Raw genomic sequence first — 67,780 nt, 5'->3', positions numbered from 1 at the left:
ACTATACTCTAAATTCTCAAGACTTTACTGCTCTAATTTCCAACACTTCACCCGTGATCCCAGAAGCTGACACATTCCAACACTGTAAGGCTGGGTTCACACGAGCGTGTCCGGATTAGTTCCGGATGCGTCCCGGTGTGTTGCGGCAAACCCGCGCGAGTAGGAATGCAATTGCAGTCAGTTTTGACTGCGATTGCGTTCCGTTGTTCAGTTTTTATCGTGCGTGTGCAATGTGTTTTGCACGCACGTGATAAAAAACCGACTGTGGTACCCAGACCCGAACTTCTTCACAGAAGTTCAGGTTTGGGTTAGGTGTTGTGTAGATGTTATTATTTTCCCTTATAACATGGTTATAAGGGAAAATAATAGCATTCTGAAAACAGAATGCATAGTAGTTGATCAGTTGAGGGTTAAAAAAAATAAAAAAAATTAACTCACCTTCTCCGTTTGTTCGCGTAAGTCCCGGTCTCTTCTTTACTTCTCAAAAGATGAACTATGGGCTAAAGGACCTTTGATGACGTAAGATCACATGCTCCAATCACATGGTCCATCACCGCGGTGATGGACCATGTGATTGGAGCATGTGATCTTACGTCATCAAAGGTCCTTTAGCCCATAGTTCATCTTTTTAAAGAACTAAAGACCGGGAGAACTACGCGAACAAGAGGACAAGGTGAGTTAATTTTTTTTATTTTTTAACCCTCAATTGACCTTCTACTAAGCATTCTGTATTCAGAATGCTATTATTTTCCCTTATAACCATGTTATAAGGGAAAATAATACAGTGTATAGACAGTCACCTAGCAACCGTGCGTGAAAATCGCACCGCATCCGCACTTGCTTGCGGATGCTTGCGATTTTCACGCGACCCCATTCACTTCTATGGGGCCTGCGTTGCGTGAAAAACGCAGAATATAGAGCATGCTGCGATTTTCACGCAACGCATAAGTGATGCGTGAAAATCATCGCTCATCTGAACAGCCCCAGATTCAGTGCGGGTGCAATGCGTTCACCTACCGCATTGCACCCGCGCGGAAATCTCGCCCGTGTGAACGCAGCCTAAGGCCCCTTTCACACAAGCGAGTTCCAGGCATTGTGTCAGCGAGAGCACCCATTCTGTCTAAATCAGATCATTTTTATTAATGGCAATTAAAAAAAAAAAAACAGATACAAATAGTACCAACTCCCCTCCCAAATCTGCAGCACAACAGAAGTCCATGTCAAAGGTCATGAACCAAATCGACCTTAAAGTCCAGGGATGCTTAAAGGGGTTATCCGAGTTATGGGAAAAAAAAATTAAAACCTCATAAAATTCATCAGGACATACATATACATTGGTTAAGCTTGATTTCTTGAGAGAAACCCATATGTCCACCTTCTCATGGTTCTGTTATTGCTGTGTTTACATGCTGAGGAGGCGTATAACAACAATGCCTGAGTTCTCCCTCATGAATATTTGTGGGCGTGAACAACCTGACCTTCCCCTCACCCTGCTCTGCACAACCTAAGTTTGCATTTTAAAAAACAGTCACATGATCATCTCCTAGCTCACACAGGCAGATCTTCCTGTCACATTGCAGATACAGCTACGGCTCAGATACAGCTACGGCTCAGATACAGCTACGGCTCAGATACAGCTACGGCTCAGATACAGCTACGGCTCGGATGCAGCTACGGCTCAGATACAGCTACGGCTAGGATGCAACTACGGCTCAGATACAGCTACGGCTAGGATGCAGCTACGGCTCTATCTATAAGATGGACATATAGCTGTATCTAAGCTATTGCTGTATCTAAGCTATCACTGATTCTAAGCTACAGCTGTATCTAAGCTACAGCTGTATCTAAACTATCGCTGTATCTAAGCTACCGCTGTATATAAGCTACCGCTGTATCTAAGCCACAGCTGTATCTAAGCTATCGCTGATTCTAAGCTATCGCTGTATCTAAGCTGTTCTAGTTCTGGCCAAGCTGCCAGTTCGGTTGATGTACTGCTCCAAATTAATTAATGTACGTGCACGGAGAGATCAAAACTGAGACAACCCACAGCACGGAGTTATAACAGGATCTCTAATTTATTTTCTGAAAAACAGCAGACAATACATAGGTTTTACGACAGGAAGAAGTGGGAGGGGGGGGGGTGAAAGATAGAGTATATCTTTTCTATTGGCTACGAACCCTATACTTTTCTGTAACCTTGACGGCCAGAGGAAATTCCTCCCCTCTCCCCCCTTGCTCGTGGGTGAAACCGTTACTTCTTCTTTCTTTGTAACTGCTTGCTTGAGCTGAACGGAAACCACAAAGAAACACATGATAAAACACAAAGTAAGATTCTAGTTTAAAGGTGTTGGCTGAATGCCTGGCCGCCATCTTAGCTAAACATAGTCCTCAACAAGCAAGTATCCATTTTGTATCAATAGTCCATAACAAAGCCACAGCTGTATCTAAGCTATCGCTGATTCTAAGCTACAGCTGTATCAAAGCTACCGCTGTATCTAAGCTACAGCTGTATCTAAGCTACCGCTGTATCTAAGCTATTACTGTATCTAAGATATTGCTGTATCTAAGCTACCGCTGTATATAAGCTATCGCTGTATCTAAGCTACCCCTGTATCTAAGCTACCGCTGTATCTAAGCCACAGCTGTATCTAAGCTATCGCTGATTCTAAGCTACAGCTGTATCAAAGCTACCGCTGTATCTAAGCTACAGCTGTATCTAAGCTACAGCTGTATCTAAGCTACCGCTGTATCTAAGCTACAGCTGTATCTAAGCTATCGCTGTATCTAAGCTATCGCTGTATCTAAGCTACAGCTGTATCTAAGCTACCGCTGTATCTAAGCTATCGCTGTATCTAAGCTATAGCTGTATCTAAGCTATCGCTGTATCTAAGCTATCGCTGTATCTAAGCTACCGCTGATTCTAAGCTATCGCTGTATCTCAGCTACCGCTGTATCTAAGCTATAGCTGTATCTAAGCTACCTCTGTATCTAAGCTATCGCTGTATCTAAGCTACAGCTGTATCTAAGCTATTACTGTATCTAAGCTATTACTGTATCTAAGCTACAGCTGTATCTAAGCTATTACTGTATCTAAGCTACAACTGTATCTAAGCTACAGCTGTATCTAAGCTACAGCTGTATCTAAGCTATTGCTGTATCTAAGCTATCGCTGATTCTAAGCTACTGCTGATTCTAAACTCGCTGTATCTAAGCTACTGCTGTATCTAAGCTACTGCTGTATCTAAGCTACTGCTGTATCTAAGCTACCTCTTTATCTAAGCTATCGCTGTATCTAAGTTACAGCTGTATCTAAGCTATTACTGTATCTAAGCTATAGATTAGATAAAGATATATCTTGGATGCAGATATAGATATAGCTATAGCTATATCTAAGCTATATGATGGACAATTATTTCCTTTTTTCCCCGGGGGGGTATTAACATTATAATGGGGACTTGTTGAGGGGGCCAGGGCTGTAATAACAATCCCCAGAAGCGGGAGGGGAACGTGTAAAGTGGCCCAAGTGAGGGAAGGAGCCAGACACATACCCTGCTGCTGCTGCTGGAGAAAATCTATCACCTCGGCTCTGGTAAGTATCGCACATGAGCGATCGCTTACCATCACCGAGGCTGTGTGAGGAGAGGGAGAGAGGGGCGGGCACCAAAGGCTCTGACGTGTCGTTTACAGAGCCGGGCCACTCCCTCAAGCAGGGAGACGGCTGTAAACGAAACGTCATCAGCAGAGCAGAGCCGAGGCAGTGTGAGGAGAGCTGGAGGGGGGAGGGCACCAGAGGCTCTGACGTTTGGTTTACACAGCCTGGACACTCCCTCAAGCAGGGAAAAGCTTGTAAACGAGACGTCAGTGCCTGAGCAGGGTTGATGACGTCGGGGGTCACATGACCCAAATGTGAACTGGCTAAACAGAGCAAAATAGCTAATGTAAGTGATTTACAAAATAGTTTCATATAATACTATAAGAGTTATTAGCATAAATGTATTTAACTCGGATAACCCCTTTAATGGTGTAAAATATATTTGGTCACGGCCTGGTACTTCTTTGTGTGTAGCATTTGTCTTCTCAGAACCTGTACACATTCAACACCTTCACTCATTCACTCCCTTACATAGTGTTATACATCAGTTCTGGCATGAGAGAGCTATTACACCCGGAGTATTCCATATTTCTTTAGGAGTTATCCCGGCCACCTATAGAGCAATGTTATAATGCTGCAACCACGGACTCCATATCTGCTTCTTTTCTAGTACACATAACTTTCCATTCGGATCAAGATATGAATCTTTTCCACCAATTCCGTAACTTTCGGAGGATGATGATTGATCCAGTGATAAGCGATCAGTTTCCTTGCTTGATATAATATGCGTATTAAGGCTAATCTATTTTCCGGAGACATTTGCGGCGTTTTAACATGCCCTAACACACAGAGAATTGCTGACTGATCTATTTGTATATCAAATACCTGCTGCAATAGGTCAACAGTCTCATTCCAGTAGCATCTAAGTCTAGGACAGTTCCACATAAGGTGGATTAAGTCAGCGCTAGGTGTTCCACATCTTGGGCAATTATCGTCTTCCCTATATCCCATTTTTTTCAATAAAACTGGAGTTCTATAGACCCTATGCAGTAGAAACAGCTGGGACACTCTATGAGCCTCACTCACAGCCACTGCCGTAAACTCCTCCAACACCACTTCCCATTGTTCTACGGTCAGTTCGGGAATATCCTCCTTCCATTTATCATATAGTAAACACCAATAGTAAATGACTCACAGTAGTGAGTACCCGTGCAAAGCCAACACGTACAGTTATACACCAAAAAAGGAAGACAGGGCTAGCACACAATAATATTATATATAAACTTTATTAGCGTCTCCATACGTTACAAAAAAGCAATAAAATATACATAGAAAACAATATGATGGTGAATAGGGAGCACACAAGATGACATGGAGCACCACTAAAGGCTCATCCTGTTATGGCAAATAAATTCAAAGAAATAGCATACAGTATATTATGCATATAAGCCCAACAGGATGTCAAATACATAAAATCAGGCAGAACTATCAGAACAGGGTAAAGATGTCATACAATGTACAAGAAAGCAATATAAAGTGCATAGTGCAAATGTCACAAAGTATATAGATCACTCAAGCTGAATTGTCCGCTAAGGAGCCATAAGATAGTTACCTGGGTGGTGCACCAACAACCCCAACGTACGTTTCACGCAAGCTTCTTCAGGGGGAAGTGTGTGTGTAGAGAGAGCTAATAGGGTGACTTATATAGCCAGAGTAGTAGTTGTTTATTATGTTTATTATTTATTATTTTTAATTGACTACTCTGGCTATATAAGTCACCCTATTAGCTCTCTCTACACACACACACTTCCCCCTGAAGAAGCTTGCGTGAAACGTACGTTGGGGTTGTTGGTGCACCACCCAGGTATCTATCTTATGGCTCCTTAGCGGACAATTCAGCTTGAGTGATCTATATACTTTGTGACATTTGCACTATGCACTTTATATTGCTTTCATGTACATTGTATGACATCTTTACCCTGTCCTGATAGTTCTGCCTGATTTTATGTATTTGACATCCTGTTGGACTTATATGCATAATATACTGTATGCTATTTCTTTGAATTTATTTGCAATAACAGGATGAGCCTTTAGTGGTGCTCCATGTCATCTTGTGTGCTCCCTATTCACCATCATATTGTTTTCTATGTATATTTTATCGCTTTTTTGTCTCGTATGGAGACGCTAATAAAGTTTATATATAATATTATTGTGTGCTAGCCCTGTCTTCCTTATATTTATCATATAGTGTTAAAGGGTATTTTTTGAGTTGCATTTCTAGCAAAACCTTATAATGTAGAGAGATAACTCCACTGGTACCCCCTTGTGAGCTAGTAAGATCCATGATTGAATGCTTATGGGCCGGTGCTATCTTTTCATGCTGCCCCTGTGTCTATATTGCGTGTCGGAGCCAAAAGTTTTGAGAATTACATAAAAATTGGAAATTGGAAAAGTTGCTGCTTAAGTTTTTATAATAGCAATTTGCATATACTCCAGAATGTTATGAAGAGTGATCAGATGAATTGCATAGTCCTTCTTTGCCATGAAAATTAATTTAATCCCAAAAAATCCTTTCCACTGCATTTCATTGCTGTCATTAAAGGACCTGCTGAGATCATTTCAGTAATCGTCTTGTTAACTCAGGTGAGAATGTTGACGAGCACAAGGCTGGAGATCATTATGTCAGGCTGATTGGGTTAAAATGGCAGACTTGACATGTTAAAAGGAGGGTGATGCTTGAAATCATTGTTCTTCCATTGTTAACCATGGTGACCTGCAAAGAAACGTGTGCAGCCATCATTGCGTTGCATAAAAATGGCTTCACAGGCAAGGATATTGTGGCTACTAAGATTGCACCTCAATCAACAATTTATAGGATCATCAAGAACTTCAAGGAAAGAGGTTCAATTCTTGTTAAGAAGGCTTCAGGGCGTCCAAGAAAATCCAGCAAGCGTCAGGATCGTCTCCTAAAGAGGATTCAGCTGCGGGATCGGAGTGCCACCAGTGCAGAGCTTGCTCAGGAATGGCAGCAGGCAGGTGTGAGCGCATCTGCACGCACAGTGAGGCGAAGACTTTTGGAAGATGGCCTGGTGTCAAGAAGGCCAGCAAAGAAGCCACTTCTCTCCAAAAAAAACCATCAGGGACAGATTGATCTTCTGCAAAAGGTATGGTGAATAGACTGCTGAGGACTGGGGCAAAGTCATATTCTCTGATGAAGCCACTTTCCGATTGTTTGGGGCATCTGGAAAAAGGCTTGTCCGGAGAAGAAAAGGTGAGCACTACCATCAGTCCTGTGTCATGCCAACAGTAAAGCATCCTGAGACCATTCATGTGTGGGGTTGCTTCTCATCCAAGATAGTGGGCTCACTCACAATTTAGCCCAAAAACACAGCCACGAATAAAGAATGGTACCAAAACACCCTCCAATAGCAACTTCTTCCAACAATCCAACAACAGTTTGGTGAAGAACAATGCATTTTCCAGCACGATGGAGCACCATGCCATAAGGCAAAAGTGATAACTAAGTGGCTCGGGGACCAAAACGTTGACATTTTGGGTCCATGGCCTGGAAACTCCCCAGATCTTAATCCCATTGAGAACTTGTGGTCAATCCTCAAGAGGCGGGTGGACAAACAAAAACCCACTAATTCTGACAAACTCCAAGAAGTGATTATGAAAGAATGGGTTGCTATCAGTCAGGAATTGGCCCAGAAGTTGATTGAGAGCATGCCCAGTCGAATTGCAGAGGTCCTGAAAAAGAAGGGCCAACACTGCAAATACTGACTCTTTGCATAAATGTCATGTAATTGTCGATAAAAGCCTTTGAAACGTATGAAGTGCGTGTAATTATATTTCACTACATCACAGAAACAACTGAAACAAAGATCTAAAAGCAGTTTAGCAGCAAACTTTGTGAAAACTAATATTTTTGTCATTCTCAAAACTTTTGGCCATGACTGTATACGATTAAGCCCAAATCATTCCCACACCCGGGCATTTTCTATTTTATTCAATTCTTTATACATATGGTTGGGCCAAATGGGAGTGAATTGACTATACCCAATGAGCCCTACAACCGTTTTAGCCTTCCACCACACTCGGTGTATAGTGCTGAGTAAGCTGACATGCTTCCCTATTTCAAGGAATGTACCGTCCTCTATGGCTGACAACAGGTTTTTATCGTTAATCAAGTATTTTACAATCCTACCTGCTGTATTGAGGCCATCATCCACTCCCCAGCCCCTGATATGCTGCAGCTGTGCCGCCAGATAATAAATCCATGGGTCTGGGACATTCAATCCTCCTTGAGTTTTAGGTCTACACAAAGTAGCTAGCTTTATACGCGGTATTCCCTTTTTCCAAATTAGGTCTCTGAATATCGCATTCACGGTATAGAAAAAGCGGAGGGGAATCCAAGTTGGGGCATTATGTAGCATATATAGAAGTTGGGGCATGAAAATCATTTTGAGCAGATTAGTACGCCCAATCATAGTAAGGGGCAAGCAGTTCCAAGCCTGGACTTTATGTCTAAACCTATGTATCAACGGTGTCAAGTTAAGTTTCTCATGCTCCTGCACGTTGTTCGAAATTTGGATGCCTAGGTACTTAAAGGAGGTAACTATTTGTAAATCTGCTGCATGTGCTGGAAAGGTTCCCCCATTATTAGAGAGCGGCATCAGTACCGACTTCGTCCAATTTATAGTCAAGCCGGATGACTTCCCAAAAACCATTTATAATGCTCATGGCCTCCGGAAGAGAAGAACCCCAGTCATCTAAAAATAACAGAAGGTCATCGGCATATAATGGCACTTTTTCCGTTAATGGGCCATACCTAAGTCCTTTCACTGTTACCGCTCTCCTTAGGGCTTCTGCAAGGGGCTCTATCGCCATTGCAAACAGCAATGGAGACAGAGGACATCCCTGCCTAGTTCCTCTATATAATTTAAAGGGTTTAGAAAGTCTGCCATTTATTTGGATTCTAGCCGTGGGGCAATTATACATTAACTGTATCCATTTAACGAAAACTGGTCCAACTCCCATTTTCTGGAGCACCAGCCATAAATATTGCCATTCCACGCTATCGAATGCTTTGGCCGCATCAAGAGATGCGACTGCCGCATTCAAGGCGTGGATCTGACTCCCTTGGATATTCAGGAACAACCTCCTAATATTCACAGCCGTTGACATATTAGGTATGAATCCTGCCTAATCAGTATGTATAAGCGAGGCTATCACTGAATTTAACCTATTTGCCAATATTTTTGCTAAAACTTTAACATCTACCTGTAGCAGGGATATAGGCCTATATGATTCCGCCTCCAAACTATCCTTCCCTGGTTTGGGGATGACCACAATAATAGCTTCATTCATAGACCCAGGAAGTGTACCCTGTCTTTATGCTTCCTTATAGACCTCTAACATTTGAGGTAATAGTGTAGAGGCATAGGTTTTATATATTTCGACCGGCAACCCATCCCCCCGGTGCCTTATTATTTGACATAGTCCCCAAGGCATCTTCCATTTCCTTTACATTTATAGAAGCATCCAGGAAGTTTCGCTGCTCCTCATTTAGACTAGGGAGTTGCAATCTGTCTAGGAAACCTGCAATCTCTGCGTCTGCAACGTCCACTTTTGATTTATTTAATGTGGAATAAAACTTGTGCATGACCTCTAGGATCTGATCTGTTGCGGTGCACAAGTTCCCAGCTGAATTACGCAGAGCAGGTGTGTATGCCGATGGTTGTTGGGCCCTAGATATGAGTGCCAATAACCTCCCCGTTCTCTCCCCCTCCTCGTAATATGACTGTTTTTGAAAAAAGCGTTTATTCATCGCATTACGGAGCAAGCGTTCATTTAGAGCTTGCTGTTTTTCCCTCCATAGTGTTGCGTTCTCCAGAGAAGGGTGCTCCACATACTCTGCCTCTGCCTTTTTCACCCCCATCAATAGTTTCTGCGCGTTAACTTCTGCTATGAGCAGCCCTCTCAAGTATGCCTTCATGGTATCCCACACTACTAACCTAGATGCTGTAGGTAGATTATAATGGAAAAACTCCCTCAGCCTTTCTCCCACTCCCGACAGGTCAGGTAGAATAGAGAGCCAGTGCGGATTGAATTTCCATAATTTACCTCTAACCAATGTTGGGGGAAGAAAATTAACCGACGCTAAAACTGGGGAGTGATCAGAGAGTCGTCTGGGTAAGTATTGTATATCCTCAATGAGGCGGCCCATTTCAGTGTTCCCTAGAATTAGATCTTTTCTGGATAACGATTTGTAGGTACTAGAGTAACATGAGTATTGTTTTGTGTATGAATTCCTCAGCCTCCAATAATCTAACAGGGATGCTTCAGTCAGGAGCCTTCCAAATGAGGTAGTCTCCTCTGACGTCAAATGGGTGAATGTACCCATTTTGTCCAATGCCCGGCTAATCACATTATTAAAATCCCCCATAATTATCGTTGGAACAGCGGGTATATCTGCAAGAAATTGCAGCACTTTCCTAATGGTCAATGGCGAGTATGGAGGTGGTATATAGACCCCGACTATAGCGCATGGTGTATTGTGAATTGTGCCATATATACAGAGATAGCACCCGTTATCGTCTATTTTATCAGATATATATTGAAAAGATAGGTGGAATAAGTGGCATTAAAGCAATGATTCGCCCAATGAGGTTTAAGTTAGGGATCGACCGATTATCGGTTTTACCGATATTAATCGGCCGATATTCAGTATTTTGACCGTTATCGGTATCGGCATCTATTTTGCCGATATTCCGATAACGTATTGGGAACACAGATCGCGCTGCTGACAGCGCTCTCTGTGTTCCCTCAGCAGCAGGGCCGGCCTTAGGTGTCCAGGCGCCCTGTGCGAGCTAACCTTGTGGCGCGCCCCCCCCCCCCCCAAAAAAAAAAAACACTGCTTGTTGCTGGCATCATGGCATAGGCTGGCTGACTATCCAACCAAGTAGTTACCAGCCCACACACCCCAAAGGCCGGTGTAATGTCATACTTCCCTACTTCGTGAGATTTCCCTACCCTCGTCACTTCCGGTCGCACCGGACATGACGTGAGGAGATGTGCAGCGCCGTTAGGGAAGTTTCACAGCAGAGTGCACATGCGCCAGGAGTCTCGCCGGCGGTTAGGGTAGGGAAAAACTATGGGCCAATGCGCAGGCGCAGTGATCGGATGGATGTTCTCAGCTGAACACCGGCCGACACTGCGCATGCACCGGGAGCCTCACCAGCGGTTAGGGAAGAGAAAAATTACGTACGGGCCAGTGCTTTTTCCCTACCCTAACCGCTGGTGAGGCTCCCAGCGCATGCGCAGTGTCGGCCGGTGTCCTGCTGAGAACATCAATCCGATCACCGCACCTGTGCACTGGCCCATAATTTTTCCCTACCCTAACCGCCGGCGAGGCTCCCAGCGCATGCGCACTCTGCTGTGAAATTTCCCTAACCCATCGTTGTGCGCAGTGCGCCCCCCCAATATAATAAACATTGGTGGCACAGTGCGCCCCCCCCAACACCCCAGTATAATAAACATTGGTGGCGCAGTGCGCCCCCCCAACACCCCAGTATAATAAACATTGGCGCAGTGCGCCCCCCCTCAATATAATAAACATTGGTGGCGCAGTGCGCCCCCCCAACACCCCAGTATAATAAACATTGGTGGCGCAGTGCGCCCCCCCTCAATATAATAAACATTGGTGGCGCAGTGCGCCCCCCCAACACCCCAGTATAATAAACATTGGTGGCGCAGTGCGCCCCCCCAACACCCCAGTATAATAAACATTGGCGCAGTGCGCCCCCCCCTCAATATAATAAACATTGGTGGCGCAGTGCGCCCCCGCAACACCCCAGTATAATAAACATTGGTGGCGCAGTGCGCCCCCCCTCAATATAATAAACATTGGTGGCGCAGTGCGCCCCCCCCCCCTCAATATAATAAGCATTGGTGGCGCAGTGCGCCCCCCCTCAATATAATAAACATTGGTGGCGCAGTGGGCAGTGCCAATGAGGGTTAAAAAATAAAAAAATAATTAACTCACCTCCTCCAATTGATCGTCTTCTGTTCTTTCTTTATGACCTGTCAAAGGACCTGTGGTGACATCACTGGGCTCATCACATGATACATCACATGATCCATCACCATGGTAATGGGTCATGTGATGAGCTCAGTGACGTCACCACAGGTCCTGAAGAAAGAAGTAAGAACAGGAGACCGGCAGCTACGCGATCAACTGGAGGAGGTGAGTTAATTTGTTTTAAATTATTTTTTAACCCTCATTGGCACTTCCCACTGAGCCACCAATGTTTCTTATACTGGGGGGGGGGGCGCACTGTGCCACCAACGTTTGTTATACTAGGGGGGGGCGCACTGAGCCACCAATTATGTTTCTTATACTGGGGTGTTGGGGGGGGGGGGCACTGTGCCACCAACGTTTCTTATACAAATACAGGAGGCGGGTGCCGGAATCAAATAGCCGGCACCCGACCTTTGTGACAGGGATCTGCGATCAGCGGCAGTTAACCCCTTAGGTACCGCACCTGAAGGGTTAACTCAACTGCAGCTGATCGCAGCTCCCTGTCACAGAGGTCGGGTGCCGGCTATTTGATTCCGGCACCCGCCTCCTGTATTTGTATTTCAGGTCAGTTTTCTTTATTGGTGGCGCAGTGGCCACAGCCCCTCCCCTCCTCCTCCTGTCTCTCTTCTTATTGGCAGCGGCGGGGCAGCAGGCAGGTCAGACAGGGGAGGGGGAGATGGAGGGGGCGCCCCGAGGGAGAACACAAGTACATCCTCGCCTGCCGCAGATTACATTGCGAGCTGTCGGCCGCCCAGCGCCCCTGTTACTATGGCGCCCTGTGCGGCCGCACAGCCCGCACACCCCAAAGGCCGGCCCTGCTCAGCAGCACAGGGGAGAAGGAAGCAGTGTCTCCCTCCCCCTGTGCTGCCGCTGCCGCCAATGAGAGGAAGGAGGACAAGAGAAGGGGAGGGGTTGTGGCCACTGCGCCACCAATGAAGAGAAATCTCTCATTCATTCATATACAGGAGGCGGGAGCTGGCTGCAGAATCACATAGCCGGCTCCCGACCTCTATGAGCAGTAGCTGCGATCCGCGGTAGTTAACCCCTCAGGTGCCGCGGATCGCAGTTACCGCTCATAGAGGTCAGGAGCCGGCTATGTGATTCTGCAGCCAGCTCCCGCCTCCTGTATATGAATGAATGAGAGATTTCTCTTCATTGGTGGCGCAGTGCGCCCCCCAGTATTAATCATTGGTGGCAGTGGCCACAGGGTCCCCTCTCCCCTGCTCTTCTGATCGGAGCCCCAGCAGTGTAATCCTGGGGCTCTGATCGGTTACCATGGTAGCCAGGACGCTATTGAAGCCCTGGCTGCCATGGTAAGCTCCATGCTGCTGTGTGCACAAAGCACAGAGCAGCAGGGACAGTGTGAGATCCTATTCACCCTGATAGAGCTCTATCAGGGTGAATAGGACAAAGGTTCTAGTCCCTAAGGGGGCTAAAAGTTAAAAAAAAAAACACACCAAAATATTAAGTATAAATGAAAAAGAAAGATTTACAAAAAAAAAAACCTACACGCTAACAATAAACATTAATTTTCAGCAGATTTGTGTAGGAATTTATTTTTTTTTTAAATGAAAATTCCCAGAATATCGGTATAAATTATCGGCTATCGGCCTGAAAGTTCACAAATTATCGGTATCAGTCCTAAAAAATCAATATCGGTTGATCCCTAGTTTAAGTAGCTGGGTCTGATCCAACGTTAAATGTGTCTCCTGCAAGCAGCACACCAGGGGCTGGTAAAGTTTCAAAGTTTCCATTATGGCCTTTCTTTTATTAGCCTCTTTAATCCCTCTGACATTCCAGCTTAAGAAGCTTGAGAGCATCCATTCTGACCTCCTAGCATTGACGGGGTCGCATAGCATTATATTGATGTATGATGCTATGTAACCCTTAGGCGTCTGGAATGTATTGGATAACACTGACAGCAATAAATTCCAGACCTCTAAGGTTTGCATAGCATCTTAAATCAATATAATGCTGATCCGTCAGTGCTGGGAGGTCAGGACGGGTGCTCTCGCTGACACACGCTGCGAGTCCAATGCCTGGAACTCATTCGTGTGCAAGGGGCCTAAGGTGGCATGGAGTTTCATCCTTTCCTTGTGTGTTAGTGATGTGTATGATATGGCTATCTTGCGCAGTTCATCAGCTTAGCCCCTTGTCTGTCATGGCTGTATCAGGAGAAACTCTGATCATGTGATCCAAGGTGAAATTGGGCTATCAGCAAAGTTTTGAAAGTTGTGTACAAGTATAAAGTTCCTGTAGGTTACCTTTACAAACCATTAAACATGTTCTTCTGTTGTAGGACAACCCTTTTAAATAATTTTTATGTTATAAATTTAATTATGTCTTAACACCCAGCATTACACAGAAGTAAGGAAGATATCTAGTGATCTGAAAACTCCATCTGTCTTGCAAGGATGGAGTGGAATGCAGAGCCCCATCATGGACAATGAGCAGAAGATATTAGAGCTCACCAGGAAAATCATTGAGCTGCTGACAGGAGAGGTGAGCGCTGCTGATACTTTATACAGTAACACCAAGGGATGTGTCTGTCTAATATGTGACTGTAACATTGTATGTCTCAGGTTCCTATAAGATATCAGGATGTTGCTGTCTATCTCTCCATGGAGGAGTGGGAATATTTAGAAGAGCACAAGGATCTTTACAAGGACATCATGATGGAGGATACCCAGCCCTTCACATTACCAGGTGAGAATAAACTTTCATTGATTATATTTTTAGGGCTGGATGCCCACCCTTGATGACCATTTGACGCACAGTTTTACTGCAGAATTATGGGTGGTCATGGGCGTCTTGTCCTGAGAGTTACACAACCTGATTACACCATCACCTACTGTATAAAGCAATGTATTGAGTCACTTTTTGTATATTTCAGATGAAGCTAATGAAACCACTCCAGCAGAGAGATGTCTCAGTACTCGATGTTACCAAGACTGCCCAGAGGATATTCGCAATGTCCTACAGGAACATCATGGAACAGAGGTTTCCACATATTGCAAAGTTATACACTGAATCTGTTGCATTTTAATACATGACATCATTATTTTTCTGTTTACCCAGGATGAAGGTTTGATTAATATTAAAGCTGAGGTAAGAAAACGAGAAGAGGAGACATATATCATCAGTGATCACCTCTGTAAGGAGGAAGCGACTCCTACTTACATCAATAAGGATGGCCACTACAGCAGCATTGGTACATGGGACACATGTCTTGATTTACCTCAATACTGTAAAATAGAAGAGAACAATGTAGCAGATTCACTAGAATGTCCCATCACTCATCTAAAGCAACAAGATCTGCCGTCAGTCTCTTCTAATTCTGAGGAATGTTCAAATACGACAGACATTCTTAAATCCAGTGCAGTTAGAAGAAATTATAAAACCTTCCAGTGCACTGAATGCTGCAAAACTTTCAGCCAGAATGCTGACCTTATCAGGCATTCTAGAGTACACACGGGTGAGAGGCCATTTTTATGTACTGAGTGTGGGAAATGTTTCACCCAGAAGTCCGCTCTTATTTATCACAAGAGAATCCACACGGGAGAAAGACCTTTTCCATGTTTTGACTGTGGCAAGTGCTTTGCTCATAAATCCATTCTCATCAATCACCGTAGAGTTCACACAGGGGAGAAGCCGTTTTCATGTGCTGATTGTGGGAAATGTTTTGCTTATAAATCCTATCTCATTGACCACCAAAGAATCCACACAGGAGTCAAGCCTCACCATTGTATTGAGTGCAGAAAATGCTTCACTCACAAGTCAGATCTTAATAGACATAGAAGAGTCCACACTGGAGAAAAGCCATTTTTTTGTGCAGAATGTGGGAGACGGTTTGCACAAAGAGCAAATCTTGCCATACACCAAAAAATTCACCTACAGAAGCAATTTCCATGAATTTATTGAGGTGTCATAGTCAAGTTATTCCATTACTGCAATATACAAAATGTTGATGACTGCATCTCTTTTGGGGAATATAGATGGTTTTCGTATATGCTTTACCTTGAACTTATATTTTACACTGATTTTTTAAGATTTTCAATCCACTGCCTAATTTCCAGACAGACGGATGCCTTTCTTGTTTGCCATGTCCCATCCTTATAGTAGAAAGGAATGGTGGTTGTTCTTTGATTTGTTTGCTCAAGTTGCAGAGCATGTGGAGAAGGCCATTTTAACATTTTCACCATCCATTACAAATGGTAATTGCTGTATAGCGCTGTTCTGGGCGGTTTTAGAATCAGGTACTAATGATATCCACCTCTAAACTGCCCAGAACAGCACTATACACCGCCCATTTGCGGAGGCCTAGCATACAGATGTGAAGCCCAGTACGTCACCCGCTCACAACAAACAGACTTTGCCCTGCACGATGCAAAGCAAGGGAAGCTTCGGAGCAAGGCAATGCTCCGATGCTCCACTCATACAAGGGGAGCTTATATCTGGGTTCAGCCCTGAACCCTGATAACCACTTTAATCCTTGGCAAAAATGGTAATTTGTTTGTCCCCACAGTGGGAAACTAGTGATATAAATCGGAAGTATAAGCAGATGTTGAAGAAAAAGCATATTTGATAATGAGATGTTGTTAATCCACAACCTATATTAATGTAATAATTAATACTCTAGACGAGTATACCATTCAGTACTTCATTACTAATCATTTCTTCCCCTATCACTATTCAGTGATTCACGTATAGTTATTCTTTGAATAAAACGCCTTCAAAGTTGTATTTTATTTTTATTTTTTTCATAAATTCAGTATTTTTTTTTTTTTACTTTTTATTTATTTATTATTTCATTCATTTATATTCCTGCTCCTTCTGGGCTTTGAAGTCAGGGAGGGGGTCCTATCTGTGACTGACAGCCTTCATTCTATGACTGTGTATACACAGAGCTGTCAGTCACTGATAGGACCACCTCCTTGACTTCAAAGCCCAGAAGTAGTAGGAATATAAATGAATGAAATATAAGTTATACTGAATCTTTTCCTATAAAACTATATATCAATCTGCTCAGCTCCTCCTGCTCTATAAGATGATGACTGCAGATCAGGCCGCCCATAGACTATAAACGTCCGGGAGGTGGTTCTCTATTTCTGAACGGACGTTCCAGAACGTCCGTTCAGAAAGTGCAGCTGCTGATCGGGTCAGTGACAGCAGGGCAACCCAGAGAGAAGGCAGGGACAGTGCCCAGGTGTCCCTGCCTTCTGGATCGCTGCATACACAGCGCTCACCGAGCGCTGTGTATGCAGAGCAGGAAGCGCTATGCCGCTTCCTGTTCCGGGCCGGCGGTCATGTGACCGCCGTGACCGGAGAGTGCAGGAGCTGTGTGAGGTCTTTCACAGACCTCGATCAGCCCTGCTCTGAGACTGTACAGCGCAGAATTATGCTGTACAGCCTCTCTGGGGGGTGCATTTCTTCTGTAACTGGGGCTACTATGTCAGCCCCAGTTACAGGAGAAATCAACAGTGAAAAAAAAAAGAAAAAGTGAAGTAAATGTCCCCCAGAGGTCTCGTATGAACTTATGGGGGACGAAAAGTGAAAAAAAAGGGTTGAAAAAATAAAATAGAAAAAAAGTTTCACATGTAAAAAAAAAAATTCCCCAAGTAAGAAATAAAAAAAAAATTTAAAAATAGAAAAAATAAAATAGACATATTTGGTATTGCCGCATCCGTAAAAACCAGCTCTATAACAATATCACATGACCTAACCCCTCGGGTGAACACCGTAAAAAAAAAAAATGGTACCAATAAAACCGTCACCTCATCCCGCAAAAAATGAGCCCCTACATAAGAAAATCTCTCAAAAAATAAAAAAAACTATAGCTCTTAGAACATGGAGACACTAAAACATCATTTTTTTTTTTTTTTTAAATGCTATTATTGTGTTAAAGTGAAACAAATAAAAAAAAGTATACATATTAGGTATTGCCACGTCCGTAAAAACCGGCTCTATAAAAATATCACATGACCTAACCCCTCGGGTGAACACCGTAAAAAAAAAAAAAAACGGTGTCAAAACAAGCAATTTTTGTCACCTTACATCACAAAAGGTGCAACACCAAGTGATGAAAAACGCATATGTCCCACAAAATGGTACCAATAAAACCGTCACCTCATCCCGCAAAAAATGAGCTCCTACATAAGAAAATCTCTCAAAAAATAAAAAAAACTATAGCTCTCAGAACATGGACACATTAAAACATAATTTTCTTTCTTCAAAAATGCTATTATTGTGTAAAACTTTAATAAATAAGAAAAAGTATACATATTAGGTATCGCCACGTACGTAACAATCTGCTCTATAAAAATGTCACTTGACTGAACCCCTCAGATGAACGCTGTAAAAATAAATAAATAGAAACTGTGCTAAAACAACCAATTTTTTGGTCACCTTGCCCCATAAAGTGTTGTAATGAATGATCAAAAAATCATATGTACCCAAAAATAGTAGCAATTAAACTGCCACCTTATCCCCTAGTTTCCAAAATGGGATCACTTCTTGGGAGTTTCTACTGTAAGGGTGCATCAGGGGGCTTCAAATGGGACATGGCATCAAAAAACCATGTGGAGTTCCTTTTCTTCTGCACCCTGCCGTGTGCCCATACAGCAGTTTATGACCACATGTGGGGTGTTTCTGTAAACCGCAGAATCTGGGTAATAAATATTGAGTTTTGTTTGGCTGTTAACCATCGATGTGTTAAAGAAAAAAATTGATTAAAATGGAAAATCTGCCAAAAAAGTGAAATTTAAAAATTTGATCTCCATTTTCCTTTAATTCTTGTGGAATCAAAATAGTGCCAATCAAACCGTCATCTCATCCCGCAAAAAATGAGACCCTACCTAAGATAATCTAATAAAAACTATGGCTCTTAGAATATGGAGACACTAAAACATGATTTTTTATTTAATTTTTTCAAAAATGATATTATTGTGTAAAACTTATATAAATAAATAAAAATATACACATTAGGTATCGCCGCTTCCGTAATAACCTGCTCTATAAAAATATCACATGACCTAACCCCTCAGGTGAATACCGTAAAAAAATAAAAACGGTGTAATTTTTTTTTGTCACCTTACATCATAAAAAGTGTAATAGCAAGCTCCTACACAAGACAGTCGGCCAAAAAATAAATAAAACTATGGCTTTCAGAATGTGGAGACACTAAATCATTTAAAAAAAAAATGCTTTGTTATGTAAAACTGAAACAAACACCCAAAAAAATATTTGGTATTGTCGCGTCCATGACAACCTGCTCTATAAAAATACCACATGATCTAACCTGTCAGATGAATGTTGTAAATAACAAAAATTAAAAACGGTGCCAAAACAGCTATTTCTTGTTACTTTGCCTCACAAAAAGTGTAATATAGAGCAACCAAAAATCATATGTACCATATGCCACCCTATCGCGTCGTTTCTAAAATGGGGTCACTTTTTTGGAGTTCTACTCTGGGGGTGCATCAGGGAGTTCTACTCTAGGGGTGCATCCCCCTTCAAACGGGACATGGTGTCAAAAAACCAGTCCAGCAAAATCTGCCTTCTAAAAACCGTATGGCATTCCTTTCCTTCTGCGCCCTGACGTGTACCCATACAGCAGTTTACAACCACATATGGGGTATTTCTGTAAACTACAGAATCAGAGCCATAAATATTGAGTTTTGTTTGGCTGTTAACCCTTGCTTTGTAATTGGAAAAAAATTATTAAAATGGAAAATCTGCCAAAAAAGTGAAATTTTGAAATGTTATCTCTATTTTCCATTAATTCTTGTGGAACACCTAAAGGGTTAACAAAGTTTGTAAAATCAGTTTTGAATACCTTGAGGGGTGTAGTTTCTAAAATGGGGTCACTTTTTTGGAATTTCTACTCTAGGGGTGCATCAGGGGGGCTTCAAATGGGACATGGTGTCAAAAAACCAGTCCAGCAAAATCTGCCTTCCAAAAACCGTATAGCATTCCTTTCCTTCTGTGCCCTGCCGTGTGCCTGTATAGCAGTTTACGACCACATATGGGGTGTTTCTGTAAAACAACAGAATCAGGGCCATAAATATTGAGTTTTGTTTGGCTGTTAACCTGTTAACCCTTGCTTTGTAACTGGGAAAAAATTATTAAAATGGAAAATCTGCCAAAAAAGTGAAATTTTGAAATTTGATCTCTATTTTCCACTAATTCTTGTGGAACACCTAAAGGGTTAACAACATTTGTAAAATCAGTTTTGGATACCTTAACGGTTGTAGTTTCTAGAATGGGTGGTTTCTATTATATAAGCCTCACAAAGTGACTTCAGACCTGAACTGGTCCTTGAAAAGTGTTTTTTTTTAAATAAACTTCTAAGCCTTGTAACATCCCCAAAAAATAAAATGTCATTCCCAAAATGATCCAAACATGAAGTAGACATATGGGGAATGTAAAGTAATAACTATTTTTGTAGGTATTACTATGTATTATAGAAGTAGAGAAATTGAAACTTGGAAATTTGCAAATTTTTCTAAATTTTTGGTAAATTTGGTATTTTTTTTATAAATAAAAATGCATTTTTTTGACTCTATTTTACCAGTGTCATGAAGTACAATGTGTGATGAAAAAACAGTCTCAGAATGGCCTGGATAAGTCAAAGCGTTTTAAAGTTATCACCACATAAAGTGGCACTGGTCAGATTTGCAAAAAATGGCCCGGTCCCTAAGGGGTTAATAATACTAGTATGGCAGATGTTAGGTTTTTAAAGATGCCTCATTTTCTCCTCAAACAGACACCTGGGGCTAATATCCGCGATCGGCGGTAATGCCGATCGTGAACATTTAACCCCTCAGATGCTGTGGTCAAATGCAATGGCTACGTTCCACTAGGACAGGGGTAGGCAACCTCCGGCACTCCAGCTGTTGTAAAACTACAACTCCCAGCATACTTGCTCTGCTCTTCTAAGAAATATCTTAGGAATGAATGGAGCATGCTGGGAATTGTAGTTTCACAACAGCTGGAGTGCCGAAGGTTGCTGACCCCTGCACTAGGAAATTGAGCTTTTTGTTTAATCGGTATAAAGCTGTAACCCTTCAGGAAAAAAGTCAGAAGCTCATCCTATGGAGGGGGAAAACGCCTCATGTAGGGACCTAATCTGTGTTTTCCCGATTAAGACTCTGACTGTTTTGGCTGAAAGGGCTTCCCAGCTGATGTCGCTGTCAGATGATGTTAACTCCATCGGTGCTGTATGTATCTTGTCGGGGATATAAAGCAAATGCTTTACATATATAAAAAAAAAAAAAATGGATCAAAAGAAAAATTATTCAAATAATATTGATCCGCGAGGTGGACATATAAACACCTCAGAAAGAGTTCGATGGAGAACCTAATTATTTTATGCAATCAGTAAGAACAGGGTACAAGCGTCTATGCAAAATATAAATGATTTATTATACAATAATTTAAACTACAGGGTGGGCCATTTATATGGATACACCTTAATAAAATGGGAATGGTTGGTGATATTAACTTCCTGTTTGTGGCACATTAGTATATGTGAGGGGGGAAACTTTTCAAGATGGGTGGTGACCATGGCGGACATTTTGAAGTCGGACATTTTGAATCCAACTTTTGTTTTTTCAATAGGAAGAGGGTCATTTGACACATCAAACTTATTGGGAATTTCACAAGAAAAATAATGGTGTGCTTGGTTTTAACGTAACTTTATTTTTTCATGAGTTATTTACAAGTTTCTGACCACTTACAAAATGTGTTCAATGTGCTGCCCATTGTGTTGGATTGTCAATGCAACCCTTTTCTCCCACTCTTCACACACTGATAGCAACACCGCAGGAGAAATGCTAGCACAGGCTTCCATTATCCGTAGTTTCAGGTGCTGCACATCTCGTATCTTCACAGCATAGACGATTGCCTTCAGATGATACGAGATGTGCAGCACCTGAAACTACAGATACTGGAAGCCTGTGCTAGCATTTCTCCTGCGGTGTTGCTATCAGTGTGTGAAGAGTGGGAGAAAAGGGTTGCATTGACAATCCAACACAATGGGCAGCACATTGAACACATTTTGTAAGTGGACAGAAACTTTTAAATAACTCATGAAAGAATAAAGTTACGTTAAAACCAAGCACACCATTGTTTTTCTTGTGAAATTCCCAATAAGTTTGATGTGTCAAATGACCCTCTTCCTATTGAAAAAACAAAAGTTGGATTCAAAATGTCTGACTTCAAAATGGCCGCCATGGTCACCACCCATCTTGAAAAGTTTCCCCCCTCACATATACTAATGTGCCACAAACAGGAAGTTAATATCACCAACCATTCCCATTTTATTAAGGTGTATCCATATAAATGGCCCACCCTGTACAATCAAAGATTAATCAATGTAAAGATCAATGATACACAGTGATATGCAGTACCCAGAATTCTCTACTAGATGGTGCCAACAAAACACTATTCAATCAACACAAGAATTTATGCAATTCTGCTTACAATTATGAGAGTTATACCATCAACTGATTATGCACAGAAATGCAATCAAGAAAATGACAATTACGAGCCCTTGCTCTGCCAAAACTATGACCAATCTCGGATTGTATTAGTAGTATTGCAAATTAAGCTTAAACAATTAATCGGCTTGATCAAACTAGGGAATATAAAGATTCCCAACTGAGAAGTTTTCTTGATATCAAATATTAGATCTTGTATTCAGTGATATGCATCTTCACTGAACACCGCCAATACTGATGTAGCACTAACACTATATCCACACAAAATCGGGATTTTGGCTAGATATCAAGCAAATTAATTTATCAATACTATACATGCATAAAATCATATGTTACCCGAGAAGGTAGGTGATAGGCAGAGTCTAGGGGAAGTCAGCTCTCAAGAGTTTTTCCGATAATCAAGATCCTTCTCCCGGCTCTCTTTCTTTGTTCCTCTTCTTCTTTCTTTGTTCTTCCTTTATTTTTTTATTTTTGGTATGTGGTTTCTTAACCAAAACTTATCAGATGAACACACCTTCCTAGTTTGGAACTCTCAAATCATTGTCGGATAGGCGTGTACAGTGATAAGGAATGTGACATCATAACTAGGGATCGACCGATTATCGGTTTGGCCGATATTATCGGCCGATATTGAGGATTTTGAACGTTATCGGTATCGGCATCTATTTTGCCGATATTCCGATAACGTATTGGGAACACAGAACGCGCTGCTCTCAGCGCGTTCTGTGTTCCCTCCGCAGCACAGGGGAGAAGGAAGCAGTGTCTCCTCCCCCTGTGATGCCGCTGCCGCCAATGACAGGACGGAAGACAAGAGGAGGGGAGGGGCTGTGGCCGCTGCGCCACCAATGAAGATGAGTCTTTCATTAATTCAAATACAGGAGGCGGGAGCTGGCTGCAGAATCACATAGCCGGCTCCCGACCTCTATGAACGGCAGCTGCGGTCCGCGGTAGTTAACCTCTTAGGTGCCGCGGATCGCAGCTACCGCTCATAGAGGTCGGGAGCCGGCTATGTGATTCTGCAGCCAGCTCCCGCCTCCTGTATGTGAAAGAGAGGTATCTTCATTGGTGGCGCAGTGCGCCCCCCCCCCCCTCAAGCCCCCTAGTATTAGTCATTGGTGGTGCAGTGCGCCCCCCACCCCCATCCCAATAGTAAAAACATTGGTGGCGCAGTGCGCCCCCCCCTCAAGCCCCCTAGTATTAGTCATTGGTGGCGCAGTGCGCCCCCCACCCCCATCCCAATAGTAAAAACATTGGTGGCGCAGTGCGCCCCCCCACCCAAGCGCACCCCCCCAGTATTAATGATTGGTGGCAGTGGCCACAGGATCCCCTCTCCCCTGCTCCTCTGATCGGAGCCCCAGCAGTGTAAGCCTGGGGCTCCGATCGGTTACCATGGCAGCCAGGACGCTATTGAAGCCCTGGCTGCCATAGTCAGCTCCATGCTGCTGTGTGCACAGAGCACAGGGCAGCAGGGACAGTGTGAGGTCCTATTCACTCTGATAGAGATCTATCAGGGTGAATGGGACAAGGGTTCTAGTCCCCAAGGGGGCTAAAAGTTAGTAAAAAAAAAAAAAACACAAAAATATTAAGTATAGATGAAAATGATTTACAAAAAAAAGAAAATAATAATACACGTTAACAATAAACATTAATTTTCAGCAGATTTGTGTAGGAAATTTTTTTTTTCCCTCAAAAATAAAAATACCCAGAATATCGGTATAAATTATCGGCTATCGGCCTGAAAGTTGACAAATTATCGGTATCGGTATCGGCCCATAAAATCAATATCGGTCGATCCCTAATCATAACACTACCCAGAATGCACTTTTGCTACTGGTGTAGTGTTACCTGCTCATACCTAGGTAGCACTGTTGTATAAGCATCATACCATTAAGGGTGAACTCATACATGCCTGACATCTTCAACACTACACATACCTGACATCTGGAAGCCTTATCTCAGAGCTGAGGGACAAAATTTGATACATGAACCAACTATAATATAGACTCGGAGGAACATCTTGACACTTCTCACGTTGTGGAATTTATGTTCAGATAAGAAATACAATGAAGCCTCTACTACCACAGGTGGCGTGTATCTTCTAACTGTCTAAATGACGATTGACTATTGGTTACAAAAACACAACTTCCTTTGAATGAAGTCTCATTCCCAGAAGTCCATAAAAATAATGACTATAAACTATTCCTCATAACTAGAATAAGTAGATATAACTGTCTACACTTTTCATAACTAGAATAAGTAGATATAACTGTTTACACTTCTGAAAAGGCACAACAAACCCCCCTTCATTACAATGTAATCCAAGAGATAAGTTGAATTACATTGGAATTTCAAAAAGGGCTTTTCATACAGATTCTTCAAGAACCAGGGCGCGCAGACTCAGTTTGTAATGTTCCAACCAGAGTCTTTCTGAAAATTTTTATCCAACGCACCACTTGGATGGTTATATATAATCCGCTCCCCATGTCCAAACGGAGGGATTTAATATATCATTGTCCGATGAAGAATACTGTAACGTGTCCATGGTGACGTTATCCTTCCTGATTACCTTGCAGACTGTATGGCTAGCAGAATTTTTAAATCTGGATTTATGGTAATGTCTTGGTTTTGGAAGGCATCGATACTCTCCTTTTCCCCTTTAACGACTTCCATTTCAACAGGATATAGAGTACTGTTTCCAATTATAATCCTGGAATTACAGGGCACTTTTATGATGGAGACACGAGAAGGCAAGGCAATGACTTTCACCCTCACGTGATCATTTGAAAAAACAGTCATATCTGGTAAACGGGTACTAACAAGCCACTTGTCTTGTATCAAAACAGCGTTCACCACTTTATCCTCCTCGATTTTAGACAGGGTCACCTGGCACTTTTCCAATCCATGTTTCTCATATTGAGACCACACAATGCGTTGGTTGCGTCATAATTGAAAGGATCGCCTTTGCACTGGAAATTATTGTCCCGGAATGTTACGTAATTGTCCAGAATTGGTACAGAAAGTCAGTCTGGTTTCCAGGGCTGGTAGGCCACAATGTCAGGAGTCTGAATCCTAACATGAATATTGTTTTTCCAGGTGCCTACATTATGATTTTAAAAAAAATCTGGAATACATTATTTGTAGAAACAACGGAATTGAAAGAAGAAAACTAATTTCCATCTTTATAGGATCCATATACAACGGTATGGCAATCCCCATGTTGAATGCTAAGTTCAGTTGGATGTCCTCTACTTTCTCTTTACTGACTTTTTGTAGCATTTTGCGAATTATATCATACGAAACAAAATATAGGGGAATGTGTCCTTCCCTCAAGTCCTGCATCCCACTTTGTACTTCATCATGATAGACCTGCGTATTAACATTAATACACTCTTTTAGGAACATAAGTTCTTGTATAAACTGTTCGTTACTCTCATGAAGATTTATTGAATGGGTCAATAATATAGAATGTAGGTTAGTGGTAATGACAGTATCCTCCACCATGGAATATAAGTCCAATAAATGTTGCTTCTGATTTTCCATCTCTGCATGAATACTCATCAGGTTCCTTTTCAGTGAACCGATCTCAAGTTCCAATGTCTTAATAGAGATGGAATTAACAGCTGATACACTGGTGGCAATGACAGTGCCCACTACACCAAAGATTATGGCGACTGTAATCGCAGAAATGAACCGCTTTGGTTGTTGACTCATTGAAAACTGTTCTCTGGTCAAGGTTTTCCTTGTCTGTTCCGGGATCTGTGTAATCCTTTCTTGGGAATAACCAACGTGTATTTGATACCACATCTTTATCTCCGGAGACAAAATCTCAGAAATGTTGAACTGTCTTTCAACTAAGATGCGTGGATCCAAACTTACGTAGATCTTTTGGGATAGAACCCTCTTATTCATCAAGCTGAATCTTGGGTGGGACTTCCGGTTCCGGCACTGGTATGTGAGGATGCGGCTTGGATCCTCACCGCTAGGCACAGCAGACCCGCTCCGCTAACTCCTCTTGTGCCCACAAGAGACTTGGACCCTACCTACCGATTCTGCAAGGCGCATGGAGCGGTATTTGCTCCGGAGTGGGCACAAAACTAAATCCTCCAGCCACACAGCTCCTGAGGTCGACAGCACGCTCTCCAAGATGGCGTCGACCCCGTCACCTGCGGCGCATCACGGAGACCAGAGGGAGCTGGACAACTTGCCGGTAAATACCCAGGCGGATATGTTTGACTCTGTGGGGGGCACTGTCGACATAAAACAACTGGCTATTGAGGTAGCCAAACAGCTTGCTCCGGATCTCATTGCCTCCTTGTCCTCCGCGATTCATACGGCGCTAAAGAAGCTGCAGGAGGAGGTGGAGCTACATGACCACAGATTTGTGGAAATTGAGCAGAGGGTGGCGTGCATGGAGGAAGACTCTGCAGACGCGGCAGCTAAGTACAAGGACCTACTTCAGTTGGCCAACCGACTGCATGAAAGAGTAGAGGACCTGGAAAATAGGTCCAGAAGGAGTAACTTAAAGAGGACCTTTCACTACAATAAAAAATCTAAAGTAAGCATTCAGGGGGGCGTGGCCAAGCTGCCGAGGGAGATGGACGCATAAACCAGAGCTCCCGCTCCTGCACTGCGACTAACACTGCAAAAGCCCTTCAAAAGTGGTCGTTTTTACAGAACACACCGACGGCCAGAACTTGGCAAATACCCTCATGATGACTCAGGGTAAAAGAGCGTCCAAAGCGCAAGAAAAGCTAGAGTTTTTCTTCAGCAAAGACCGGAGCCAAGATGGCGCCGACGGGGAGGCCTCCTCCATCGCCTCGAACTCAAGCTATCCTAAAAGCGCCAACTCACCATCCCCAAGACGGGCGGAGGAGGGGGCGAACGCACACCGGAGCTCAGACAGGGAAGCTGTCTCCCCAGCATTGACGTCTCAATCCCCCCGTTCAGCTTCTCAGGTCAGTCGGCCTAGCTCTGGCACGGGATCCCCGCTTGTAGTGCACACCGCACAGACCTTACCATCGGCCAGCCCAGAAAGCGGAGGCCCAGGATCCAAGAATCCGGTCACCCTGGGAGCAACTTAGTGGATTCCCCGGAGACTCTAGTATCTCCCTCCATGATTGAGGCTTTACACTCCTTCCGCACTAATGATTTACCCGCATCCAGCAGTTTAATGAAACAAATGCTGCTAGCGTTTAACCATTCTATGACCACACACATGTCAATCCTGATCACGCCGTTGCAGGCTACAGTCATAGATCTGGGTAACAGAACACAACATGTGGAGGAAAAAATGGGGGAGTTCGCTTCATCTCACAACAACCTGATTGATGAACATGAAGCACTTGCTGTTGAAGTGTCGCACCTCAAAGCCAAAGTTGCAGATCTAGAAGATAGATCCCGCAGAAATAACCTTAAACTGCGGGGGATTCCAGAAAGCGTTATCCCAGCAGATCTGTCCGATTATATCAAGAGTCTACTAAAATTGCTGCTACCCTCTTGCACAGATCGCGACCTGATCATTGATAGAGCACATAGGATTGCTAAGCCTAAACACCTTCCTGAAGAAACCCCCAGAGATGTCCTTGCAAGGATTCATTTTTATCATATAAAAGAAAATGTGTTGGCGAATGCCAGGAAGCGGGACTGTATGCCAGACCCTTACCAGTCAGTTAAACTTTTTGCGGATTTATCAGCAGCCACTCTACAACTCCACCGCACGCTACTCCCCATAACGTCTGCCTTGCGGGCGCACTCCATCGGCTATCGTTGGGGATTTCCAGTTAAACTGCTGATTCGCAAAGATGACTCTCTTATAGTGATCAAATCTGTGGAAGAAGGAAAGAAATTGCTTTCTACCTGGAACATCCAGACAGATCCTACCCATGACCTGCCAACTCGAAATAGAATCTCGACAGAGGAGGAATGGCAGTTGGTGGAAGGCAGACGCAAGAAGAAGAACCGTTGAAGGACTTGCCACCATCTTGATTCTGATGTCACAGGAGTGGATGAATATTCACTACTCTGTATTGGATGACTGTTAACCCCCACTATATATGAGAGGCAATTCGATCTGCCTCTAACCTCTCAACCTGACCACAAGGATTTAAGGGCGCCTCAAGTTCGGATAGTTATGTTAATTTTATGTTCTGTTTTTTCTTTTTCTTAGGCCTCCTGCACACGAACGTATTTTTTTGCGGTCCGCAAAAACGGGTCCCGTTTTTCCGTGATCCGTGACCGTTTTTTCGTCCGTGGGTCTTCCTTGATTTTTGGAGGATCCACGGACATGAAAAAAAAGTCGTTTTGGTGTCCGCCTGGCCGTGCGGAGCCAAACGGATCCGTCCTGAATTACAATGCAAGTCAATGGGGACGGATCCGTTTGACGTTGACACAATATGGTGCCATTTCAAACGGATCCGTCCCTATTGACTTTCAATGTAAAGTCTGGAGTCCCTTTTATACCATCGGATCGGAGTTTTCTCCAATCCGATGGTATATTTTAACTTGAAGCGTCCCCATCACCATGGGAACGCCTCTATGTTAGAATATACTGTCGGATATGAGTTAGATAGTGAAACCTCATTTCCGACAGTATATTCTAACACAGAGGCGTTCCCATGGTGATGGAGACGCTTCTAGTTAGAATATACTACAAACTGTGTACATGACTGCCCCCTGCTGCCTAGCAGCATCCGATCTCTTACAGGGGGCCGTGATCAGCACAATTAACCCCTCAGGTGCCGCACCTGAAGGGGTTAATTGTACTATCATATCCCCCTGTAAGAGATCAGGGCTGCCAGGCAGCAGGGGGCAGACCCCCCCCCTCCCCAGTTTGAATATCATTGGTGGCCAGTGCGCCCCCCCCCCCCCTTCCTCCCTCTATTGTAATAATTCGTTGGTGGCACAGTGTGCGTCCCCCCCCCTTCCTCCCTCTATTGTAATAATTCGTTGGTGGCACAGTGTGCACCCCCCCCCCCTTCCTCCCTCTATTGTAATAAATCGTTGGTGGCACAGTGTGCGCCCCCCATCCGCCCCCCCTCCCTCTATAGCATTAACAACATTGGTGGCCAGTGTGCGGCCTCCCATCTAACCCCCCCCCCCCCGATCATTGGTGGCAGCGGGTTACTAGCAATAGTACAATAGTAAAAGATTCATACTTACCTGGGAGCTGCAATGTCTGTGTCCGGCCGGGAGCTCCTCCTACTGGTAAGTGACAGTTCATTTAGCAATGCGCCGCACAGACCTGTCACTTACTAGTAGGTGGAGCTCCCGGCCGGACACGAACATCGCAGCAGCCACCAGCAGGTAAGTATGAATCTTCTACTATTGTACTATTGCTAAGTAACTATGGCAACCAGGACTGTAGTAGCGTCCTGGTTGCCATGGTTACCGATCGGAGCCCCAGCGATTGAACTGGGACTCCGATCGGAACTCCGCTGCCACCAATGATGGGGGGGGGGGGGGAGATGGGAGGCCGCACACTGGCCACCAATGTTGTTAATGCTATAGAGGGAGGGGGGGCCGATGGGGGACGCCACCAACAAATTATTACAATAGAGGGAGGGGGGGGGCGCACACTGTGCCACCAACGAATAATTACAATAGAGGGAGGGAGGGGGGGGGGCTGCACTGGCCACCAACGAATAATTACAATAGAGGGAGGGGGGGGCCGCACTGGCCACCAACCTATTATTACAATAGAGGGGGGGGCCGCACTGGCCACCAATGATATTCAAACTGGGGAGGGGGGGAGGGTCTGCCCCCTGCTGCCTGGCAGCCCTGATCTCTTACAGGGGGATATGATAGTACAATTAACCCCTTCAGGTGCCGCACCAGAAGGGGTTAATTGTGCTGATCACGGCCCCCTGTAAGAGATCGGGTGCTGCCAGGCAGCAGGGGGCAGTCTTGTACACAGTTTGTAGTGTATTCTAACTAGAAGCGTCCCCATCACCATGGGGACGCCTCTGTGTTAGAATATACTGTCGGTTCTGAGTTTTCACGAAGTGAAAACTCAGCTATGAAAAAGCTTTTATGCAGACGGATCTTCGGATCCGTCTGTAGAAAAAGTAACCTACAGCCACGGATCACGGACACGGATGCCAATCTTGTGTGCATCCGTGTTCTTTCACGGACCCATTGACTTGAATGGGTCCGTGAACCGTTGGCCGTGAAAAAAATAGGACAGGTCATATTTTTTTCACGGCCAGGAAACACGGATCTCGGATGCGGCTGCAAAACGGTGCATTTTCCGTTTTTTCCACGGACCCATTGAAAGTCAATGGGTCCGTGAAAAAAAACGGAAAACGGCACAATGGCCACGGGTGCACACAACGGTCGTGTGCAGGAGGCCCTATCCTGTGTTTCTATTCCTGAGTAGAGATGAGCCAAAATGTGACATATTTCATGTTTATGGGGCTTAGGGGAGCGGTTTCCTTCCTCTGGGATATACAAGTAAGCTAATAATTAAGCATATGTACCACTATCATGGTGCTAAAATTGGGATCCCTTAATGTCAGAGGCCTAAATAGCCCATTTAAGCGTCGCATGCTATGGAAGGAGGCCCTCAACCTTAAATGCGACATCTTTTGTGCGCAAGAGACGCACATACTTGAAAAAGACGCCTACAGGCTCAAACACCATAGTTTTCCAGTGATTATACAATCACATGATACCAAAAAGAAACGGGGTGTCCTCCTAGCCTTTAAAAACACTGTAGCTCACACAGAAGTCTCCACCCTTATAGACCAGAGAGGTAGATATATCATTCACATATGCTACTTGAATAATGTGTTATTCACGGTGGTGGGATTGTATGCCCCAAACAGGAAACCATATCGTTTCCTACACAAAATACTCAATAAAATAAATTCCCTACAAAAAGGTAGGGTCATTATCTGTGGCGACTTCAACACCGTCCCAGACCTTTCTCTTGATACCACCTCCTCCACCAGAAATACCTCGGCTAATTTTGCCCAATTACTATCACACAATTCTCTTTATGACATATGGCGTATATTGCACGCCTCGGAAAGGGACTATTCATACTTCTCGCCCTCCCACCGTTCCTATTCCCGCATTTACCTAATTATAGTAGATGGAAGATCCATAAATCAGATACAAAAAGCGGATATAGGGCTGATCACGTGGTCTGACCACGCGCCGGTTACTGTTGAAATTAGGGAACAGTTCCAATACCCTCCTAGCCAACTTTGGAGAGCGAATGATTTCATTTTAGCTCATTTCCAATACACAAAAGAGATTACTAAAGCACTCGAGGAATATTTTCTCTTCAACACCGCCTCCGTAACTGACCCTTCAGTGGTATGGCTTGCGCATAAAGCGTACATACGAAGAGTTTTAATTAAATTAGGTCACATTGACAAAAACAGAGGGAGAAAGTCCAGAGGGATCTAATCACCCAAATAAAACAGTTAGAAAACGCTAATAAAGCCGCTCCAAACGAAAATACATCAGGTACTCTGAGGTCTCTCAGACTTAAACTACGGGAATGCTTGCTACACTCTTATGAATATTCCTTGAAGAAAGCCAAAGCTCGGTACTACTCCCAAGCCAATAAGGCAGGTAGCTTACTAGCAAATAGAATAAAGGCAAGATCCTCTAAATCTCGGATAGCATATTTATGGAATTCCACTAAATCCCAAAAACTTTATGACCCTAAACAAATCGCCAATAGGTTCATGGACTTTTACTCCCATCTTTACAACCCGTCAAAAGACCTCCTCATCACCCCTCCTTCACCTAAAGATATACAGGGAGTGCAGAATTATTAGGCAAGTTCTATTTTTGAGGATTAATTTTATTATTGAACAACAACCATGTTCTCAATGAACCCAAAAAACTCATTAATATCAAAGCTGAATATTTTTGGATATAGTTGTTAGTTTGTTTTTAGTTTTAGCTATTTTAGGGGGATATCTGTGTGTGCAGGTGACTATTACTGTGCATAATTATTAGGCAACTTAACAAATAACAAATATATACCCATTTCAATTATTTATTTTTACCAGTGAAACCAATATAACATCTCAACATTCACAAATATACATTTCTGACATTCAAAAACAAATCAGTGACCAATATAGCCACCTTTCTTTGCAAGGACACTCAAAAGCCTGCCATCCATGGATTCTGTCAGTGTTTTGATCTGTTCACCATCAACATTGCGTGCAGCAGCAACCACAGCCTCCCAGACACTGTTCAAGGAGGTGTACTGTTTTCCCTCCTTGTAAATCTCACATTTGATGATGGACCACAGGTTCTCAATGGGGTTAAGATCAGGTGAACAAGGAGGCCATGTCATTAGATTTTCTTTTTTTATACCCTTTCTTGCCAGCCACGCTGTGGAGTACTTGGACGCGTGTGATGGAGCATTGTCCTGCATGAAAATCATGTTTTTCTTGAAGGATGCAGACTTCTTCCTGTACCACTGCTTGAAGAAGGTGTCTTCCAGAAACTGGCAGTAGGACTGGGAGTTGAGCTTGACTCCATCCTCAACCCGAAAAGGCCCCACAAGCTCATCTTTGATGATACCAGCCCAAACCAGTACTCCACCTCCACCTTGCTGGCGTCTGAGTCGGACTGGAGCTCTCTGCCCTTTACCAATCCAGCCACGGGCCCATCCATCTGGCCCATCAAGACTCACTCTCATTTCATCAGTCCATAAAACCTTAGAAAAATCAGTCTTGAGATATTTCTTGGCCCAGTCTTGACGTTTCAGCTTGTGTGTCTTGTTCAGTGGTGGTCGTCTTTCAGCCTTTCTTACCTTGGCCATGTCTCTGAGTATTGCACACCTTGTGCTTTTGGGCACTCCAGTGATGTTGCAGCTCTGAAATATGGCCAAACTGGTGGCAAGTGGCATCTTGGCAGCTGCACGCTTGACTTTTCTCAGTTCATGGGCAGTTATTTTGCGCCTTGGTTTTTCCACACGCTTCTTGCGACCCTGTTGACTATTTTGAATGAAACGCTTGATTGTTCGATGATCACGCTTCAGAAGCTTTGCAATTTTAAGAGTGCTGCATCCCTCTGCAAGATATCTCACTATTTTTGACTTTTCTGAGCCTGTCAAGTCCTTCTTTTGACCCATTTTGCCAAAGGAAAGGAAGTTGCCTAATAATTATGCACACCTAATATAGGGTGTTGATGTCATTAGACCACACCCCTTCTCATTACAGAGATGCACATCACCTAATATGCTTAATTGGTAGTAGGCTTTCGAGCCTATACAGCTTGGAGTAAGACAACATGCATAAAGAGGATGATGTGGTCAAAATACTCATTTGCCTAATAATTCTGCACGCAGTGTAGATACATTTCTGGACTCCCTTTCTCTACCTGCTCTTGATGCGACACATAAAGACTCTCTCACCTCTCCCATCACCGTAGATGAAATCTCTTGCATAATTCGCCAACTCCCAAGTCACAAGAGCCCAGGTCCAGACGGCCTATCTAATTTGTACTACAAACTATACGCCTCAACGTTAGTACCCCATTCTCCAGGCATCCCTGTCTCGTGCCGCATCGGAGGGCAAGATGCCAAAAGAGATGTAGGAAGCGGTCATAGTGACGTTGCCGAAGCCTGGAAAAGAACCAACCACCCCACAAAACTTCTGACCAATCTCACTCTTAAATGTGGATCTCAAAATTTATGCAAAATTGATTGCAAATAGGTTGGCCCCTATTATTCCATCTTTAATCAACCCAGACCAAGTGGATTTCGTGCAGCAGAGGCAAATCACAGACAACTCGAGGAGAGTTCTAAACCTAATAGATTTCGCCAATAGGTCTTCAAAACCGGCGCTTTTCATCACCCTAGATGCCGAGAAGGCATTCGACCGGGTCAATTGGTCGTTTGTCTTCTCGGTGCTCGATAAAATGGGTTTCCCCTCCCAAATGCTAAACACTATCAGGGCACTATACAAAGACCCCTCAGCAAAGGTTTTAGCAAACGGTATACTATCTGATCCATTCGCATTGTCAAATGGCACGAGACAGGGATGTGCTCTATCCCCACTTATTTTTATTTTATCCATAGAACCTTTAGCCCAGTGCTTCTCAATTATTTTCTGTCATGCCCCCCCTAGGAAGAAGAAAACATTTTGCGCCCCCCCCCCCGCGCGACTGTAAATAGTATCATTTGTCTATAAAATTGTTATAAGTACACCTCTGCATAACACTGTATCCTTATTAACGTATAAGAGAATAAAAAAAGAAAGAAATGTGGATCGGACACACACTTATGGGGGGATCTGTGGATGACAGACACTTATGGGGGGATCTGTGGATGACGGACACTTATGGGGGGATCTGTGGATGACGGACACTTATGGGGGGATCTGTGGATGACGGACACTTATGGGGGGATCTGTGGATGACGGACACTTATGGGGGGATCTGTGGATGACGAACACTTATGGGGGGATCTGTGCATGACGGACACTTATGGGGGGATCTGTGGATGACGGACACTTATGGGGGATCTGTGGATGACGGACACTTATGGGGGGGATCTGTGGATGACGGACACTTATGGGGGGATCTGTGGATGACGGACACTTATGGGGGGATCTGTGGATGACGGACACTTATGGGGGGATCTGTGGATGACGGACACTTATGGGGGGATCTGTGGATGACGGACACTTATGGGGGGATCTGTGGATGACGGACACTTATGGTGGGATCTGTGGATAACGGACACTTATGGGGGGGATCTGTGGATGACGGACACTTATGGTGGGATCTGTGGATGACGGACACTTATGGGGGGATCTGTGGCTGGCACTGTTACAGGGGGATCTGTGGCTGGCACTGTTATATATGTGCCATCCACAGACCCCCCACCCCATAACAGTGCCATCCACAGTGCCCCCCCCAGCCCATAACAGTGCCATCCACAGACCTCCACCCCTTAACTGTGCCATCCACCGATTCCATGTGCCCGCCGCCGCCGTTTAAAGTTATTAAACATGCCCCCCTCACTCCTAATAGTACCATATATCTTCTGTATAATGCCGGCAGGCGGGCCGGGCGGCCGGCGCGTCCCTCAGTGACGTCACTTGTCTGCGTCGCCTGCTTCATTCATAAAGCAGGCGGCGCAGACATGTGACATCACTGAGGGACGTGCCGGCCGGCCGCCCGGCCTGCCTGCCGGCATTATACAGAAGAAATTCGCACACCCCAAAGGCCGGCCCTGAACGAGCCCCCATTCACGGAGCCTGGCGCCCCCCCTGGGGGGCGCGCCCCACTATTTGAGACGCACTGCTTTAGCCCAAGCTATCTGGAGGGCCCCTGACATAACGGCATTCAAATAGGTGATAGACAACACCACATCTCATCGTATGCAGACGACATCATTCTTACGCTCACTAATCCTGCTACTTCACTATCTGTGGCGATGAATCTAATACAGGAATTTGGTGCCCTTTCATACTATAAGATCAATGAGACCAAGTCACAGGTCCTCCCGTTGGGTTTACCCATAGACGAACTAGCTCATCTACAGCAAAAATTTTCCCTTGACTGGCGACCAGACAACATTCTGTATTTAGGGATTAATCTCTGCTCTACTCCTCAAAACTTGTACAAAGCTAACTTTTCTCAATTAATCCCAACACTATAATCTGAACTTAACAATATAGCGAAAACTGAATTATCATGGTTAGGGCGGATAGCTGCTTTCCAGCAACACATTCTCCCAAAAATGTTATACCTGTTCCGGACCATCCCCATACCGATCCCAAACTCTTTCTTTAAGCTGACTAATAAAATGCTTAACAAATTTGTGTGGCAAAAAGGCCCACCAAGGATAGCCAGGACCACCATGAACAGACATAGGAAAAAAGGTGGCCTCAGTCTGCCTAACATCTTTGATTATTATCTAGCCTCTAGAGCAGCGGTTCTCAACCTAGGGGTCGCGACCCCTTTGGGGGTCGATTGGCCCTTTCCGGGGGGTCGCCGGTGCTTGTTTTGCGGCTGAGTAACTCAGAAGATCCGATGGTATATTCTAACCCCCAGGCGTTCCCATGGTGACGGGGACGCTTGCCTGGGGGTTAGAATATACCATCGGATCTGAGTTTTACGAGCTCAGTGAGATCGTAAAGACTCAAATCCGATGGTATATTCTAACCCCCAGGCGTTCCCATGGTGACAGGGACGCTTGCCTGTGGGTTAGAATATACAGGGCCACGCCGCTCACAGCAGTATATTTACTAATCAGTAACTACTTTAACTTCAATCATTGCTCATTGCTGAGCTCTTTACTTGGATTATAATTTATTTGGATATGGGATATCTTACTTTGTCTTAGCTCCGGTAATAGCAGGCAGTGCGGGGGACGGCGCTCACTCACTGACGTCACACGCCTGCTCCTCCCACTAGGCGGCGCAGGCGCGTGACGTCAGTGAGTGAGCGCCGCCCCCCGCACTGCCTGCTATTACCGGAGCTAAGACAAAGTAAGATATCCCATATCCAAATAAATTATAATCCAAGTAAAGAGCTCAGCAATGAGCAATGATTAAAGTTAAAGTAGTTACTGATTAGTTTATAAATATACTGCTGTGAGCGTCGAGGAGGGAGATCTGTGGATGGCACTGTAGGGGGATCTGTGGATGGCAGTGCCATCCACAGATCCGCCTACAGTGCCATCCACAGATCCCCCCTCCCCTAAACAGTGCCATCCACAGATCTCCCCCCTAAACAGTGGCATCCACAGATCCCCCCTAAACAGTGCCATCCACAGATCCCCCCCTAAACAGTGCCATCCACAGATCCCCCCTCCCCTAAACAGTGCCATCATGGCACTGTTTAGGGGAGGGGTGATCTGTGGATGGCACTGTTTAGGGGGGATCTGTGGATGGCACTGTTTAGGGGGGATCTGTGGATGGCACTGTTTAGGGGGGATCTGTGGATGGCAGTTTAGGGGGGAGATCTGTGGATGGCACTGTTTAGGGGAGGGGGGGATCTGTGGATGGCACTGTTTAGGGGGGATCTGTGGATGGCACTGTTTAGGGGGGATCTGTGGATGGCACTGTTTAGGGGGGAGATCTGTGGATGGCACTGTTTAGGGGAGGGGGGATCTGTGGATGGCACTGTTTAGGGGGGATCTGTGGATGGCACTGTTTAGGGGGGGATCTGTGGAACACCCCGAGCCAATTCGCGCCTTAAAGAGGACCTTTCACCTGGAAAAACATTGTGAAGTAAGTATGCTGACATGGAGAGCGGCGCCCGGGGATCTCACTGCACTTACTATTATCCCTGGGCGCCGCTCCATTCCCCCGTTATGCCCTCCGGTATCTTCGCTCTGTAAGTTATAGTAGGCGGTGTCTGCCCTTGTCCTGTGGGCGTCTCCTTTTCCTAGGCTGCAGCGCTGGCCAATCGCAGCGCACAGCTCACAGCCTGGGAGAAAAAAGGGCATAACGGGAGAACGGAGCGGCGCCCAGGGATAATAGTAAGTGCAGTGAGATCCCCGGGCGCCGCTCTCCATGTCAGCATACTTAGTTCACAATGTTTTTCCAGGTGAAAGGTCCTCTTTAAGATGTCTCCTCAAAATTTCCCATTTAGGTATTCTCATAATTGGCTTGTCTACTCTGAATAAGTTCATATGTAACGATGTGATTCTGATGATTTTCACACTCTACTCATGTACCCTATTTCCTCTCTTCTTCCCCTCCCTTCCCCCCCTCCCCCCTCTTTTGTACCCTTGTCGATTTATTATTTGATTTACTATGTAAAACAATTTGTGATGACTGAATGTATATTATCTCTATTTTTTGCTCCAGCATAATAAAAAACTATTGACAAGTAAAGTAAGCATACGGACATGGAGAGCGGCGCCCAGGGATCTCCCTGCACTTACTATTATCCCTGGGCGCCGCTCCGTTCTCCCGGTATAGGCTCCGGTATCTTCAGATTTTCGGCTCAACTGGGAGGAGCCTGCCGGCGTCTCCTTCTCCTAGGCTGGAGTGCTGGCCAATCGCAGCGCACAGCTCATAGCCTGAGAGAAAAAAAAACCTCTCAGGCTATGAGCTGAGCGCTGCGATTGGCCAGCGCTACAGCCTGGGAGAAGGAGACGACAGGCTCCTCCCAGTTGAGCCGAAAATCTGAAGATACCGGAGCCTATACAGGGAGAACGGAGCGGCGCCCAGGGATAATAGTAAGTGCAGGGAGATCCCTGGGCGCTGCTGTCCATGTCTGTATGCTTACTTTAGATTTTTTATTGTAGTGAAAGGTACTCTTTAAGACTGGTTGGGATACCGGAGTCGGTGCCACCGCAAGATCTGCGCCGCTTATTTGAAATTGAATTACTCCAAGCCCTTCGCCTTGCTGGGAAGCAAAAAGTTGAGAGAGCGCATCATGTGGGGCCCCAGGGGGAGCCCATGGCACCATCCTCTATGACAGCAAACCAGAGGTTATATGCAAATATCTAGATTACTCGGATAAGGAGGACATTCTGAGGGCTTATAGGCTAAGGCTGGAGCCGTTGTTTATACGTGGCAGCAAAACACTTGTATTTGCTGATTATTCTGCGGAAACCATGCGGAAACGCAGAGCCTTTAGTGCCATATGTTCTGGACTGCACAGTAATGGGATTACATTTCAACTTTTCTACCCAGCTACTCTTTAAATAAAACAAGGCGATGGCACGATGCGTCAATTCACTGACCCAAAGGAGGCTGAGAGTTATTTACGACGCCATGATGAAGAAACAGCACCTCAACGTGGAGCAAGACAGAAGACCCTGGAAAACTCGCCTGTTCACCACATTTGGAACCGTGTGCCGCCAGAACCTCTGCTGCTCGTGGTTCTCCGAGTGAACAGAGGTCCTCGGCTAGACAGCAACATGCGACCCCATGAGAAGAGAGGACGCTTTAATACATCATCTGAAGTGGGTCATGGAGGACTCCTGAGATTGTAGTTCTACTAGCGGTGAGACGCTGCCGTGTATACCAGAAAAAAGGAAAAGTCACATTACAAACTGGTTAAGACAAGTTAGTACTGTTTTTTCAGTTTGCTGGGATATTCACTGAACATCTTAGAGGTCGGCTCATTGGGAACCTTCTGAGATTAAGGGGATGCTACGCTGGGAGGCAACCCCCTTGTAGGAGACAGTTTCTTTGTTTCTCCTTCTATTGCTGGCAGGTCAGCATGGGCTATGGGTCTTCCTGCAGTAGTGCACTATGAAAGTCATTTCTTGAAATGTGAAGGGGCTGCGCTCCCCCAATAAGCGTATGAAAATCTTGAGACATCTTAAGCGGCTGAAAGCCGATGTGGCGCTGCTGCAGGAGACCCTTCTCATGAAGGAAGACTTTCACAGAATGGAGAAGCTCTGGGTGGGGGCTGTTTATGGCTCAGAGGCGGTGGGTAAGAAGGCGGGAGTGTTAACGCTAATAGGGCGTCATCTCCCCCATGTGATTCACGCTACTGCCTCTGACACTGAGGGCAGAATGTCCACTTATCAGGTCCCTTTGGGGATTTCAGCATTTATAATATTTACGCTCCTAACCAAGCTCAAAAAGGTTTCTTAGATGGGGTTGGTTGTAGGATATTGAGTGATCCTCATCCATTCAAAATAGTAGGGGGCGACTTTAACCTAGTGATGAATGTTCATGAGGACAGAAGGAATGATAGCATAAGGAAACAAATTTAGTTGAATCTTCTGGTTTGAGGGAGAGTTGGAGACTTCAACACCTGCAGGGCAGAGAGTTTACACATTACTCCCACGTGCAAGACAGTTGGTCGAGAATATGGGATGGTGTCTAGGGTAACTATTGAAGACATGGTGATCTCAGATCACGCCCCTATGCTTTTGGACCTGACGGACCAGTATTCCAGGGGACAGGACTATATTTGGAGGTTCCCGAACTTTCTTCTGCCAGATGAGAATTTTCGGAAACTTGTAACGGGGTGCCGAAGGCACACTCGGTCTCCCATCAGCCGCAGACCTGCTGCTTAGCTTCGGGAGCGAGGATCTGTGTTTGACCTCGTTCCCAGGGCGACTTTGCTAGCTGGGAGGCTCCCTGCTCCTAGGTCTGCCTTGAGCGCCGAGCTGATCACTCGGTGCTCGACTGGTCGGTCTGTCGGTCATGTGACGCTGGCCACGTCACATGACCCTCACTCCCCACTATAAATACAGGCAGCCTGCTGGCCACAGGTTGCCTGTTAATTTAGGTTCCTGGCAGTTGTTGGATACCTGTGTACTTACCTGATCCTGTTCCCTGACGATCCTTTGCCTGCGCATCCTTCCTGGTATATTGACCTCGGCTTCCACCTGACTATTCTTTGCGGACTCCTTTGGTACTTCTCGACTCTCCTGGTATTTATGACCTCGGCTTCTCCTGACCTTTCTTTGCTTATCCCTCTGTACTGCGTTGTCCTCTTGGTTTTGACCCGGTCCATTCACTATCCGTTATTTGTCTTGTCTGTCCTTCCCGCACGTATACTAAGTTAGGGACTGCCGTCCAGTTGTCCCCTGTCATCAGGACTCGTGAGGCAAGTAGGCAGGGCCAGGGGTGAGGGTGGAGCGCAGTGGTCACTATCCTCCCCCCTGTGTGTGTGTGTACGTGACCGTTACAGATTAACAGGCCCAATAACCACTGTCTAATGAATCCTCTGGTGACCCTGACTGACCATGTCTCTAATCTGACGCAGATGGTGCAGGAGCTAAGGGAAAAACTCTGTTCTTTTGAGTTAGGGCAAGGTTCTTCCACTCCTCAGGCCTCCAGTCTGCATTTTGAGTTCCAGATTAAGCTCCCAGAACCCTTTTCTGGAGACCGGAAGAAGTTTCTCTCTTTTAAGGAGAGTTGCAGACTTTACTTCCGTTTGCGCCCCGTGTCCTCTGGCCCCGAGAGTCAACACGTGGGCATTATCATTTCCCGACTACAGGGTGATCCCCAGGACTAGGCGTTCTCTTTACCTGCTGGCGCCAGTTGTTTAACTTCTGTGGAAGGGTTCTTTCAGGCCCTGGGTACCCTCTATGATGAACCAGACAGGGCTGGTTCAGGGCAATCTACCTGCAGAGGATTATTGCACCCAATTCAGAAGGTGGTGTGTCCCCTCAGGATGGAACGAACCAGCCCTGAAGAGTCAGTTCAGGTCATGTCTGTCTGATAATTTAAAGGATCTTCTGGTCAGTTATCAACTTCCAGAGACCTTAGAGGAGATGATGACCCTTGTGGTCCGACTTGACCGACGGGTTAGAGAGAGACGACAGGAACAACAGTTCTCTTTCCAGATGGTGGTCCAGCCAGAGGGCTATCCCAGAAACAATGCTAAGGTCTCCACCGAGGAACCCATGCAGGTTGGCATGACCCGAGGGAATCTTCGCCGCAGACGTGGAGAATGCTTTTACTGTGGAGATCCTGACCATTGGATCAACCAGTGTCCTAAGAAGGTCCTCTCTGTCAAGTCTCCTAAGGCAAGGCAACCTAAAGACCAGGTACAACCTGATTTTTCTAAATGTAAGCTTTTGGTACCCATTACGATTTCTCTGGGGGTAGATAAATAGCCGGTGTAAAGGGAGAATATTAATCACCAATATTTATGCAAATATCGATAATTAATATTCATAAATGGGAGGAGCCACCTTTATATAATAATAACACAATACCTTTGCTATACTTTACACTAATCACTACGCTAGCTGCATGCGCCTAACTAACTATCGCCAATAACTACACGTTACACAGATAGTTACAAGTAACACAGTATTTATTACTTACAATACACACCGCACGCAATACACTAGCAATACAGCACTAAATATACAATCCTAAACTACACTACACATTCCCATATTCCACCCATAAACTAACTAGACAATTCACACATACAAGTAATAACAGCCCACCCCACCTGACTATTCACTGTCCCTACGGGGTACGACGAGGGTTAATGGTGGCCTTACAGGGGTGTAAACCGACCACAAACACAAAGGGTTAACAATGGGGATAATATCAGAACTGTACAGCAATGCAAGGGTAAATACCCTGCAAGTGTACAGTGAAGGGGGGGGGGGGTGTGGCAGGGGTTACCACCAGGGGTTAATCAGGGTAGGGAAAGGGTTACACGGTGGCACTACAGGAGTGTATGTAGTCCACAGACACTAATACAGTAATAGGGGTGAGATACAGTGGGGGTCATCAGGGGGGTGTACACAAATATAGGGGTTACAGGACCAGGGGTGTGGGTTAACCAGGGGAGCGGTCGGGGGTCAGGGGATATACTTAATCCTTCCAGCGTTAGTAGGCCTCTTCCAGGCGGTCATAATGGAGCTGCACTCTCCCATGTGTCTAGTCTGGTTGCAAGAGAGGGCACCTCTGTCAGGTTTGGGGTTTTATAGCCCAAAAGCAACCCCCTCCTCCTTCCTCAGGCATGTGACATCATAGTGTGCCTTAGTCCCCCCTCCTAGTTCCAAAAATGCTGGGAGTAATGGGCATGGCCATGGGGCAGAGGTGTGGAAAACAGGTTATGATGTCTCTGGTTAGAAGGCCCTCTCAAGAACGGTGCCAGAGAGTCTGATTGTAAGGGGCCTAAACAAAAGGGGACTAGATGCTAATCAGCTGTTATCCTACAGGCTATCAGTCTCTAAACAACTCTGTTGATAACAGTTGGAATTGCATATATGCATATATATATCCACAGATGCTTGGGGCACATCTATAAACACATACAAAACCGGGGGAATGACTGGGCAGCAATAAGCCCACATACATACTGTCATGCTGACATAAGTGTATATACATAGACACGTGTGCAAATACATACACACATATCTATATATACACACACCCTCGCATATATCTGGGGCATCACATACAGGGGACATGCATATGTCCCCACTTGCCATACAGGGCCAATATATACACGGTCATACAGGAAATATATACTAACTATAAGGGGGATTATAAGGGGGCACAGCTTCCAGGGACCACATATTTCCCACAGTGTCACGGCTGAGGATGGGGGAAATCCTCAGCCGTGTGAAGCCCGGTGATGTTACGGCTGCTTGGCCATGAAGACAGGATTAGGGAGCAGGTCACCTCCTAAACGCATCCCTAACCTGACCCTGGCTCCTAGCTACATGAGCCAACCTTGATGGTAGGAGGGCCCATGCTCCGGAACCTAAAAGTCCCTGCTAGCCCTCAAGATGACCCTCACCTAGGAGCTGAGTAAGACAAGCCCACTCCTCCTAGACACGGAGGAGCAGGAGTCTCAACGGCCAAGCTGCAGGAAAAGGGGAGACATAAACAGCTCTATGGATATGGCAGGTGAACAAAGAGTTCCACCTACCTGCCACAGCCTTGCTGACTGGATCCCTGTGTTAGCAGGGTGCAGATCACAAACGCATCCCCACACAGGGACCCAGATCCATAGCTGCACAAAATCACATATAAAACATCACACGGACATCTCACATAACTAGAAATAACTTAAAGCGACATTATGGTTATGACCACAGGGGTGGCTCTTACTGGCAGGTAATAAAGACATGAGGCTGCTCTCAGCTAAGCATGGCTGAAGCAACCTGCAGGCCTGCAAAAGCAGTGAGGCTTTATAGGCCAAGAAGCCACACCCCACAGTCGGACACACCCAGTGCACACACACACTAGGAAGGAGATTAACCCTTCCAACACCAGGGAAGGGAAAACACCTTAAAGGGGACGTGCACACAATAACATAAAACACGGTGCACACAACACACACACTTAACAGGAGGTTGCTAGGTGTGACCGCATGCCAGGGCAGCAAGCTACCTAGCGACGCTCAGGCTGCTCTGCTGCTAAAAACACTGGTTGCCCGCGGCAACCACAAGTGAGGCCACAGACAAGCGGCCCTCACCCGTGGTAGAACGCCCATACAAAAACCGCAGGCAACCGCATGCGGTAAAGGAGTCATGGGCATGGCCGTGACACTCAGGGGCCACCATGAGCCCCTGGGGATCACCATGGGCAGACGTGCGCAGATGCTGGGCACATCTGCGCACATCACCCCATGATGCGGTGGTTAATGTATGCATATATATACACCATACATGCCCGCACGTGTTTGCAGGCATGCATGGATATATATGCATACGTCTCAACCCTTCCTCAACAATCCCCCTGTTGTCGGACTATAATACGACAATATCTTGGGGAAACGGGTTGAGATATATTTGCCCCCCTTCAACCCAATCTTTGGTGGAAGTTCAGGAAGAACTGTAGTGCACACTGATCTTTAGGTACTTAGACATCCCTCTTCCTCCTACCTGCCCTTCACCGTAACCTACTCCTCCGTCCACAGGATACACCGTCTTCTTCTTGACATCTTTAGGATACCACACACCCACAGTCTCTTTAACAGTCTTTCAGTGTCGGCCACCCCCACTTTGGAGTGACCACACCCCCACAGTCTCTCGGTAATCCTGCCGATCTTCAGGTATCTTCGCCCCCCCCCCAATTCTGGAGCGGGTTCACCCTTACAGTCTTTAACTGGTCTTTCTTTAACAGTCTCTTGGTGTCGGCCACCCCCACTTTGGAGTGACCACACCCCCATTCTCTCGGTAGTTCTGCCGATCTTCAGGTATGGCCCGTTTCCAAGGCATCTGGAGCGGGTTCACCCTCACAACCTCAGTCCCAACTTTCTTCTATCCAACGTCTGTTTCCATCTTGATGGGTGCGGTTCTCCCGTGGACAGATTAATAGGTCTTTACAAGGCAGGTCAGACTCTTAAGCGGTGATGTCATAGTACCTAAATTCTACTGCGGAGAACCCCTCCGCCACACTACACCTCCAGCCCTTCCCTTAAGAACCTCACCGTTCCAGGGTTCAAGGTGGCAAATGAATGATGCCTGTCCCTATCGTGACCTAACCTTATCCCCATTCACACAAAACACATGTCACATCCCTCCCAACACCACCAAAATCATTATATGTATGTGTACCCATAGAGACTCATGCAACCTGGCATATCTCTACACCTCCAAAGACACAGGTAGGTCGCAGACCCCTGTGTCAATTGGGAAACGACTATAGGATGCAAATGTGTACAGCCAAATAATAACTCACCGCAGTGTGTTGGGCGAGTTTCCCTGGGTATAGGCTGTCACACATTTGTACCTAGAGTGTCTATGGGTACACAATCAACCAATAAACATAATCAATATATATACAATACAATGTGCTATGGGGTTTCAGGGTAGTACATGTTATACATTCCGAACCCTCATAGGAATACAAAGTGTGTCCATACAATATTTGGCTTCAGGAACAATGTTAGCGTTATGTCCTGAGCCTCCTCCTTTTGTTAGTTCGGTAAAGTTCTGTCTGGTTCTGGTGTATATGGTCAATAAGTCCCTTGACCCTCACGATGACCAGAACCAGAAGAAGTTCCACTGGGTGAAACAAATGAGAGTGGGTTCTTCCACCCGAACGTCTCCCAAGTCTTCCTCCAGAGCCTTAAATAATGCTCCCGCTGGATTGTGGCACAGTCTTCATTGCTATAACACCTCTAGGTAGAGGTCGCTTCGTTGCCAAAATCCAGTGGGATCCTCTGGAGCTTCACAACAGTGTCAGGGGAAATAGCTGGCCTCTTCTGTGGCATCTCCTAGGTTTTTCTTCCGCTCCATATAAAATCACACCTATGGCAGAAGAAAACACCAGGCGCTCCCAGGGGAATTTCTCCCCTAACAGTGCAATTAAATGTGAAAATTCCCAGCCCCAATACCTTTGACCCATGGGTAGAGAAAGGTATTGGGCTGCCCTTTATCTCACAGGACCCCTCGTTATCCCAACACTGGTGTCTGAACACCCTACCTTCAGAGGATTGCGTCCTCTGCTACACATCCCTCTGCACCAACAGATAAGGATGGCCACCCTACTAGGTTAGGATAACTGGAGTTCTGTGGACAAAGCACCATCTTGTTATTGATGGCACCGCATCCCTGTCCACCCATGTGTACCCAGGCTGACTTCCCCCTGTGATCCCATCCTGTGGAGGCCTGCAGAACCAATGGCATAGTCATGCCCTGGCTCCCCAGGACCCCACAAGACAAGAACACAGTCCACACTCTGCTGCCAAACACTCTGCGTCCAATCCCTATCAGAGCTGTGCTGCCTGCTCGGACTAGAATCAAGTGCGCAGCACAACATTACACCGATGTTGTCTGTCCGCCCCAGTCCCCAGCGCAACACAGCCCTACCGAAAACCTGGAGCACAACAGTGTTATCTGTATCGATCCGAGACCCTGGCTACCCAGAATAATATCACATCATCCTTTGTGTGCTGCATGGAGAAGGTCCTTATGCCTTCTCCCGACCAGCAGGATTTCCCGTGTGACATTATCTGCTCGCGAACCTATACGTTCTCGATCCACAGTATAACACTGTTCCACTCCAAGGGGACACAGAATGAAACAAAGACAGCAGACGGGACTACAACACTACATAAATCAGCATGGTAGAACACATCCGTAGACAAGGACTACCACCATCAACATCAAGAAAAACTTACAAACAGATAACAAAAACACACAACATGGACATACACAGGGAACAAACGGTGTAAAAAATAGTACAGGGGTGTCAAATGTTGCCTAGCCTAGCTTGGCCACTCTGACCCCTCAGCAGCCGGTGATGCTGCCGAGAGGTAATCCCGTTATGGCCAGGCTGACTAGACCCCACTGCACAATTTGTTACCTGGCTGATACTGTTGGACACATTGCAATTACCTGCACAAGGGCAATTCCTTGCAATGTGTCCTTTGTTCCCACACCTGAAACACGTGACTTGGTTTCCTGTCCTGTGTGTTTTGCAGTGTCTCGCTATGTGACCTAGGCCACCACATGCAAAACATCTGTAGTTTGCTCTGCATGGCCCAGGTCCATCTACACTGCAGCCGTGCTCCCTTCTCCTGAATTGTTCCATCCTCAGGGATGCACTCTTCACAGTTCTTTTTCCCAAAGTCAGGGAAAAATCTCTGTTAGTCTGGACCGGCTTGACCTGATGATCAGACCGGTCACAGACTACTCTCCCCCCTTGTGGCCCTGCACAGGGCAACATTTTGGGAGATTCCGACCCTGGCTTTACAGAAAAAGAAAGGGCCGGCACCAACTTGGTGATAACCTGTTGCATGCCAGACATTAGCTGGGACCTTACAGCAACCTGAGCCTTCAATTTGGCTACCGTCACGTCAGTAGAGGCAGTCCGCTCCTTGAAGGCCTTGACCTCAGTATAAGACTGAGTCAACTTAGCCTCAATTTCCTCCTTCTGCCTCTGCAGCTCTACTAACTGTGACTCTATCCTAGCCACCTGCGCATCTCGGTCAACAGTAGACTGCACATTCTCTGCCAGCTGTGCCCGCAATGCCGAAACCTGGTCCGAATTACTGGCACAGCACTGGCAGTGAATGGCCGGAGGAATTGTCTCCGTTGACTGAGACACCAGCGCCACTTCCTTTGGCTTACAGATGCTAGCCTCAAACGTATGAACGAGTTTGGCTAGCATCCGAAGTCGTTTGGTGGCCTTGTTCAAAACCGTCCGTTTGTTAACACAAAGCTTGTCGTAACTACAAGCCTGTGCTAACAAATCGGAGCACAGCATTTCTGCTGACTTGTATGTAGTGGGGAGGATGGGGTTAAATGTGCTGTGTCTGCTCAAGTGTTGCAGTGTGGGGAAGTCCATACTCACCGTTTGATGAGTGTCCATCTTCTCCTTGGCGCCGTACCTCGCAGCTGCTTGGAAGAAGTCCATTTTCCCGGATCGCTTCTTCCCCAGCCGGACTTGTACGCCGCTCCCACGAAGATGGATCTCCTTCAGTGACGTGTCCGCTTCTCCCTTGCAATCACTTGAGCGATGCAGTGACCGTGCAAAGCAAATAGCAAAATATTAATTCACAGAACAGATTATAGATTCTCTGCTAAAGATTTTGATCTGCGATTGGTGCTGTAAGGAAGAGTCGCGTTACCTGTCCGAATTATCAGGTCCTAGACGCTCAGACCGCTGACCACGTCTCTCTTGCCTGACAATTCACAGGATGACCGACCTCTAACCTCAAAACCAAACACAGATTTCAAAATCTAAGCAGTAGACCTGACTTGCCAATGTAAAGGGAGAATATTAATCACCAATATTTATGCAAATATCGATAATTAATATTCATAAATGGGAGGAGCCATCTAGTGATAAATCCGCCCATTTATGCCTTTATATAATAATAACACAATACCTTTGCTATACTTTACACTAATCACTACGCTAGCTGCATGCGCCTAACTAACTATCGCCAATAACTACACGTTACACAGATAGTTACAAGTAACACAGTATTTATTACTTACAATACACAACGCACGCAATACACTAGCAATACAGCACTAAATATACAATCCTAAACTACACTACACATTCCCATATTCCACCCATAAACTAACTAGACAATTCACACATACAAGTAATAACAGCCCACCCCACCTGACTATTCACTGTCCCTACGGGGTACGACGAGGGTTAATGGGGGCCTTACAGGGGTGTAAACCGACCACAAACACAAAGGGTTAACAATGGGGATAATATCAGAACTGTACAGCAATGCAAGGGTAAATACCCTTATAATCACAGCTAAGACGATATCCCGTCAGAGGGAATAATAACCACAGGTGGTATATAATCCAATAAATGTAATCACAGGGAACGACCTGTTTAAAACGTAGCCTTTAATCTAATTTAGACATAAAATAACAAAAACTCCCACAAACATAAATAGAATAGAACAGTAAGAAGATATATCCTTGATGACATGAAAGATGATACTTGTAATCGTCCAAAGAACACGGGGCAGAGATGGACGGGATGGACTGAGATGGAGTCTGATCTGTCCCTATTCCTGGCCCTGGGCTAAATAGCCCTGCCTAAGAACGGAATAGCCGCCCTGATAAGGACGATCCCGTGTTCTGGAACCTCCTTGTAGAACCTAAATAGACCCTGTAATCCTGGTGGATCCCTACTGTGCGGTCTAATCTAGGCACACAAAACAAAAAAACAAGTATAGATAATCAATATATAAGGCAACAGGCCAACCACACTCGTGGATGCTCAGTAGCGCTGGTGGAATGTTGCCAACAAAAAGTATGTCATAAAGGATGCACAGGCAGCCAAATGGTATGGCTATCTGTGATCGCGCATCATCAAAATGGACGATATCACTGCATAGACTCCACACACCAGGATCAATGTGCGGCGTCAATACATCATGAGTCGCCGTTCACATTTGTACATATCAGTGTATAATTGAGATGTATATACACGTACGGCACCAGAAGCACTACATGTATCAGTATGCAATCAGGTGCCAGTGTCCCAACGCGTTTCAACCAGATTGATTTTCGGGTTCCTCAGGGGACATATATCAAAGTACAATGCTGTTATTTGGCATCAATGAGAGGTAACCAAACCTTAGGTAGGGTCCTCACTTATGATGACATCATTCGACCAGATCATTCACTGGTCGCATTACGTTCAATCACCCAATCGCTTAAAGTGATCAAAACATCAGGACCACATCAAGGGGCCTATGGAATATGCATGAAACAGATTATGATAATAATAATCATTCGCCTGTGTGGATATATGTCCACATAGATATCCAGGCGTATGTGATTATCACAACAGTACACTGCGTGCAGAATTATTAGGCAAATGAGTATTTTGACCACATCATCCTCTTTATGCATGTTGTCTTACTCCAAGCTGTATAGGCTCGAAAGCCTACTACCAATTAAGCATATTAGGTGATGTGCATCTCTATAATGAGAAGGGGTGTGGTCTAATGACATCAACACCCTATATTAGGTGTGCATAATTATTAGGCAACTTCCTTTCCTTTGGCAAAATGGGTCAAAAGAAGGACTTGACAGGCTCAGAAAAGTCAAAAATAGTGAGATATCTTGCAGAGGGATGCAGCACTCTTAAAATTGCAAAGCTTCTGAAGCGTGATCATCGAACAATCAAGCGTTTCATTCAAGATAGTCAACAGGGTCGCAAGAAGCGTGTGGAAAAACCAAGGCGCAAAATAACTGCCCATGAACTGAGAAAAGTCAAGCGTGCAGCTGCCAAGATGCCACTTGCCACCAGTTTGGCCATATTTCAGAGCTGCAACATCACTGGAGTGCCCAAAAGCACAAGGTGTGCAATACTCAGAGACATGGCCAAGGTAAGAAAGGCTGAAAGACGACCACCACTGAACAAGACACACAAGCTGAAACGTCAAGACTGGGCCAAGAAATATCTCAAGACTGATTTTTCTAAGGTTTTATGGACTGATGAAATGAGAGTGAGTCTTGATGGGCCAGATGGATGGGCCCGTGGCTGGATTGGTAAAGGGCAGAGAGCTCCAGTCCGACTCAGACGCCAGCAAGGTGGAGGTGGAGTACTGGTTTGGGCTGGTATCATCAAAGATGAGCTTGTGGGCCTTTTCGGGTTGAGGATGGAGTCAAGCTCAACTCCCAGTCCTACTGCCAGTTTCTGGAAGACACCTTCTTCAAGCAGTGGTACAGGAAGAAGTCTTCATCCTTCAAGAAAAACATGATTTTCATGCAGGACAATGCTCCATCACACGCGTCCAAGTACTCCACAGCGTGGCTGGCAAGAAAGGGTATAAAAGAAGAAAATCTAATGACATGGCCTCCTTGTTCACCTGATCTGAACTCCATTGAGAACCTGTGGTCCATCATCAAATGTGAGATTTACAAGGAGGGAAAACAGTACACCTCTCTGAACAGTGTCTGGGAGGCTGTGGTTGCTGCTGCACGCAATGTTGATGGTGAACAGATCAAAACACTGACAGAATCCATGGATGGCAGGCTTTTGAGTGTCCTTGCAAAGAAAGGTGGCTATATTGGTCACTGATTTGTTTTTGTTTTGTTTTTGAATGTCAGAAATGTATATTTGTGAATGTTGAGATGTTATATTGGTTTCACTGGTAAAAATAAATAATTGAAATGGGTATATATTAGTTTTTTGTTAAGTTGCCTAATAATTATGCACAGTAATAGTCACCTGCACACACAGATATCCCCCTAAAATAGCTAAAACTAAAAACAAACTAAAAACTACTTCCAAAAATATTCAGCTTTGATATTAATGAGTTTTTTGGGTTCATTGAGAACATGGTTGTTGTTCAATAATAAAATTAATCCTCAAAAATACAACTTGCCTAATAATTCTGCACTCCCTGTAGTCAGAGTGACAGACTACTACAGACAGTCAACAGTGTGTAATGCCATGTGTGATGTCATGGCCAACAAGTCACAGGATACTACTTGCGTGTCCAAATGCGGCCAAGGATGGCCCAGGCTGTCTGTAAAGATGATCATATGTCCGCTGTCACTCCAGTCATAGCCCGCATAAACACTGTTTAAGACATAATTGATGATCAAGATTAGATGCCCAATAGTGCCAGAAACCAACCTTTTGTAAATGGGAGGAATCAGCCCCCAGTTGTCCAAGGAACTCACAGATAGTGGTGCCTCACTGGTCCTGTGTGTGAGGTCTCCAGGCAGGGAAACCTGCCTGGTTTAAATAGCCCGCCTTAGAGAGATGGAGCAGGGGGCCGGACTTTGTCCCGCCCCTCCCTTTCCATGCTATGGTTAGTCATGGAGGTATGGCCAAATCACGCCTCAAAATGGGCGTGCCCGTGATGCTTGGTAGGTATGGCCAGTCCCCCTGCCTACTGAATGCTAGACATCGCGCACTGCCCCTGTGCCATCACGCCTATAAGGGGTGTGTCCCATTAGTGGGAGCGAGCCTGGGATAGGTAATCCATGTAGATCGGCCGGCGTCCGATGACGTCACTAGCCGCGTCCGATCACATGGTGTTACTGGGATAGCGTCCTCGTGCCGGAGCGCCGCCTAATGATGACGCCCTTTACCTCCGATCACGTGACAGGTGGATGCAGTGGCGACTCTAGGAACAATATATAGGGGGGGCACAAAGATACCACAGTCAAAAATGGGGGGGCAAAAACAAATTAAGTATATATAAATAAGATTACAAAATACCAGAGAATTGCGGTATGCAGGGATACATTTATACTAAAACTATTTACTTACAAAAGAAGCCATTCAGTCGTCTGCTGTGCCGACCTCTGCTTGCTTCTGCGGATTCTTTCCCCTTCTTTCTGTCTCTCATCAGTGCGCAAGCGCACTGTTATGGTGGATCTGTGGAAGACACACTGTTATGGGGGCATCTGTGGATGACACTGTTATTATGCCTCTTATTAGCCCCCATTATGCCTCTCATCACTCCCATATCAGCCCCCATGCCTCTCATTAGCACCCATATCAGCCCTTATGCCTCATTAGCCCCATTTGCTGCCTCTCATCATTAGCCCCCATATGCTGCCTCTCATCATTAGCCCCATATGCCTCTCATCATTAGCCCCATATGCCTCTGATCATTAGCCCCAAATGCCTCTCATCATTAGCCCCCATATGCCTCTCATCATTAGCCCCCATATGCCTCTCATCATTAGCCCCCATATGCCTCTCATTAGCCCCATATGCCTCTCATCATTAGCCCCCCAAATGCCTCTCATCATTAGCACCATATGCCTCTCATCATTAGCCCCATATAACTCATCATTAGCCCCCCAAATGCCTCTCATCATTAGCCCCATATGCCTCTCATCATTAGCCCCCATATGCCTCTCATCATTAGCCCCATAGGCCTCTTATCATTAGCCCCCAAATGCCTCTCATCATTAGCCCCCATATGCCTCTCATCATTAGCCCCCATATGCCTCTCATCATTAGCCCCCATATGCCTCTCATCATTAGCCCCCCAAATGCCTCTCATCATTAGCCCCCATATGCCTCTCATCATTAGCCCCCAAATGCCTCTCATCATTAGCCCCCATATGCCTCTCATCATTAGCCCCTTATGCCTCTCATCATTAGCCCCCATATGCCTCTCATCATTAGCCCCCCATATGCCTCTCATCATTAGCCCCCCTTATGCCTCTCATCATTAGCCCCTTATGCCTCTCATATGCCCATGCCTCTCATCATTAGCCCCCATATGCCTCTCATCATTAGCCCCCATATGCCTCTCATCATTAGCCCCCATATGCCTCTCATCATTAGCCCCGCAAATGCCTCTCATCATTAGCCCCGCAAATGCCTCTCATCATTAGCCCCGCAAATGCCTCTCATCATTAGCCCCGCAAATGCCTCTCATCATTAGCCCCGCAAATGCCTCTCATCATTAGCCCCCAAATGCCTCTTATCATTAGCCCCCCAAATGCCTCTCATCATTAGCCCCCCAAATGCCTCTCATCATTAGCCCCATTTGCCTCTCATCATTAGCCCCCCAAATGCCCTCATCATTAGCCCCCTTATGCCTCTCATCATTAGCCCCCCATATGCCTCTCATCATTAGCCCCCATATGCCTCTCATCATTAGCCCCCATATGCCTCTCATCATTAGCCCCATATGCCTCTCATCATTAGCCCCCCAAATGCCTCTCATCATTAGCCCCCTTATGCCCCTCATCATTAGCCCCATATGCCTCTCATCATTAGCCCCCATATGCCTCTCATCATTAGCACCCATATGCCTCTCATCATTAGCCCCCCATATGCCTCTCATCATTAGCCCCCCATATGCCTCTCATCATTAGCCCCCCATATGCCTCTCATCATTAGCCCCCTTATGCCTCTCATCATTAGCCCCCATTATGCCTCTCATGATTAGCCCCCAAATGCCTCTCATCATTAGCCCCCAAATGCCTCTCATCATTAGCCCCCCAAATGCCTCTCATCATTAGCCCCCCAAATGCCTCTCATCATTAGCCCCCCAAATGCCTCTAATCATTAGCCCCCCAAATGCCTCTCATCATTAGCCCCCCAAATGCCTCTCATCATTAGCCCCCTTATGCCTCTCATCATTAGCCCCCCAAATGCCTCTCATCATTAGCCCCCCTTATGCCTCTCTCATCATTAGCCCCCCAAATGCCTCTCATCATTAGCCCCGGCCCCCCATATACCTCTCATCATTAGCCCCCCTTATACCCCCAGCAGCCACATATTTTATAAAATAAAAAAACACTTACCTCTCCTGCTCCTGGACGCCGCCTGCCTCTCCTCAGTCGACTGTGCTCTGAACTGGCGCGCACAGCGTGAGGTCAAAGAGCGCCCTCACGCTGTGCGCAGCCCTGCACAGCCGACAGCCGAGGACCAGGAAGTGGTAAGTACAGAGCGTTCACCACTTCCTGGTCTCTCGGTTCTAATGAGCGCTTCCATAATGGAAGCGCTCATTAGTATTCACCTGGGGGAATCAGCGGGGGGGGCAACCGGGGGGGCAAAGGACAACATAGGGGGGCGATTGCCCCCCCCTCGCCCCCCCCCTAGCGACGCCACTACATTTATCATCATTCCATTCCAACAACTCCTTTTTGGTGCACTATGTTTTTTTTTAGCAATGAGTATATTTTTAATTTCATGTATATGAGGTACTATTGAAATGTCCTATATATTGCATAGTAATATTTTGGCACGACAACATATGCTTATTCCATCTTAGGCCCCATGTACACGGCCGTTCCGTGCAAGTAGTGCTTCAATTTTTAGTCCCCAATGCACGGGCAACATCCGTGGGGATCCCGCAGACCGATCCAGACGGCCGCAATATGGGCACGGCCGGACAACGGCCGTGTGCATTAGGCGTTAGGCTACTTTCACACTCGTGTTTTGGGGGCGGATACCTCATAGATCTACAAAAACGGATCCGTTACAATAATACAACCGCATGCATCCGTCTTGAACTGATCCGTTTGTATTATCTGTAACATAGCCAAAACAGATCCGTCATGAACGCCATTGAAAGTCAATGGGAAGACGGATCCGATTTCTATTGTGCCAGATTGTGTCAGAGAAAATGGATAATAACCCCCAATATCCTTATAACTTTATTAAAGGTTTACCAAAGCGGCATTCCTCTTTAAACATCACTGCTCTATATACATTTCTTTATTCAGACTAGATCTCTGATGACATCATCAGCATCCAGAAGCCCCGCCCCCTTAGAATACTGAAGCTGTGTGACATCACAATGCTGTGTCCAGGCTTCTCTGTGTTGGGGTGCACTGGATTCTTTTGAGGGTTAGTTGTTGGAGACAATGGATTTAAGAAGAATTGCTCTTGCATTTCTATTATTTTCTACATTTTCTGTTCACGGAAAGCCCACAAAAACACCTGCAGGTAATGGATATTATCACCGGGGGTTTATCTTACGGAATGGGGTCTAAATATTGTATTTATCCTTACATGATTACGGGTCCTAGAGGCAAACCTGGCTGGTATCTCTGTGGCTTGGAGCTCAGGTTATAGGAGAGTAGGCTGTGCGGCATTGTAGCTGAGACCCATTTACTTGGATGGCGCTGAACTTCAATACCGTACACAACCTCTGGAACAAGAGGGAGGATATTTCAGAAAGAAAGCTGCAAGGTTTCTAATCTCATACAATGCCTTAAATGATGACATTTTGTCTGTAGTGACCACTAGTGGGCACTTACTAAATACTGATTTATTGTTATCTTCTGTCTCCTCGTGTCCCCGTTTTGGGGCTCAGCTGCCGCTATCATTGATTTCATGTCTTTATTTTCCTTCATTCTTTCATGAACAGTGACTTTCCGAGGATCTGGGAGGACAACCCCAGGTCCAAACAGCGCGGGTGCAAATAACAGTGAGTAGTCAATTCCTTCCTCCCCTAATTCTACTATCATTATCCTCTATCAAGCCCTGACTGTAGTGGAGGAGAACAGCCATTAAGCTGCTCTTTTGGGGATCGGTCCTCTAAAGTGATTCTGGAACATATAATGATGTGCCCCTTATCCAGACGTTACCAGCCCACTGTCCAGCAATTACTCCCTCCATGCCCAGCCAAGCTGCCAGTGCCTACCTGCTGATGTCCTCATGAAGGGCACTGCTGGCATCAGAAGGATCTAGAGATGTTGGACAATGTCTTGTAGAATATGTTCTCTATGATAAGAATTGATAACGAGCATCTTTTGTCTTTATTACCAGTCATGTACCGCGTTGTCCTGCCGATATGCGTATTTCTATTGGTTGCAGCCGTGATTGCCATCTTTTGCTGGTGAGTTTCCAATTTTCTTCTACTCTACACATCACATTATTCTCTATACACTGTACTGTCTGACCTACAGGAGGCGCAGTAACTACTGCAGCCAGGTTATAATACAGGGGCCAGATCGGGCAGGGATATAATCAGGTAACCACTGTCCCCCCTATCTCGGTGCTGTATTATGATATAACATAGACTACAGCACTATATCCTTCCTGCCTGTTACATACTGCACCTTTATAGCTCACCCCCTGTAGTGGGGGAGGATGGGGGTCATAGGTATATTCTGATGGGGAACTGAAGATTGTCATCTGTAAAGGCTCATGTCAGGACATTTCTCTGTCTCACAGTCACAGGTACATGGCATGGCGCCGGCGTGAAAAAAAACAGGCAACTGATCTACAAATGATTCATGTGGAGAAGCCAGGTAATAATTTCTATATAATAACATATATAAGCGGGGTACAGGCAGAGATAACGGTTAACTACCATATCTGCTGATCACACACATTGGGGGTCCTTCTATTACCCCAGAATTCAGCAGAATTCAGAGATGAGACAGCTTATGTCTGCTGATTAGCTGCATCGCTATATTACTGCACTGCTCATAATATTAAAAGGATAGATTCTGTTATATCTACTACATGCTGATGGTTTCATTTTCATATTGTAGTTGTTCAAAAGCCAGTAGTAAAAATTAAGAAAGATAACATCAGACCAGCCAAAGATAAGATCAAGAAAGAAAGGCCAATTATTGAACAACTAAAAGCTGCAAAAAAAGAGGAGGAGAAGATCATAAAAACAACATCCAAAACAGAGGAGGAGAACATTACAAACATAACATGCAAAACAGAGAAGGAGATCATGAAGAAACCATCCCGCCTGAAACGCTTCCGTAAATGGATTAAAAAAAGGACCCAGAAAAATAACACCTGCTGCAGCTGCCGGTCCATGGACTAAATGGATTTCATACCATCATGCCAATTATTAGTCCTAAAAGCCCTGGAACACGATCTACAGTGGCCATATCTGTCTGTCTGTCCCTCTGTCTGTCTATCTGTATGTCTGTCTTTCCCCCTGTCTGTCTGTCTATCTATCTATCGTAGAATACATAGGTAGATTGAAGACATCTGGAGGGGGTGTACATCTCACCCACATTTTTTAATGTAGGTGAGATGAAAAATCCAGGAAAGTTGGGTTTCCTCAGTAAAAAATTTTTGCTGAGGTTTTTAGTAACTTTGTTTCCCGGGCCTGAATTTTTTTGGAATGGCAGATAGGTTGGTAGTGGGACCTGCCATTCCCTCCCCCTCCAGTGCATCCCCCCCCCCCCCCCATTAGCCAAGGTGATGCTGTTGCTGGGGCATAAAACTGTTGACATGTCCAGTCAAGGTCTGAGTCTGGGAAGGCACAGTAGCCACAGTGGAACGTCTGTGCTCTGTATACTCTTATGTGTGAACTGATCTCTATGTGTTGTTGCTGTTTTGTTGCCGGACCAAATAAAGCCAAGTTGTATTTTTATACCTCTGAATTTTGTCATTGCTAACCCCCATCCCATATATACCGATCCCAACAATATCTACGCCATTGGTTGGAAAATGGAATGATCCATCTGGAATCAGTGACTGGATCTGTTACTTAGTCCATACAAGCAGTACAGCAGGACCTACTGACATAAATAGGAGATCGGCTACTAGCAGGGGCGGACTGACAACTCATGGGGCCCCCGGGCAATAGGAGATTATGGAGCCCCTGTGTCCTGCCCACCCTCAAGTCACACCCACACACAGCCCCAACCACATATTGCGCTGCCCACATCAACTACACTTGGTACAGAATTTCTCTTTACAAGCCCCCTCCCCCTTCTCCAACCACCCAGCACCCTTACTCACATAAAACAAGTAATTTATATATATAGCTTACAGTGAATTACTGTAAATACTTACAGTTCTGAAGACTCTAGTAGGCTCAGGATCAGTGCTCTGGGTAGGGGGTAGTTGGGCTCAGGGCTGGAAGTGGGCATCGCTCTGCAGTTCAGGAAAACTATAAGAGGCACCTAGGTTTTAGAGGGGGACAATAAGAAAAAAAAATGTTTTCATTACAAATCAGGTAAGACCACCAACTAGACCCCCAATGTTAAACAGACCTAAGCTGACATCCCCAATCAGACCCCCAATGTAAATAAGACCCAATAAGACCTCAAATCAGACCTCAGCTCAGACCCCAATGTAAATTACCCCCAATCAGACCTCAGATGAGAGCCCCATGCCTCTCATCAGCCCCCATTATCAGCCCTTATGCCTCTCATCAGCCCCCTATTATGCCTCTCAGCCCCCATTTTGCGCCTCTCAGCCGCCATTATGCCTTTCAGCCCCCATTATGAGCCTCTCAGCCCCCATTATACCTCTCAGCCGACCGCCATTATGTCTCTCAGTCCCCAGATTATGTGCCCCCAACAGTAGATATGCCCAGATATGTGCACCCTAACGGTAGTTATTCCAGATTATGTGCCTCCTCTCAGTAGTTATGCCAGATTATGTGCCCCTGACAGTAGTTATGCCCAGATATGTGCCCCCTCAGTAGCTATGTCAGATTATGTGCCCCCTCACAGTAGTTATGCCAGATTATGTGCCCCTCACAGTAGATATGCCCAGATATGTGCCCCCTCACAGTAGTTATGTCAGATTATGTGCCCCTCACAGTAGTTATGCCAGATTATGTGCCTCCTCACAGTAGTTATGCCAGATTATGTGCCCCTCACAGTAGTTATGTCCATATATGTGCCTCCCTCACAGTAGATATGCCCAGATATGTGCCCCCCTCAGTAGCTATGTCAGATTATGTGCCCCCTCACAGTAGTTATGCCAGATTATGTGCCTCCTCACAGTAGTTATGCCAGATTATGTGCCCCTCATAGTAGTTATGCCCAGATATGTGTCTCCCTCACCGTAGTTATGCCAGATATGTGCCCCTCACAGTAGATATACCCAGATATGTGCCCCCTCAGAAGCTATGTCAGATTATGTGCCCCCTCACCGTAGTTATGCCAGATTATGTGCCTCCTCACAGAAGTTATGCTAGATTATGTGCCCCTCACAGTAGTTATGCCAGATTATGTGCCCCTCACAGTAGTTATGCCCAGATATGTGACTCCCTCACAGTATTTTTGCCAGATATGTGCCCCTCACAGTAGAAATGCGCAGATATGTGCCCCTAACAGTAGTTATGTCAGATTATGTGCCCCTCACAGTAGTTATGCCAGATTATGTGCCTCTTCACAGTAATTATGCCAGATTGTGTGCCCCTCACAGTAGTTATGCCCAGATATGTGCCTCCCTCACAGGAATTATGCAGGATATGTGCCCCTCTCAGTAGTTATGACCAGGTATGTGCCCCTCACAGTAGATATGCCCAGATATGTGCCCCTCACAGTATATATGCCTAGATATGTGCCCACTCACAGTGGTTCTGCCAAGTTATGTGCCTCTTCACAGTAGTTATGCTAGATTATGTGCCTCTCGCAGTAGATATGCCCAGATACTGGGCCGGTGCAAGGATTTTTGCCAACACAAGCGAAGCTACATTATGGCGCCCCCCCCCCCCCATGGCACATCATATCCCCCCCCCCCCCCTCCATGATCACCCCCTATTGTGTCACATTGACAATAGGGGGTAATGATGTGATTATGCATGGGGCCAGGGCGGGGGGGGGGGAATGATGTGCCATGGGGGGGGGGGGGAAATGTGACACAATAGGCTATTGTGTCACATTTCTCCTCCCCCCCCCCCCATGGCACTTAATCCACCTTCCCCCTGCCCGGACAGCCCTGGCCCCATCCATGATCACCAAGTCCTGAGTCCACTCCTGACCTGTCCTGACTCCTGCTGCTGCTGGCTGCCAGTGCGTCTGGTGGTCTAATCTGGCTGACGGCTGTATTAGTCCCTGCGATACCCGCCGCGGCAGCTCACTACCAGTCAGGCCCCCGTGGCAGGCTGAGCCCATGTGACCATGTGTTGCCGTGACTCCGAGCGGCCAGCACACGCAGGCTGGGGGTGGGCGGGCGCAAGGCGGCGGCGCTGCGGCACAAATTCAAGAAAGTTATAAAAAAAAAAAGAAGGGCATTCAGTTTTCCGCCCTGCGCAGGGCGCGCCCTAAGGCAGCCGCTTGGCCTGCCTTATGGTAGCGCCGGCCCTGCCCAGATATGTGCCCCTTCACAGTGGTTATGCCAGATTATGTGCCCCCTCCCAGTAGTTATGCCCAGATATGTGCCCCTCACATTAGATATGCCCAGATATGTGCCCCATATCTGTATATATTGTATATAGAGTATAACGGGATTGTATATAATCCCATCAACTGGTCGTAAGTGTACTATTATATCGGGCATTTACTGCCCGTGGCTTATCTAAGGATGCCCGATTTAAGGTGGAGCATTATCTAGCACTCCATATAATAGTCCACTTACGAACAGTTGATGGGATTATATTTGCCATCACTGGATCGTTAGAAGTCTTTAGAGTCCTACACATCTCCCCTGATAATGTTATCTTGCTGAAACCTGGATGTAGGGAGCGGGACTAGAATAGGGCCATTCAGGGCCAGGCGACAGGGCAAGGTTTCGGACGGGGTCGCCCTTCTAAGGGCGAGTGCCCTGTGGTTAGGCTTCTACCCCCCAATAGTATCAGGGCAAGCCACAGACCACTTTATAGGGCCAACCAGGGCCTCAGCTGCACCCCGCCGTCCCTACAGCAGATGAGCGTCTACTTAGGAGTCCAACATCGTGGCATCATTTGGACGCATTCTGCACCCTGGACGCAGACTACAGAGCGGTAGGAGTACGGGTTTCTTTTGGGTACCGCCGAGTACCCTCTTTAATTTATCTTTGGGTGCCGCCGTGCACGATAACCTGTCATACCGTCGCTCTGATCACCAATTGTTTGTATATATCTATGTATTTTTGGGCCTATTTTTTTAAATTCCAAAGTAAAAGTTATGTTTTAATGTAACTAAGAAATAACTAACCCTGTAACTTATGATATTTGATAGATAGTGATCATTACAATAGGACTTAGTCCACATAACTGTTTAACACAAAGGACTTTTACAAACTTTTGAACCCCTGGTCTAATTTGTGCCATTTGGGATATGTTAAATGTCTATGTGTACTGTAAAGAGTGGGACATTGTATATTTGAGTAGTGATGTCTGTCCTATTGTCTCCACGTGTGTATTGGTGATTTCCCTTTTTCCTGAGAGATAATTGACTTACTCCTTGGTTGTCTCCAGGACAGAAGACACTGTGTATTCTCCTGCCTGTAATACAATTGCATCAACCCATTGTGTGAGGTAATTGTATCACAGGCAGAGGGGAGGATTTTGTGTGGGAGTGTCTGAGTGTATTGTACGTGTTTATTGGTTGTTTTTACAAAACCCTGTGGGTGGTAACCTTGTTGGAAAATGTGTATAAGTCAATTCTTGTGTGTTCAATAAAGAGTTCTATTTGTACCCGTCTTCTTGACTTCGGCTGATGTTTGGGGATTCGCATGCTTTATTAACGGAATCATCTTAAAAAGTTATTGGCATTTCGTATGGAATTCGTCTACTTCAACTGCCGAACGGAGCGCTATATTCACCTGGCTCGGGCGGTTCAGGAGGAAACCACTGAATGTGGTTTAAATATACTTGGACAGGGGCTGATTGCTCCAAATTCTCTCTCTGATATTCCCCAACGTGGGCCTGATAGGTCCTGGATATTGGATCCGTGCTGTTGAATTTGGAGAGAAATTGGCGCAGACAGCCTCCGCTCACTTAGGTAATATTTCTCCTACAAACTTCATAAAATAATCACGTACACCACACCAAATATAAAAATAATGACATAAGTCAGTCCTATATTTAATAAAAAATAGCACCGTTATGCTATTAAATCACTAGACATTGATGGTGTCCTATGTCAGTTTCATGAGTATTCAAAGAGCGCTCCACGTATTTGTTACTTTTTACGTGCTTGATACTTTTTATGAACTGTGTCTAATTCCTGTTGTGCCGGCTGTATGCTGTTACAATTTGTTAAGATTCAATTGCTGACAAAAAAAGGTCCTTAGTAAATGCCTAATACAGTTCGTTCACTTCGCCTTCTACAGTGAACGAACTGTATTAGGCATTTACTAAGGACCTTTTGAGCCGGCACAACAGGAATTAGACACAGTTCATAAAAAGTATCAAGCACGTAAAAAGTAACAAATACGTGGAGCGCTCTTTGAATACTCATCCCTGGACAGACTTTGCACTGACATAGGACACCATCAATGTCTAGTGATTTAATAGCATAACGGTGCTATTTTTTATTAAATATAGGACTGACTTATGTCATTATTTTTATATTTGGTGTGGTGTACGTGATTATTTTATGAAGTTTGTAGGAGAAATATTACCTAAGTGAGCGGAGGCTGTCTGCGCCAATTTCTCTTCAAATTCAACAGCACGCATCCAATATCCAGGGCCTATCAGGCCCACGTTGGGGAATATCAGAGAGAGAGTTTGGAGCAATCAGCCCCTGCCCGAATCGGTTATTAACCATACTTTCTCAAATAGTGAGAACAAGCATACTGTGTTTGGATACATTGTCTTTTAATATTGTAATTTTATTGTATTGCATGTTCTATGAATAAATTAGTGTCCTATATTTTCCATATATACGAGTGCCCATTCCATACTTTCCTACCAATTATATCCAATTTTGAGGGGTGTCTCAATATTTGGTTTGGAGCACCTATCCTGAGAGAACAGAGGTGAGCGGATCCCTTTTTTGCTACATCATGTGCATATGTCTTTGGTCAGGAGTGTGCCACCTCCCCTGCCATATAAGAAGACACCAGGATTAATAGATGGCACACTATAGATGGGACCAGGGGCGTAGCTAAAGGCTCACGGGCCCTGGTGCAAGAGTTCAGCTTGGGCCCCCATTCCTTTAGTGCTTGTTGGCAAGGGGCAGGTGAGCACATAGCCTTCCTGCTGCCAGAGGCAAACATTGAAAGGGCACCCCCTCCTGCCAAATTCTTGACCTAACCCTTTCCCTCCAGCCAGAGGTGTAAATTGAAAAGCATGTGCAGTGTACTCAAGTTAGGTTTAGAAATGTTCCTGGGTGTTGTAGTGCAATAGACACTAACCTGAGACGGCTGACTCTCTGCAAGGGCAGGTGATGATATGAAATGTTCGTGACGCCAGTGCCAATTAAACGGTGGCACGCCGTTTGCTGATAGCAGGAATAACTGAGGAACCACGTGATGTTAAAACAGCACTCAAACTTTAGTAGTCATCATACATGGACATATGTAGAAACACAGTTCTTTTGCAGACAGTTGGTTGCAGTACATTTCATGCAGGCAATATATATATATATAGCAAGGTGACTTCAGAGTGTTAAACACAGGACTTGCAGTACAGGCGGCTTGCACTCTATTCCTGACTGATCCTGGAACATAGACAATCTTCTCCAAGGCCCGATACCCTAGCTCTGGCGTATATCCTTGGTTTTATAATTATAAAGTACCTCCTCTGTTGTCTTGAGTACCTCTTGCTTTTCTGGACTTGCCTCTGTCTCTCTCTCAGCTTCCTCAGGCTCTAGAAACTTCTGACCTCCCTTCCTAGGCTAGGCCCTGCCTATTTATACTGCACTGGGAGCTCCCTCTGCTGACTGGAACAGGGATCACCTGCAACAGGCCTAACTGGCTTAAAGGGAAATACACATAAAACCTAGCAGTGTCGGGTAACCTACCCGTATGCTGCACACCCCCAGACTTTAACGTGAGTAAGGCCTCGTACTCACACTCACCTTCCTGAACCGGCATAACATGATACATAACATTGGCATTACATTATAATATGATAAATAATTGTTTCACACATAAAAAACATAACAGTGGTAACTTCATGAATAAATGATGCAAGGGAAAGGGGCGTCTTCTTGCTTCTTAGGCACGGCCGCTGACCTGGCACAGCGGACTTAGGGTGAACCAGGTTAGTCCATCTTTTTTTGGTTGCAGGAGAATAACGGAACTACCCAGGAGTTTCCTGTGGGTGTATCACAGGCAAGGGCTCACGTGGAGGAGTCCATTCTTGCGCACAAATGTCCAGCAAGGTATTACCAGTAGCAACTGTTTGGGAGGAGACACCACCAGAATAGTCAAAGTCTCCTAAACGGACTGGCGGGCGTCCCCTGGTCATCCGGGTAGACCTTCTCAACACAGGGGTCTCCTCTTCCCTTAGCAACGAGGTAGAAGAGAGAGGAGCAACAGGAGGGTCTCCATCAGTGATACCTTGGTCAGGAACAACAGGAACAACAGGAACACCAATATCCCCTAGAAGGGGGACTGGATCCGGGGCATCTTGAACCGGCTCTTCTGGAAGTGAAGATACAGTAGGTGCCGGAGCAGGCACCAGCAAGTTCAACCATGGTGTCAGAAGCCAATGCATGGGATCAGCATCATACCTCAGATTACTGACAGCCTGCATAGGATCCTCGGGCGGCATTGATGACTCTGACACAGGGGATTCAGATCCAGAACTCTCGGCACTAGGTTCTGGTGTCAGACAGAGCTTTAACCGGTTTCGGTGTACAATTTGGGATCCCTTGCCTTCCCGGGTGATCTCATAAGTGTGAGTTCCAACATTTGGGATTGCAGAGACAACATAGGGACTTCGCTCCCATTTACTGTCCAGTTTACTGGTACGGCGGTTATTTTTTAACCATACCACAGCCCCTATTGTCAAGGGTTCTGCATGGGCTGCCTGATCATAGTCTCTCTGCTGTCGGTCCCTAGCATAGTCCATACGTTCCTGAACAATGGCTTTGGCTGTATTCAATCGCCTTTGATGTTCAGCAACCCAGTCGGTGTTAGGTAATGGGTTAATGCAATCAGGTACGTGTATGTCCAATGAATGATCAGCAGGCAATGTCCCTTGGCGCCCAAACATCAAATAAAAGGGGGTATACCCGGTGGAACAATGTATGGTATGATTGTATGTGAACATGAGCTGTGGCAACAGATTAGGCCAATCTCCTCTGGTTTCAGGAGGCACGGCCCTCAGCATCTCTATCAAGGTCTGATTCATCTTTTCACATAATCCATTACCTTGAGGATGGCAGGCCGTTGTCCGGATCTTCTTACAGTTGTGTAAGCGGCACAGTTCATGGAACAGATGGGACTCAAAAGCAGGTCCTTGATCTGTGAGGATCTTTTCTGGACATCCATAGGGCAGGAGGAAGTGCTTCCAGAACAGTTCGGCTGTAGTCTTGGCTGTCTGGTCTCTCACAGGCACCGCTACAACAAACTTAGTGAAATGGTCAATAATAGTCATGGCATAAGCATACCCTGAGCGACTAGGCTCCAGTTTCACATGGTCGATGGCGACAAGTTCAAGAGGATGGGTACTTACAATGGGTCTCAGTGGCGCCCTCTGATCATGGTGCTCACTTCGTTTCAAGGCACAGGCTACACACTCCCGACACCACTTTTCCATGTCTTCTCTCATGCCCACCCAGTAAAACCGCTGGCGGATAGTAGCCTCAGTCTTTTGGACCCCAAAGTGACCGGATTGATTGTGGTACATCTCCAACACCATACCTGCATCTCGTCGGGGTATGAGAATCTGGTGCACTCTCTCGTTGGACACTGGGTCTAGGCTTCTCCGTAGCAATAGGCCCTTTTGTATGAAGAGTTGATGGCGCTGTCTCCACAGTTTGATGAGCTCAGGATCTGCACTCTTACGCCGAATCCTCTCAGGGGCTCTGCCACTAGTAATGAAGTCCAACAACTCACCCAGCACTCTACTTTCAGACTGTAGTTTCACCCACCTTTCTTCTTTAGGATCAGGCCTACTGGAGGGTGAAGGAACTGCAGCTCTGCCATTGGTAGCTCGAGCCTGGTCCTGTTGAGCAAATTTGTTATAGAAAGCCGGCATCTCTACATCTTCCCAAGCATCTCGCACATCATCAGGAGCTGTCTCTGTGGGAAGCCTGGATAAAGCATCAGCATTATCATTAGTACGTCCAGCACGATACTTTACAGAGAAATCATAGTTGGCAAGGCGAGAGGCCCATCTCTGCTCCAAGGCCCCTAATTTAGCTGTATTTAGATGTGCCAGAGGGTTATTGTCAGTGAATGCAATGAACGGGGTGGCGGCTAGATAATCCTTGAATTTTTCTGTCACTGCCCACACTAATGCCAGGAACTCTAGTTTGAAGGAACTATAATTCTGGTCATTTTTCTCAGCTCCTTTCAGGGAGCGGCTTGCATATGCTATCACCCTCTCTTTTCCCTCTTGGATTTGGGCTAACACAGCTCCCAGGCCTTGCTAGCATCGGTATAAAGATGGAAAGGCTTGCTATAATCTGGATAACCTAACACAGGAGGCTCGGTCAGTTTCTTTTTTAGCAATTGGAACGCTATCTCTCTTTCCTCATTCCACTCAATGGGCACAGGAGTTCTAGGACTTTTCTTGGGTTGTCCCCTCAGAAGTTCCTGGATAGGATCAGCTATTTGAGCAAAATGGGGGATAAACCGTCTATAGTAGCCTGCAAAACCAAGGAAACCCCTCACTTCCTTGACAGTAGTAGGAACCGGCCAATTACGGACAGCCGCTAACTTATCAGGGTCAGGTTGCACGCCCTCTCCACTTACCACATGCCCCAGGTATCTTACTGCAGGTTTGAGCAGGTGACACTTGGATGGCTTTACCTTCAAGCCATATTTGATAAGGATTTCAAATACTTCTGCCAAATGTTTCAGATGGTCTTCATAGGTTTTTGAGTACACAATGACGTCATCTAGATACAGCAGCACAGTTTCGAAGTTTTTGTGACCCAAACACCGCTCCATTAGTCTCTGGAAAGTCCCTGGGGCATTACACAGCCCGAACGGCATACAATTGAATTCGAACAGGCCCATAGGAGTGGTGAAAGCAGTCTTCTCCCTATCTGCAGGGGCCATGGGTACTTGCCAGTAGCCACTGGTCAAGTCCAAGGTGGAGAAATAGGCAGAGGAGCCCAGAGCAGTTAGGGACTCCTCAATGCGGGGCAGTGGGAATGCATCTTTGTGGGTTATTTGATTAATTTTCCTATAATCCACACAGAAACGGATACCACCGTCCTTCTTCTTTACAAGGACCAGGGGTGCAGCCCACGGACTACGGCTGTCCCTGGTTACATTAGAGTCTTTCATCTCTTGGATCATTTCTTTTACAGTCTGATATGAAGTAGGCGGTAAGGGTCTGTATCTCTCCTTGATAGGAGGATGAGAGCCAGTAGGTATGGTGTGTTGTATGGCACTCACCTCTCCATAATCAGTAGCATGCTTACTGAAGGCCTGGGGGTACTCTTTGACCAGCTGTAGGATCCCTTCTTGTTGATGTTGGGGGGTAGTCTCGTCCCCCACATGGAGCTCTTCCCACCAGGGCACTTGTGGCTGGGTCACCGGCGAA

At 45.7% G+C, this 67,780-nt stretch overlaps 1 protein-coding gene across 1 annotated transcript; it reads left to right on the top strand.

The window, feature by feature from the left end:
- Window positions 1-14,034: 14,034 nt before the first annotated feature.
- LOC121004703 (oocyte zinc finger protein XlCOF7.1-like) lies at window positions 14,035-16,205 on the top strand. The gene is made up of 4 exons (XM_040437015.1): window positions 14,035-14,177; window positions 14,258-14,381; window positions 14,569-14,675; window positions 14,754-16,205. Exons 1-4 carry the CDS (start codon window positions 14,100-14,102, stop codon window positions 15,585-15,587), a joined length of 1,143 nt encoding a protein of 380 aa, XP_040292949.1. The 5' UTR covers window positions 14,035-14,099; the 3' UTR covers window positions 15,588-16,205.
- Window positions 16,206-67,780: the final 51,575 nt, after the last annotated feature.

This window comes from Bufo bufo, chromosome 6 (assembly GCF_905171765.1).
Source record: "Bufo bufo chromosome 6, aBufBuf1.1, whole genome shotgun sequence".
Lineage (NCBI taxonomy): Eukaryota > Metazoa > Chordata > Amphibia > Anura > Bufonidae > Bufo > Bufo bufo.
This window is presented reverse-complemented; position numbering and strand designations above follow the sequence as displayed.

Excerpts from the sequence above, each read along its gene's own strand:
- LOC121004703 (XM_040437015.1), top strand. The coding sequence starts at position 14,100 with ATGCAGAGCCCCATCATGGACAATGAGCAGAAGATATTAGAGCTCACC. Across the intron at positions 14,178-14,257 it reads TTGAGCTGCTGACAGGAGAG|GTTCCTATAAGATATCAGGA; the intron begins GTGAGCGCTGCT and ends TGTATGTCTCAG. Across the intron at positions 14,676-14,753 it reads AGGAACATCATGGAACAGAG|GATGAAGGTTTGATTAATAT; the intron begins GTTTCCACATAT and ends CTGTTTACCCAG.